The sequence below is a fragment of the Aquarana catesbeiana genome, linkage group LG01 (genome assembly GCF_042186555.1).
Source record: "Aquarana catesbeiana isolate 2022-GZ linkage group LG01, ASM4218655v1, whole genome shotgun sequence".
NCBI classification, from domain to species: domain Eukaryota; kingdom Metazoa; phylum Chordata; class Amphibia; order Anura; family Ranidae; genus Aquarana; species Aquarana catesbeiana.
The window spans coordinates 844,731,543-844,803,631 of NC_133324.1; positions in this window are offsets into that span (position 1 = coordinate 844,731,543).

A 72,089-nucleotide genomic window follows, 5' to 3' on the forward strand; every position below is an offset into this window, starting at 1 on the left:
CGAACATTCGAGTCCCATAGACGTCAATGGGGTTCTAACGTTCGTGCGAATTTTCGGTCCGTTCGCAGCTTCTGGTGCGAACCGAACCGGGGGGTGTTCGGCTCATCCCTAGTGTTGACAGCGACCAGTGACCACTCGTCTGGTCATCTTGTTAGGGGTTGGTTGCTGGGAGGTGTCCACACTCATGACCATGTCCCAGGTACACTTTGTGATACATATTTATATCTCTGCATCTCTACTGTTTATAGACTGCAAATGTCCATATTATTGTTCAGCGCGAGATTTCCTTCAAAACAAATATAAACATGCTATGTCTGGACTTGAAATGTTGCAAATTATCTGAGGAAACTAAATATGTCCATATTATGGCTGTGATATTATTACTTTGGAAGTTATGAAACATGCTGAAATGTCATACTTATTCCACTGTTTAAGTTTTATGTGCATTCAGGTATTTACGGCTAGACATGTGCTTTTCGTTTTGTTCCGAATCGAAATTCAGACACATTTTTTATTATTCGGAAATTCGGATGCATCCGAAGTTCCGAATTACAAAAGTAAACAAATTTAAATGAATCCAAAAAAAGCGAACAAATTTGAAAACAAATTTGAATCGAATTCAAAAACAAATTCTAATCGAATTTGAATAAATTAGGAATCTATTTTCTAAAAAATACAATAGAATAGAATATAAAATAATAAAGCAATAGAATATATATATATATATGTATATATATATATATATATATATATATATATATATATATATATATATATATATATATATATATATATATATATATATATATATATATATATATATATATATATATATATATATATATATATATATATATATATATATTTTTTTTTTTTTTTTATTCTGTTCTATTTTTTTATATGCTTTTCTTTTCTATTATTTTCAATTCTATTTTCTCTTTTCTACTTAAATTCAAATTAATTCTATATGAAATTCGAATTTATATGATTAATATATATAATCATATATGATTTAAATGAATTCGAACATGGCTTCTGAAGTTCGAATTTCAGATAGAATGAATTTGAATAGAAAAGATTTGAATAGAAAGGAATAGAAAAGAATAGACTAGAAAACCAATAGAACAGAATAGAATAAAATATAATATATATATATATATATATATATATATATATATATATATATATATATATATATTTTTTTTTTTTTTTATTCTATTCTGTTCTATTGTTTTTCTAGTCTATTCTTTTCTACTCTATTCTAATCTTTTCTATTCAAATTCATTTTTTCTATACAAAATTCTAATTTTGGAAGATGGTTTTATCTCTCTAGATAGATAGATAGATAGATAGATAGATAGATAGATAGATAGATAGATAGATAGATAGATAGATAGATAGATAGATAAGCCACCTTCTGAAATTGGAATTTGGTACAGAATGAATTCGAATTCAAATAGAAAAGATTAGAAAAGAATATATAATATTTTTTTCTATTCTGTTCTATTGTTTTTCTATGCTATTATTTCTATTATTTTCTACTCTATTCTAATCTTTTCTATTGGAATTCAATTTCATTCTATGTGAAATTCGAATTTCAGAAGATGTTATATATATATATATATATATATATATATATATATATATATGTATATATATATATATATATACACACATATATATAATATTTTTTTCTTTTCTGTGCTTTTGTTTTTCAATGCTATTCTTTTCTTGTATTTTCGATTCTTTTCTAGTCTTTTCTATTCAAATTCAGTTTCATTCTATACTAATTTCGAATTTCACAAAATGGTTATATATAGTTTACTTTTTCAAATTCGGTCAAATTTTTTCGAATGCGGTAGAATTTTTTCGAATGCGGGCAATTTTTTTCAAATTCAAATACAAAACTAAACGAATCCCGAAAACGAATGTAACGAATGCAACAAATTTAACTAAACGAATTCAGCTAAATAACGAATCGAAACGAAACTAAACAATTTTTTTTATCCTGCACATATCTATTTACGACCGGTATCTGCTGGTTCTCTGAATTGAGAGGGTGACGTTTTTTTTTTTTTTTAAGTTTCAAAAATATTTATTGAAGAGCAGTACATTACACTTTAAGGCAGTCAAGTTTCTGTAGGACGCAGCCCACAACTATATCATAGAACATAGAAAAGCTGCTCCTGCTAAATCAAACAATAGCAATAAATATAAAGACGACTAAAGATTAAATTGTCAAAAGAATGTAATGAAAGGCACATAATACTAACGTTAGGCCTGACACCCCAAACGGGAACAAACTGTGTCGAGCTCCAACGGAGAACGGAATATTATAGGTGTGCATTTATGATACCAGGACCTTTCGCACCTCCCAGGGATACAGAGGAATCTCGAGCTGCGAGAAAGATCCTACTCAGAGCTTCCGAAAGATGAAACCAGGAGCCAGAGAAAAGCAGGAGAATCTCCTAGGGCCCCAGACTAAGGTGCTGAAAAAACTTGAAAAAACAGGAACGCAATGTACTTATACTTAATAAAGAGAATAATTAAATGCTAAAATGTTCTAATTTAAGCATCTAGATACAGAAAAGGATAGTAGAAAGAAAGAGAGAAAATAGAACTAGAGTAAGAGAAAGCAGGGATTAGAGGGTTGCCAGTCTTCTTTAAAAGAGCGTTCAGATCTTAAGCCCCTACTAGTGGTATGAGGGAGATGCCTACATGCTTAGCCCAGGGTTCCCAGATTGCCACAAAGGATTTGTTTGAGTCCGCTAGAGAACTTGCTAATTTTTCTTGGGACATGATCCACGATATCTTTCTTTTAGCGACTACCAGAGAGACTCTTGGTTGTTTCCAGGCCTTCGCTATGGCGATTTTTGTGCCCGTTCATGAAAGATATGAGTTTATCAGATGTTTTGGGGATTTTGGCCATTTAAGAGAGCAATCTGGGGGGATTTCGGGATGGAAAAGTTCGTAATTTTTCTAAACAAGTTAAAGAACTTGTTCCAGAATCCTCTAATTTTTGGACATTCCCACCAGATGTGTATCATGGAACCCTGGGCTTGGCAATTTCTGAAGCATAAAGAAGACGAGGATGGGAACATCTTTGCCAGTTTGGATGGGACCAGGCACCATCTTGTAAAGACCTTCAAGTTTGCTTCAATCAATGAAATGTTTACTTTACCTTTGGAGGCTCTCATTCCCATTTTGTGCCACACTTCCAGGTCCCATGACTCGCCTAGGTCGCTCTCCCAATCTGTCATATATGGGAGTTTGGATAAGGGATCAGTCAGTGCTACATAAATCAGAGATATGCCCCTTTTTGCTCTGTTGCTTGTCCACACCAACGTTCATATGGTGTGAATTCTGGGGGGGCAGATTTGTTTTTCCAAATTGAGTGTAGGAAATGAAAGATCAGGAAGTCAGGAAGCTCTAATTTGTCTACACACTGTTTCATGGAGATCGGGCCGGAAGCAGAGAAATAGTGTCCAATGCAGTACATCCCCTTATCCAACCACCACTGGAAGGATTTGATATCTACCCCTGGTTTGAAGAGGGGATTGTGGAAAATATGCGTTAGTGGGCGTAATTGTGAGGTCAGAGAGGGTAGATGGATCAAATTGTCCCAAAGTTTAAAGGAGTGTGAGAGCGTGGGAGCCATAATGGGGGGTCTAGATTTGCAAGAGCACCATAGGAGAAAATCTAGAGTGTATGTTGGGACTGCCTGCCTTTCTATATTAACCCAGTCGGATTTTTCACCCCTAAAATAGATAATTGACAGTTGGGCCAATCTAGCTGATTAATAGTATTTGAAGAGCTCTGGAAGACCTAAGCCTCCCTTAGATTTCGGGGCGTAAAGAATGTTCCTGGCAAACCTGTACCCCCTACCCCTGCAGATAAATTTTATAATCTTCCCCTCTTGAGGTGGTCTTTTTTAATTGGGATTGGGAGGGCTCTGAAAAGATATAGAATTCTAGGGAGAAGGGTCATTTTAATAGAGTGAATTTTCCCTAACCACGATAATTTGTGGGATGACCATGCTCGTAGGTTTTCTTCTAATTTGTGATACATAGGGGGGTAATTAGCTTGATAGAGGGATTCTATTCTGGGTGTGAGGTTTATCCCTAGGTAACGGATTGAAGAGTCACTCCATTTAAATTTAAAGGCAGGTTTTAGCTGTTCAACTAAGGTTGTGCTAAGCGAGATGTTTAATGCTTGAGATTTAATCATGTTGACTCGAAGGCCCGATACATCACCGAACTTTTGGAGAAGATTGTTAATGTTGGGTAATGAAGTAATAGGGAAGGTGATAAATAAAAGGATATCATCCGCAAATAGGGCGCACTTATGTATATTTCTTCCGCATTCAACACCTTTAATGTTTGAGTCTGACCTAATTGCTATAGCGAGAGTTTCTATTGCTAAAGCGAACGCCAAGGGGGACAAGGGACATCCATGTCTTGTCCCCCTGGCAATTTTAATGGGGGATGGTAAGAAACCCTGCAATTTGACCTTTGCTTCAGGCTCAGAATAAAGTGATCTAAGAATCCCAGCAAAATTTTCACCGAACCCCCAAAATTTGAGAGAAGCGAATATGAAGGGCCATGTAAGAGAATCAAAAGCCTTTTGTAGATCTAAGGATAGAAAAAGACCCTCCTGGGGAGATCCTCCGTCCCAGCACGATTGTAGGATTGAAGCAATGTCTATAGCCCTTCTGACCTGATACGGACCCTGCCTACCTGGGATAAATCCCACCTGATCTTTGTGAATATACCTACCAATAAATGTGTTTAGTCTATTAGCATAAATTTTGGTTAATATTTTTAAATCATTATTTATTAATGAGATGGGTCTGTAATTTTCTACCAATTCGGGGTTTTTGTTGGGTTTGGGAATAACTGAGATGAAAGCGGCATTTAGTTGCGATTCCATGGGGTCACCCTTCCTTTTGGAGTTAAACAGTCTAGTTAAATAGGGGACCAGAGTCTCTGCAAAGGTCTTGTAATATAGATTGGACAGTCCGTCCGGACCCGGGGCCGAACCCCCTTTAAGATTTTTAATAACCTCTAGTGTTTCTTCTACTGTAATGTGGGCCTCCATAATTTCTCTGTGGGACTTGTGTACAGTGGGGATAGGTAGCTTTTCTAAAAATGAGTCTATAGCTCGTTCATCAGTACAATCATTTGTCATATAAAGTTTAGAGTAAAAAGAATGAAATGATTGTAAGATGCGCTGGGGGTTTTGAGTTGACGTGCCATCTTGTAGTCTTATTTTGGGGAGTGCGAAAGAACGTGTTTTGGGAGAAAGCTTCGAGGCCAGCATCGTGCTCATTTTATCCTGATTTAGAATTTAACTCCGTTCCAACGTAGAGAACTCTCGGCTTTGACCGTAATCGCCAAGTTTAGTTTAATATGTGCAGCGTCGAGCTGTGCGATTTGAACCATGGACGGGTTTTTTTTGTGTTTCTTGCAAAGAAGGTTAAAATCTTTCTCCAGCTTTAAAATGTCCATGGTTCTTTCCTTTTTTAACTGGGAGGAAATTTGAATAAACTTTCCTCGGATCAAGGCTTTATGAGCCGCCCATAAGTTCTCAGCCGAGATTCCCTCTACGTTATTCAAGGTAAAATATTATTTCAAGGCCCCATTTAATACTGAGATCTGAATAGGAGAGAGGGAGGTCTAAGGAGAAGTCCTTGGAGTGTTGAGTGGTCCGAGAGGGCAGTTTCCTTAATATGAGCTTTAATAGCTGCTGGTATATGGAGGGAGGAAATACGAATATGATCAATTCTTGAGTAGAATTGATGGGGTATTGAAAAATGAGAGTAGTCCCTTGTGGTTGGATTAAGCTCTCTCCAAATGTCTGTAAGTCCCTGTTGGTGAATTAGTTTAGCAATTTTGGAACTGATTTTAGTGGGCCTAGTGAGTTGTTTAGAGGGGGTTTTAGACTTATCAAGGCTCTGGTCAAATGCAACATTAGAATCCCCACCAAAAATTACCATCCCTTCTAGAAGGGGTCCAAGGGTTTGAAATAATGAGATGAAAATTTTTCCCTGTCCTTTGTTGGGCGAGTAATAGGATATAAATGAATAGATTTGATCTTCAATCTGACCTTTCACTAAAATAAACCTGCCCTCAGGATCTCTATGGGTCTGGATAACTTTAAAGTGGCAGTTCTTAGCAAATAGGATCGCTACTCCCCTGGTTTTGTCTTCAGCGTTTGCTAAGTAAAACTGGGGGAAGTGAGCATGGAGGAATAGGAAAATGGGTTTCCTGTAGCATTACCACTGTTGCCCTCTGAGCTTGGTAAGACTGTAGGATTTTTCTCCTCTTAATTGAAGAATTGAAGCCTTGGGCATTATGTGAAATAATTTTTAGAGGAGGAGGGGACAGTGGGTTATTAGGTATGATTGTCGGGATGAATGGATGTTTCTATGTGTGAGTCACTTACCCTACCCGTAGTGATATAGACCGAGCAGCCGGTGAGCAAGGAGCCATGCCTGGGACCTGGAGTGGCAGGATGAGAAGGAGATGAATGTGATCTGGCAACCCGGGAGGAAAAGGGGGAGAGAAAAACAGGAAGGTTAGAACAGAAACAAGGAAGCAGGAGAGAGAAAAGAACATTTTGGCCTAGCATAGGCCGGGGACGGAGGGAGGGAGAAACTTTCCCAACCCCGTCGTCAAATAACAAACAAAAGTGGTCCGGATTATGGACCACCAGTCCATCGTAAGAGAATGGGAACTCCATTATCGCAGGATGGATGGAGGCGCAGGGCAACTGCCTCAGCCAGAGCCAACCCTGGAGCCTGTAACAAAATGCTGAGAAAAGAAAAACAGTATAAACATAAAAACAATCAATAAAAATTCCAACGTTAAACTTTCCTTTCAAATTAGGAGTACTGCCGACAGGTAAGTGAGTTACAACATTCGATAGGGCCACTGTGGAACCTGCTGGGGAAGAAGTAGGATAGGGGAAAAAGAGGTAGTCCAGGAAGACGTTAGGACTAATCGAACTGCTGTGGGAGGGTAAGACAGGGGGAGATGGCCAAAACATGAGAAACCAAAAAATAAAAATACAATTACATAGGCCAACCCCTCCCCTGACATAGGGGGCTCGAGCAGGAGCAAAAATATTCTGAGAAGTATCCTTCATAGATTGATATAACCACTCTTACATAGGTATGTGGACATAACCTTGAAGCTCCCGTGGAAAGCATCTGGATAGATAGACAGGAATTAGACCCAAAGAAGTTGCTAGTATAGTCCCGATGGGGTCACAGCATGGAAAATAGAGTTGGGGACCTTTGACAACGTCGATGATGAAACGCGTAAGGCGGAGCTACGCGATTACGTCACACGCGGAAGTGGTAGAGAGTGTGGAACGCAGCTGAGGCACACGCCGCTCAGCTGATGGCTTTGGGATCCACGAGCTCTCTCTGCGCACACCACTATACGTAGTGTGACTGGTTGGCTTTGTTTTTTTAGTTTATTTTATTTTTATATACTAGCCTGAGTTGTTGGGCAATTAACTTTTTAATAAAGTATTTTAAAAAACGTAATACACTACGGGAGCCCTGTTTCCTTTCCTATGTGGATGACCATACTACGGATGGGTTTTGTGTCTGAAGCGGGAGTACACAGAAACAACCTCACTGGAATCTAGGACGTCACACCAAGGCCTGATACTACATGCCTACTATCCCTGCAGGGGTGCAGGGAGCTGGTGAGTGGGGATCCTTGAGGGGGAGCACCGCAAGTCACTGGATATCAGCTGGTTGTCTGCACGAAAGTCACTAATTATAAGAACACTGCTGGAACACTGTTGGAACACTATATATACATTTTTTTTTGCTGGAACTTTATATATATATTTTTTTTGCTGGAACTGCATTTTTTGCTGGAACTATATATATATACATATATTTTTTTCATATGTGGATTTCACACTCTCACACCTCTAAGATTTTTATATTATTTTTCACTAATCACCCATAATATATGGAGTATTGATTTAGTATTTAATACACCTCCCATCACCACTAAAAACTTTTTTGGATGGATGGAGGGTATTAAACATATGTTTTTTGGCTTTATGAGCTCTCACACTTTATGTAATGATTAATAATTGGTTCACTACACAAATTGTAGAGGGGATTTCTACAGGTTAGATCCCTTTTCACACAAGAGGTGGGGTCACATTCACGCACAAAAGTTTTCTTGTTGAGCGGCTGCTCTTAGTTGCACATTTAGCACAATTTATCACAACAGATACCCCATTAGAGGTAGCGCCACTTACCCCTATCCTAAAAATTCTCTATACTATAAGCCACCCTCTAGAAGGGTTGTCTAAGGGGAGGCTGCACACCTAAGTCCGTGAGCGCGGAAACCCTTTCTTATTCAGAGTTGGGGAAAAGATAGACAAGTGTCCTCGAGTAGGCTCTGAGAACCTCGGTGGTAGATCCGTGTAGGGTAAAGTCCCTTAGTGAGGGTCCAGATGATGACGGATCAAAGAGGGAAAGGCAAAAAACAAAAGATATGTATCGTTAATCTTCAGGTTGGCATGTGATCCTTCAGCCGTCTGATTTTATTGGATTTCCAGGACGGGGAGATTGGGCTGTTGGGAGTTGGGCGTTTAGATCCAGCTTGCATATTTGATGTGTCCATTGCAGAATCCTGTGAGATGAGTTTTAGTGATAGAAGAACTTGTTCACCCTCTGGGAAAGTGGTGAACGAGTGGGTTTTACCTTTGAGGGAAAATTTTAGTGCGAAGGGAAATGCCCACCAATATTTGATTTCCCTCTGAGTGAGAACTTGCAGTAGAGGTTTCAGAGCTCTATGTTTTTTGTATGGTCGTAGGTGAAATGTCTGCAAAAATGTGAATTTCTTGACCTTGAAAGAGAATGCGGGGTTGATGGCGTGAGATTCTCATGATCTCTTCCTTCATGCTATAGAAATGTGGCTTCACTACTATATCTCTGGGAGACCCGTCTTTTCTAGGGGGGCCCAGGGATCTGTGTGCTCTATCCAACTCTAGCTTAATAGGGCCAATCTCTGGTACGAGGGATTTAATTAAGTCTTGAATGGCTTTAGGGACATCTGTGATTGATTCAGGGATTCCTCTAACTCTGAAGTTGTCCCTTCTTGACCTGTTCTCGAGGTCATTGATCCTGTTCAGAGCCACCTCCAATTGCTCTGGATGACGTGGATGTGATCAGTGTTCTGATTTGCCCTGGACACTGTGATATCCAATTTATGTTTTATTGCTTCCATCCTTGCACCCAGGTTTTGAAAGTCAGATCGTATATCATTAGTGATTTTTGTGGCTGTGTTCGCAAGCCCCCTGTCCAAAAGATCAGATAGCTTAAGGAATAAGTCTCCTGTATTAATGGGTAGGTCCACCTCAGGGTTTCCCAAGGAGATCATGGCACCCTGATGAGCCGGTGTGTTGTTTAGTGGGGACAATGTGTAATTGTCAAATGTGCGCTCTAGGAGGGATTCTGTGGAGGCCGGTGAGGGTGTCACCATAGAAGAATTGTGGGGGACAGAATGGGGAGTGAAAACCAATGTAGCAGGAGCTATCACTTGCCTCGTGTCCGCGTGTCCCCCTGCATGGGATTCCTTATGCTGTGTCGCGGCCACCATCTTGGATTTGGCCCAGGAATCCTCTGCTGAAAATTGTGGTCCCAGATCACGGCGGACCAAACTGCCTGACATGGGTCGGTGCTGGAGGTGATCCTGAGTCTGGTCCCACAAGTAGCGGGCGTCCTGTTGGCCTTACTCCGGTGCTTGGGCAGCCTGCTGAGCTGGGCAGAGTGGAGCTCCCGGCTTACGCGGCCATCTTGGAAGTCCCGTGCCTGCGCCTGGGGTGACAGTTTTTTACGACAGGTCTGAACATCCTGCCAGGCCGACATGAGCTGTTTTTACTGACCTAGCCTGGTTCTGCTTTCTCTGTTGAGATAACTGTTCCTTTGAAGTCTAAACTGTGAATTCCTAACACAAGGCAGGAAGGAGGGAGTTCAGATTGTTCTGTAATATTACGGTTAGCCAAGCTGTCATGGCTGCCCTAAGGTTCTCACACAACATGGCCACTAGCTAGATTTTCATGTCTAGTACGTGATATTGTTACATTGACCAGTATTAATCTCAGTGTCCAGAGAAGTGACTAGCATAGTACTCAGTGCCCCCAGCATTGACCAGTAGGGATGAGCTTCGAGTTCGAGTCGAACTCATGTTTGACTTGAACATCGGCTGTTCGCAAGTTCACCGAACAGCGAACAATTTGGGGTGTTCGCAGCAAATTCGATTGCCGCAAAACACCCTTTAAACACACTTTAAAATGGGAGAAATCAAAAGTGCTACTTTTAAAGGCTTATATTCATGGTATTGTCATAAAAAGTGTTTGGGGACCTGGGTCCTGCCCCAGGGACATAGATTAATGCAAAAAAAGTTTTAAAAACTGACGTTTTTTCAGGAGCAGTGATTTTAATAATGCTTAAAGTGAAACAATAAAAGTGTAATATCCATTTAAATTTCGTACCTGGGGGGTGTCTATAGTATGCCTGTAAAGGGGCGCATGTTTCCCGTGTTTAGAACAGTCTGACAGCAAAATGACATTTCAAAGGAAAAAAGTCATTTTAATCGCGGCTATTAATGCATTGCCGACAATACACATAGAAGTTCATTGATAAAAACGGTATGGGAATCCCCCACAGGGGAACCCTGAACCAATATTTAAAAAAAAAAAATGATGTGGGGGGTCCCCCTAAATTCCATACCAGGGCCCTTCAGGTCTGGTATGGATATTAAGGGGAACCCCGGCCAAAATGTAAAAAAAAATGACGTGGGGGGTCCCCCTAAATTCCATACCAGGCCCTTAAGGTCTGGTATGGATATTAAGGGGAACCCCGGTCAAAATAAAAAAAAATGGTGTGGGGTCCCCCTCAAAATCTATACCAGACCCTTCAGGTCTGGTATTGATTTTAAGGGGAACCCTGCGCCAAAATTTAAAAAAAAATGGCGTGGGGTCCCCCCAAAAATCAATACCAGACCCTTATCTGAGCACGCAACCTGGCAGGCTGCAGGAAAAGAGGGGGGGACGAGAGAGCGCCCCCCCCTCCTGAACCGTAGCAGGCCACATGCCCTCAACATTGGGAGGGTGCTTTGGGGTAGCCCCCCAAAACACCTTGTCCCCATGTTGATGAGGACAAGGGCCTCATCCCCACAACCCTGGCCAGTGGTTGTGTGGGTCTGTGGGCGGGGGGCTTATTGGAATCTGGAAGCCCCCTTTAACAAGGGGACCCCCAGATCCCGGCCCTCCCCCCTGTGTGAAATGGTAAGGGGGTACAAAAGCACCCCTACCATTTCACTAAAAAACTGTCAAAAATGTTAAAAATGACAAGAGACAGTTTTTGACAATTCCTTTATTTAAATGCTTCTTATTTCTTCTTCCATCTTCTTCTTTTTCTGGTTCTTCTGGTTCTTCCTCCGGTGTTCTCATCCGGCATCTCCTCCGCGGCGTCGGTGTCTTCTTCCCTTCTTCTCCTCGGACCGCTCCACATCCATGATGGCATGGAGGGAGGCTCCCGCTCTTCTCTTCATCTTCTTCTCTTCATTTTCTTCTCTTCATCTTCTTCTCTGGGCCGCTCCGCAGCCATGGTGGCATGGAGGGAGGCTCCCGCTGTGTGACGCTTCTCCTCTTCTGACGGTTCTTAAATAATGGGGGGAGGGTGACCCCGCCCCCCTCTGATGCACGGTGACTTGACGGGACTTCCCTGTGGCATTCCCCGTGACGCCACAGGGAAGTCCCGTCAAGTCACCATGCATCAGAGGGGGGCGGGGTCACCGTCTGGCCCCGCCCCCGTTATTTAAGAACCGTCAGAAGAGGAGAAGCGTCACACAGTGGGAGCCTCCCTCCATGCCACCATGGATGCGGAGCAGCCCGGAGAAGAAGATACTTCGGATATCTTTGTCCCAGTCCGGACCTTCTTCGTCCGGGCTTCTGTCTTCTATACAAGACACTCTTCGGGCAAGCACACTCTCCATGTTGAGGGCAAGTGGCCTGGTATGGTTCGGGGGGGCACTCGCTTGTCCCCCCTTTCCTGGCCTGCCAGGCTGCTTGCTTGGATAAAGATCTGGTATGGATTTTGGGGGGCCCCACGCCATTTTTTTAAAATTTTGGCGTGGAGTTCCCTTAATATCTATGTTAGACCCAAAGGGCCTGGTATGGATTTTGGGGGGGGTCCCATGCTGTTTTTTTTCTTCAATCATGGCGTGGAGTTCCCCTTAAAATCTATACCATGGATTTGGTGAGGGGGCATGCCATTTTTTTCTGTCATTGGGTTCCCCTTAATCATTTCAATACACTGTATTATATACTCTGCATTGCACTATATACCCTGCACTGTATTATATATACTATACGGACTGCACTATATACTCTGAACTGTATTATCTATACTACTACACTGACTGCACTATATTCTCTGAACTGTATTATATATACTATGCGGACTGCACTATATAATCTGCAATGTACAATATATACTATACCGACTGCACTATATACTCTGAACTGTAATATATATACTATACGGACTGCCCTATATACTCTGAACTGTATTATATATACTATAGCGACTGCACTATATACTCAGAATTGTATTATATATATACTATACCGACTGCACTATATACTCTGAACTGTATTATATATATATATATATATATATATATATATATATATATATATATATATACCATTTGCTAAAATCATTTAAGTTCATTTTTTTCATCATTAATGTACACACAGCACCCCATACTGACAGAAAAACACAGAATTGTTATTTCAGTTTTTCTTTTTTAATAAATCTGCAAAAATGTCAACAATTCTGTGTTTTTCTGTCAATATGGGGTGCTGTGTGTTACTATATACTCTGAACTGTACTATATAATATACGGACTGCACTATATACTCTGAACTGTATTATTTATATACTACACTAACAGCACTATATACTCTGAACTGTATTATATATACACTACACTGACTGACTCCATACTACACTACACTACCTGCCTAATCTCCATTCATTCACTATATATGGCGGCTGTGTAAGCAGCTGCCTTATATAGTGTGGGGCGTGGACTTACATAGTTACATAGTTACATAGTAGGTGAGGTTGAAAAAAGACACCAGTCCATCAAGTCCAAACTATGTGTATGATTATATATCAGTATTAGATTGTATATCCTTGTATGTTGTGGTTCGTTAGCCTCTGAGCCATGATTGTCCAAAGGCACCCTGCCTTTGGACATGCCTTTGGACATGATGAATAAAAGCAGGTCATCCACAAATGAAGCACATATATCGGGGTGATTCTGAATGGTGATAGCCAAGGTTTCTATTGCAATGGTGAAAATTATAGGTGAGAGAGGGCACCCCTGTCTAGTTCCCTTATGAATTGGAAAGGGGAGTAATAGCCTTGAAGTTTGACCTGGGCACTAGGGTTAGAGTATAGATCCTATAAAATCTGCAAAAACTGTGGCCCAAACCCCCATCTGCTTAGAACCTCAAACAAGTATGACCAGTCCACCGTGTCAAAGGCTGACAATAGGTATCCCTCCTGGTGAGTCCCTTCATCCCATTTCGACCGCAAAAGGGGAAATTATATATACTGCTCTACAAATCTGGTCTGGACCTTGTCTCCCCGAAATGAAGCCCACCTGGCCTTTATAAATGTAACCTTCTATAAATGTTGACAGTCTGTTGGCCATAATTTTGTTAAAATTTTGAGGTCATCGTTTGAGCTTAGTAGAGAGTTGGATAATCTTCCCCCCTTATCACCGCCTTATGGACCGCCCATAGAATTGTAGGAGAGATCTCCCTATCGTCATTGACTCAAAAGTAGTTCCCAATATCTTTATATAGCATAGTGCAGTGCACTGGATTACTTAGCAGTGATTCGTTCAACCTCCAGCAAAACTTGCCATCAGATTCGTGCGGTGTCATAATATACAGAACAACCAGGCCCGGGCATTTTGGATTTAGCAGCCCATGACATGTTAACCAACCCCTTCCCCGCTTTCCACCCTGAAGGATCCCCCAGGAGAGGGGAGGGGGGATCCCGGCAGAGGTGTGTGGGCGAGGGGGGACCAGGAAAGAGCATGGGGGGGGTGGAGAGCACAGGAAGGAACTTGGAGAACATGAGGTGGGGGCAAGAGCACAGGGGTGAGGCAGATAACCCAGGGAGGAAGAGGAGAGCACAGGGGGAAGCAGAGAGTATGGGGGGATGTGGAGAGCACAGGGGGGAAGTGGCAAGCATGGGGGGATGTGGAGAGCACAGGGGGAAGCAGAGAGCATGGGGGGATGGCAGAGAGCATGGGGGGATGGCGGAAAGCACAGGGGGTAGCGGAGAGTATGGGGGGAGGTGGAGAGCACAGGGGGATGGTGGAGAACATGGGGGGATGTGGAGAGCACAGGGGGTGGCAGAGAGCATGGGGGATATGTGGAGAGCAAAGGGGGGTAGCAGAGAGCACAGGGGGCAAAGAGTATGGGTGGGGTGGAGAGCATAGGGGGGCAAAGGGTATGGGTGGGGTGGAGAGCACAGGGGGCAAAAAGAGTATGGGTGGGGTGGGGTGGAGAGCACAGGGGGGCAGCAGAAAGAAGAATTATGGGAGGAGCAGTGGGGGCGGCTGCATTTAGAAGAATCATTCTCTCCATCTTCCTCCTGCAGTCTTGGAATGCCTGCCTTTCCACTCCCTCTCGCAGGCATTCAGAGACTGCAGGAGGAAGATGGAGAGAATGATTCTTCTAAATGCAGCCTCCCCCATTTCTCCTCCTATCCAGGTTACAGGGGGGGCGCACTCACGTTCTCTCTCATCCGGTGTTCTGTCGAGAAATGCCCGGGCTGAAGGGCGCATGCTTGTACGTAACATCACAACAGCTGATTTTACCATCAACTGTTGAGACGGCGCAGGCGCACAGCTCCAAGGTATCTGCAGCAGGTGTCTGCTCTAGCTCCTCCCCCTTTATAGTCACGCCCTGGCACCGACGGCTGACCTATACGCGCGGCCGTGCGGTCGCTGAGAGGCCGAAGGAGTCTCTTCTAGCTCCACCCCCCTTCTGTTTCCATCCCACTAGCGCCAATGGCTGAGCTTAACTGCCAGCTGGGTGGCCGCATAGAGCCCAGATGACCGGCGTGGGCTCCAAGAGCAGCCCAGCTGCCTTGGGCCCCGCAAGGACTTGCGGCCTGGTGGCCCCCCGGCCCACCAGGCAAGTGCCGGTTTGCCCTATGGCCAATCCAGGCTTGAGAACAACCATTGAGTGATCAGACAATGGGGTGCCCCTGATAAGTGACTTGGAGACAAAAGGAATTGGCGAGGCCGCTGTAAAAATATGATCTATTCTTGCTAGAGTTAAATGGGGGGCAGAGTAATGTGTGTAGTCCTTTGCCGTTGAGTTACATTCTCTCCAGAAAGACCACCATTCTATGTGACTAGAGAAGCTTGGCGATCCTCAAACCTTACTTGGGGGGACATAGCTGATGTGGGCAGCCATTCCCTGATTTATCAAGCATGTGATCTAGGGCAATTTTGAAGTCTCCCCCCATAATTACCGTGCCCAGAAAATGAGGGGATAGGTGTCAGTACTAGGATCCCTTTTAAGACCCAGCAAAACTCATCTGACACAGCCTTTGCCTGGGAAACAACAGTGATTGGCCAGCTCACATTTAAATCACCTGTATCAGCACCCAATCAGTGCTTGTGATAGAGTTGTTACCTTTGTATGCCACTACTTGATCCAGCTGATATCTTCTCTGTATATTCGTGTATGACCCGGCTAGTTTTGATCCTGCTTGCTCGCTTCTGATACGGTACCGTTTGGACTCTGATTTACCTGTGTATGACCCAGTTTGCCTAGACTACACTTTGCCTGATTCTACTGTAGCACCACACTCAGTAATACTACTTGGCTGCCCAGCCAATCTCTACCTTCATCTGCAGCGGTGAACTACAAGGTCCTGCCAACATCTACCTTCATCTGCAGCGGTGAGCTACAAGGTCCAGCCAACATCTACCTTCATCTGCAGCGGTGAACTACAAGTCCCAGCTGAACTGCTCTGCTTAGACCTGCTCATGGTATGTGCTTTTGTTCCTTGAACTCTTTGCATAATCAGCACACCTGAACTGTTACCTGTTATCTGCTCCTCGCCTGACATTATCTCAAGCCATACATAAAAAGGGTGGATCCTGAGAAGGCTCAGTTGTTTGCACAGGAACGTTGCCGTTTATCCCATAATTTTTTCACAAGTCCATGGAATTGCCACAGAACTCACCAAGGTGCAATCTCCTTCTACTACCACCGCTACAAGAACTGCATCATCTGAACCGAAAATTCCTTTGCCTGACCGGTTTTCTGGTGACCGTAAAGGGTTTTGCAACTTTAAAAACAACTGCAAATTATATTTCAAGTTAAAGTCATCCTTATCTCGCTCTGAAACTCAGAGGGTTCAGATCATGATTTCACTACTACAGGGTTACCCCCAGGCTTGGGCCTTTAACCTGGAACCAAACCATCCAGCCCTGCTAACAGTATATGCCTTCTTTGAAGCCCTTGGGTTGCTATATGATGATATATGATGATCCAGATCATGCTGCTACTGCAGAATCAACCCTGCGTAATTTTTAGCAATGAACTACCTCTGCTGAAATGTATAGCTCAGAGTTTCGCAGGTGGGCCCTGGAATCTGTCTGGAATGATGCAGCTCTCCGCAGCCAGTTTAGAATAGGCCTTTCAGATGCAATTTAGGATGCTCTGGTCAACTTTTCCTACCCAGCCTCACTGGAGGAGGCTATGTGTCTAGCCATTAGAACTGACCGCTGCCAGTAGAAGAGGAGGTGAGAACTCCCTATGGCTGTGGCAAATTATGTACCTTCCTTGCCATCTAATTATTCCACCTCCAGTGGCAGATCTGAGGAAGAACCTATGCAGTTAGGCTCCACCCGTTTATCTGCCCAGGAACACACACTCTGGTGTAAAATGATTGTGGGGAGGTCACCTTAGGTCTGCTTTCATCTCCCCAGAAGGACAATCGTATACTATTACCCACTGTTATTTACTGTGGGACGGGAGCTCATGAACTGCTGGCCTTTGTAGATTCTGGAGCCGCTGAGAATTTTATAGACACTGATTACCTCTTTGTCCCTGGAAACTCATGCTCTAGATTTCCCGGTCCACCTGATTTCTGTGGATAATCAGCCTCTTTCACAAGATCTCGTGCTCCAATCCACCGACCCTTTCCAGTTACAATTGGGGGGCTTTGCATTGGGAGAAGAATTTATGCCTTGTCATTGACTCTCTATCCACTCTTTTGATCCTAAGCCTTCCTTGGCTTCAGAAGCACAATCCAGTAATTGACTGGCGAACAGGAAATATCCTGGCTTGGTCCAATCAGTATGTAAAAAACTGCATCCAGCACCCTGTTTGATTTGCTGCCTGTCAAGTGGGAATGGAACAGATTCCGCTGTGTTATAAGGACTTTCAGAATGTGTTTTCTAAAGGAATTGCTGGCGCTTTACCTCCTCATCGCAGTTATGGTTGTCCAATTGACCTCTTGCCTGACACTACACCTCCTCGAGGGAGAGTTTTTCCACCGTCTGAGCAATAGACATGTGCACTCAAAAACAAATTTAAGTGCAGCGCAAATAATGATACATCAATAAAGTCCATATATTAAAAAAGGAGAAAGGAAATCCCTTGTGGTAAAGCCAATCCTTCTATGTGAAAACAGCGATCCTCTCCACTCACATACATGTAGAATGCTTACCAGATAGGATGGACCTCTTAAATTACTGGAGGTCATACGAGCATGGGTTCCATACAAACTGGATGGACATGAACCGGCTCCTCAGGTTATCCTCAATGGTTACCAGCAGATACCTCTTCGGTGCAGCAGTGTAACAGGTGGGCTTCCAGTGCAATACAGAATACAGCAATCACCAAAAAAAAGGAAAAGAAAAACCTAAGAGTGGTCCGTTTGGTATAGCCGTATAGGCAATTTATTGAAAACAGTATAAAACCACTTTTAAAACACGCGCTGATACAGCACTATTAAAAAGATGTCAATGCAAGGCTGAGAACAGACTGTTCGCATCTGAACAGCTGTGAGATGGCAGCGGGTGACGTCAGAGCAGAAACTCCGTCCCCGTATGCGGCGTTACGTCCACAGGACTGCCTCAGCGAGTGAGTGGAGAGGATCGCTGTTTTCACATAGAAGGATTGGCTTTACCACAAGGGATTTCCTTTCTCCTTTTTTAATATATGGACTTTATTGATGTATCATTATTTGTGCTGCACTTAAATTTGTTTTTGAGTTTCGATTTATGGGCTTGGTGAAAACCTATAGTGTTCAGCTTGCACTTACCTTATATATATTTTAGTTTGCGCTGATTGTTCTTATTTTTTAATAGACATGTGCACACTGAAATATTTTGTTTCGGAATTTCGTTTTCGTCCGAAAAATAAATTTATTTACTTACTCCCGAAATTCGTTTTTATATATTTAGTTTTGTTAAAAATGCATTCGTCCGAAAATCCAAAATAATTAAGGTCAAATCTGTCATTGAAGGCTTATGGTGTCTGTCCAATGTTCTAAGAAGATTCGACGGAGCAGCTAAACTGCACGATGCCGCAATCGTACATTTCCGGTCGAATGTTCCGCCTACAAGCTAAAGTAGAATTCTAATGTTATATGACACTAGTAATAATTATATTTATTAATTATTATTACTAGTCAACCAACATTAGAATTCTTCTATAGCCTATGGGCGGAGCATTTGACCATAAATGTCCGCTTGCGGCGACTGCTTCGTCGAATCTTCACTTCAAATGTTTTCTCTCTATGTCGAATAATCTTGGACTAATAGAGTTAGGTTAGGCACATTCAACCTTTTTTGCTATTGTCTCTATAATGTTGAATCTTTTCTCTCTATGTCGAATCTTTTCTCTCTATGTAGAATAATCTTGGACTAACAGAGCTAAGGTTAGGCACATTCGACCATAGGTTTGATGGACACAGATCGCTATTGTCAGCGTCATGTTGAATCTCCTATCTATATCGAACTGTTGTCGCAACAAAAACAAAAATAAAGCATTTGTTTATGTCGGATCTTTCGGTTTTCACATTCTGCATGTTCATTTTCGTTTATTAAAACGATAACGAAAATACCCGAAATTCGGATGAAAATGCATTCGGACAAAAAGAATGCACATGTCTACTGAGCAAGAAAATCTTGCTTTGACAGAGTATATCCAGGAAAACCTAACTAAGGGTTTCACTCGTCCCTCCACTTCTCCCACAGGCACAGGATGCTTCTTTGTTCCAAAGAAAGCTGGGGGACTGAGGCTTTGTGTTGACTACAGAGGTCTAAATAAGATAACTTGTGATAGACCTAGCTGGGACAGAGGCTTTTGGAGGGGACTGAATGCTAGCCTCTTGCCTACCGATTATGGGCCCTGGCATTTGGAGGAACAGTGCTCTTTGTGAGCTGTATGCCTGGGGACCCTTGAGGTGGCGTTACTTTAGATTCAGGTCCATGTCCCCCAAGACACACAGACTCTGGGGACCCTGGATATGCCATATTACAAATAGTGACTGATTCATACTGTTGGGACACATACTGTTAGATGCTAATGTCATCAACTCCTGCTCTCTGTCTGTGTCTGCTATAATGTAAATTAGTCTAGTATGACTTGTCACAGCTTCTAAAGAGTCTTTTCATCCAGTGTGCTAATTAACCCTGCAATTGTATGAAGGAAGTTCTGTGTTGAGTATGATAATGTGTATTGTACATTCAGTGAGCTAGGAGACATGAAGTCTGTCCTAAAGGTCATGTCTCTGAGTCACCTAGGCTGTCTAAAGGATTAGATAATTAGCTCATGTTAATTAGGTTTCTGGTGAGAGGTTGTAGTTTCATCCTGCAGTATATATTTTTGTGAGATCTCAAAATAAAGATTAATTCCTGTTTGAACCTCAATACAGAGCCTCGTCTCATACTTTGGGGAGAATTATTCGTATGGGTTTTTTGTTCGGGTGATTGGAGTGTTCGGTAGCTGCCTTTGTGTTCGGGTATGGAATGTCCTAAACGACTTTGACCCCTTTCATACTCAGGGTGTCATTACAACTGGTGGCAGCAGTGGGATCATTCCCACAGCCCAGAAGGACAGCTACAAGTACACAGGCCAATGGAAGCATAGTATGAATGGCTAAAGCGCTCTACCCTCAAGGACTTACTGGAGAACCAGGGCCGACCTGCCAACAACCATAAGAAGAGGGACATTATCGCAGAACTAGTTCAAATGGATAGAGCCGAAAGACCCAACATAACCGAAAGGCCCAGCGTAACAGACAGGACACCCAAAGAGGCAAGTTTTGATCAGGCTGTTAACATAAAACTGGCACATTATGGTCCTAACCCTACAGTGGAGATCATAGACTTAGTTATAGCGGCTGTGGAGGCAAATTGGCTACAGCAAAGAGGTGCTGCAGCAGCAGAAGTCACAGCAGCACCAACTGAAAGGAGATGAGAGGTACAGATACCAGCCACCATGGAAGAGGAATTCAGAAGGAGGTTGCGAAAGATGCAGATACAGCATAGAGGACCAGTATCAGAGCAGGTCCTGCTGGGATGGTCTGATTATATCCGCTGCAAAGTCTGGAAGAAATCGCTAGCTCTCGAGCAGCAACACCAGGGAAAAGTTCTCCCTTCCATCCATGTAAGGTACTGGTCGCAGTATGAAGTACAAACACTGTTATTGGGGGAACAGCCAAAGCAGGAGTGGACAGCTGAGTTAAGCAGGCTGATCCGGGCAGAGATGCGGTTGGACGAGAGCTACAGAGCCCTCCAGTGGTATGTAGCTCAAGAGTGCCCGTGGTCAGCGGAGGACAGCCCCATGGAAGGCTTTGACTATGATGGCCTGGGATTGTTGTATTGGAGGCTGTCCAGGGACCCTGACTTTGGGAGCGATCGGGAGTGGCATTTGGAGGAAATAATGGAGCACAGAGAGCGAAGAGTGAATGTCTTCGAAGGGCCCTGGGCACAGGAAGATTTGGAGTTTCTGGCCATTCAGGAATGGGAGCTGGAGATCGCCTACAGACAGCTGCTATACTCTGCTCAGCAGCAGGGTGGGGCTCCCTTTGCCTGGGACTATCAGGAAATACCAATTGACAACTCCAAAATCCTGGCTGAAGAATCGGCAGTGGAAAATCTGGAGATTGCCATCCCCAAAGCTGAAGTGCTGACAACAGGGCAGAGTTCTGCTAACCTCTGCCCAGCACTCATAGCATCTTCTGGGTTCCACGGACATGAGATTGTGAACTTCTATTCCCAGAAACCAGTTGCAGAGACAGGGGATTTGATAGACTTTTCTGCTGAGGAAGAACAACCTGATGAGCCTCCAGCAGAAGAGCTGGTATCAGGACCAAAATTCAGTGTGCTCTGCACAGCACCAACAGCAGTATCTGTGGAGTTGCAAGGAACGTCCCCAGCTGAGGCGCTGGTTACCGGACAGAGGGACCAAGACCTCTGCCCCACACCTGTGGCAGTTCCGGAGGCTCATGGTGAGAAGGTGGCAATCACTTCCCAGCAGCCAGATGAGGGAAGGAAAAGGAAGCAGCCAGCTCACCTCCACAATTGCAGCTGCACAGTTTGGGAGGAAAGGAATTCAGCCTCCTGCCCCAACGGTTAGCCAAAGCGGATGAGGTGGAGTCCCCAGCAGAAGTGCTGGCAACAGGGCAGAGTGCTACCAAACTCTGCCCAGCAATGGCAACAACTGTGGAGTTCCAGGGAACTGGGGCAGTCGGCTCATCTCTCCAGCCACAGATGACAGAATGTATGGACTTAATGGACTGTTCAGAGGATGTTATAGATTATGCCTCACCTGCTCAAGTACTGGCAGCAGGACAGAGTACTGCAGATCCCTGCTCTACACCTGTGGCAGTTTCGGAGGCCCGAGGTGAGAAGGTGATGGTTCCTCTCTCCCAGTGGATTTCAGAGATGCAGCGAGGAGAAGCAGCCATTTTCCCTCCCCAACAAGGGTTCGTACACCTGGGAGGCAATACCAGTGAAAGGTAGTTCCAACAGCAGATGGCGCCCCAGAATGATGACACCAACCCAGCTGAAGCGCTGGAAAACGTGCTACCAACCTCTGCCCAGCACCGGCAATAACTACAGAGTTCCAGGGAGCCGGGGCAGTCGGCCTCCCTCCCCAACAGTTAGCCGGAGCAAATGGTGAGGGGTTTCCAGCAGAAGGGCTGGCAACAGGGCAGAGTGTTGCTGGCCTCTGCCCTCAACTAACAGAGGATGAATTTCCTGTAAAGGTGGATGGGGCTTCAGTCTCCACCTGTATACCCCAGGGATGCTGGGCAGTCGACCCAGATCCCCAACAGCATGAAGCAGTGAGCCCAGTCACCCTGTCTTCTCTCCAGCGGGTGAAAGAACTCCAGGGAGAAGGGCCAGTCCAGGGCCTCTCCCCAGCGGCGGATATGTTCTCTGAAAGAGGCAGAGATTGGCTGGCTAAATAATACTCTGTTTGGAACAATTTGTTTGGGGTACTGTGTGGATACCAGCATTAGAGGACTGGAACTACTGACTAACTTCGGAGTCAACCTGTCTGGGGTCTCCTCCTGTGTTAGTCTCCTGCCGAAAGGGTAGAAATGTGACAGACCTAGCCGGGACAGAGGCTTTTGAAGGGGACTAAATGCTAGCCTCTTGCCTACCGATTATGGGTCCTGGCATTTGGGGGAACAGTGCTCTTTGTGAGCTGTATGCCTGGGGACCCTTGAGGTGGCTTTACTTTAGATTCAGGTCCATGTCCCTCAAGACACACTCTGGGGACCCTGGATATGCCATATTACAAATAGTGACTGATTCATACTGTTGGGACACATACTGTTAGATGCTAATGTCATCAACTCCAGCTCTCTGTCTGTGTCTGCTATAATGTAAATTAGTCTAGTATGACTTGTCACAGCTTCTAAAGAGTCTTTTCATCCAGTGTGCTAATTAACCCTGCAATTGTATGAAGGAAGTTCTGTGTTGAGTACGATAATGTGTATTGTATAGTCCGTGAGCTAGGAGACATGAAGTCTGTCCTAAAGGCCATGTCTCTGAGTCACCTAGGCTGTCTAAAGAATTAGATAATTAGCTCATGTTAATTAAGTTTCTGGTAAGAGGTTGTAGTTTTATCCTGCGGTATATATTTGTGTGAGATCTCAAAATAAAGATTCATTCCTGTTTGGACCTCAATACAGAGCCTCGTCTCGTACTTTGGGGAGAATTATTCATATGGGTTTCTTGTTCACCTGATTGGAGTGTTCAGTAGCTACCTTTGTGTTCGGGTATGGAATGTCCTAAACGACTTTAACCCCTTTCATACTCGGGGTGTCGTTACATAACTGTTCCCAATCGGTATCCTCTTCCTTTCATCAAAGAGTTGTTCTCCCAAATCCAGGGAGCCAAAATCTTCTCCAAACTGGACTTAAGGGGAGCCTATAATCTAGTGCGCATCCATGCAGGAGATTAATGAAAGATGGTCTTTAACACCAAGGATGGCCATTACGAATGTCTTGTCATGCCTTTCAGTCTCAGGAATGCGCCAGCTGTCTTTCAGAACTTTATGAATTACATTTTCCATGACCTGTTGGCTCGCTTCATGCTTGTATACTTAGATGATATTTTGATATACTCTCCCAATCTTGAAACACATCAGAGGCACATATGCTCGGTATTGGCCCGATTAAAGGCTTACTCCCTTTTTGTAAAGCTCAAAATTGTTTAATCAATGTTAAACAAGTACCTTTCCTGGGCTACCTAATTTCTAACACAGGCCTCACCATGGATCCAGCAAAGATTCAAGCCATTTTAGACTGGGCACCACCTTTAGACCTGAAGGCAATTTAGCGCTTCCTGGGCTTTGCAAATTTCTATTGGAAATTAATTAAGGACTTTGCCACCATTGCACATCCCATTACCTCTCTGACCAGGAAGACTCTGACTAAATTTAAATGGACTACTGAAGCCAAGGCAGCCTTCACTCAGCTGAAGAAAGCCTTTAATTCTGCACTAATTCTACGCCATCCTGTCCCTGAGCTACCTTTTATTGTGGAGGTAGATGCATCTGATGTAGGGGTGGTGGCGCTTTTGTCACAAAAGGATCCTGTAAATGCTGCCATCCACCCCTGTGCCTTCTTGTCCCGTAAATATTTCCCAGCAAAGCACAATATGATATAGGTCACAGAGAACTTCTAGCCATAAACTTAGCTTTGGAGGAATGGAGACATTGGCTGGAGGGGGCTCGCTATCCATTCATAGTTCTGACTGACCACAAAAACCTTAAATACATCCGTTCTGCTAAAAGACTGAACTCACGTCAAGCCAGATGCTCATTGTTCTTCTCCAGATTAGACTTCATAATTTCTTATCTACCAGGGCCAAAAAACATTAAGGCTGACGCCTTGTCTCAAAGTTTTTTATCAGAGTCTCCTCTTCCGCTTCCTCCACAACCCATTATCTCTGAGGATAGGATTTTGGCTTTCACCCAGACTGACACCTCTGAGGCCTTTTTAACTGCACAGGCTGAAGCCCCTCCCTCCACTCCCTCTGGTATGCTTTTTGTACCCCTGGCTCTTCGTTTGCAGGTATTGCAGCAGGTACATGCATCAAAGCCTGCAGCACATCCGGGATTTAGACAGACTTTTGAGATTTTCTGTCGCAACCTCTGGTGGCCAACGATTAAGCAGAATGTGTTAGCCTTCGTCCAGGCCTGTGAAGTTTGTGCCAGAAGCAAGAGCAGTACCTCTAAGCCCTCCGGTCTCCTATGTCCTCTTCCGATACCTACCTGTCCCTGGAAACATTTATCTATGGACTTTATCACTGACTTGCCTCCGTCCCAGGGATGTTCCACGATCTGGGTGGTAGTAGACAGATTCAGTAAGATGGCCCACTTTGTTCGGCTTCCGAAATTTCCATCGGCTAAAGAAATGGCATCTTTATTCATTAAATGTGTTTTCAGGCTCCATGGGGCACCAATTAACATCACCTCAGACCGTGGCTCTCAATTTATAGCCCAGTTTCGGAAGGCCCTTTGCTCTCAGCTGTCATTGTCTGCTGGCCATAAGGCCTTGAAGTGGGTCAACATCCTTCCGTGGGCACAGTTTGCCTTTAATAATTGTGCCACCACATCTACAGGGACCTCTCCTTTCTTCTGTGTATATGGGTTGCATCCTTGTGTGTGCTCCTTTGATCTTCCACCCTCCGATGTTCCTGATGCCAACACTACAATTGAAAATTTCTCTAAAATCTGGTCCGATGTTAATCATGCTATTTCTCGCTCTGTGCAGGCTTTTAAGAAAATGGCTGACAAGAGGCGCACCAGGATAGAAAGTTGGTGACAAAGTTGGTGTTTCTACATGCTCCATCTAAAAAACTTGGCCCAAAATTCATCGGATCCTATGAAATTTCGTATTGTTAATCCTGTGGCCTGTAGAGTAAAACTTCTCCCATCCGCATTCCAAATGTCTTTCATGTTTCATTGTTAAAACCTGTTTATTCGAGCCTCCAAGTAAACGAACCAGAACCCATGGACGTGTTGAACAGTCAGGAATATGAAGTGCCATTTATTCTTGATTCCAGACGAGTATGCAATTCCTTACAATATCTCATTCATTGGAAAGGTTTCGTCCCAGAGGATAGATCTTGGGTTCCAAGTTGTCTTCATGCTGATCGACTTAAGAAGAAGTTTCATCTTCATTATCCAAGTAAGTCTGGGGGTGCAGGAGCAACCCCTTGAGAAAGGGGGGTACTGTCAGTACTAGGATCCCTTTAAGACCCAGCAAAACTCACCTGACAGCCTTTGCCTGGGAAACAACAGTGATTGGCCAGCTCACCATTAAATTACCCGTATCAGCACACAATCAGTGCTTGTGATAGAGTTGCTACCTTTGTGTGCCACTGCTTGACCCAGCTGATATTTGCTCTATATAATTTGTGTATGACATGGCTAGTTTTAACCCTGCTTGCTCGCTTCTGATTTGGTACCGTTAGGACTCTGATCTAACTGTGTATGACCCAGCTTGCGTAGACTACGCTTTGCCTGAATCTAGTGTAGCACCAGACTCAGTACTGCAACTTGGCTGCCCAGCCAATCTCTACGTTCATCTGCAGCGGTGAACTACAAGGTCCAGCCAACATCTACGTTCATCTGCAGCGGTGAACTACAAGGTCCAGCTAACATCTACCTTCATCTGCAGCGGTTAACTACAAGTTCCAGCTGACCTGCTCTGCTTAGACCTGATCATGGTATGTGCTCTTGTTCCTTGAACTCTTTGCATAATCAGCATACTTGAACTGTTACCTGTTATCTGTTTCTAGCCTGACAATAGGGTGGCCATCATAGACTGAAAAAAGGAAGCCTAATCGCTGGGCATAGTATGAAATAAATGTTAATGTTGCCCCATCTAAAGCACCTACAAGGAGAATATATCTGCCCTCAGGGTCCCTGATTTCCTGCTGAAGAGAGAAGGTGGTGTTTTTGAGGAAAAATATGCCCACCCCTTTAGTCTTATCCGACGCATTGGCTATATAGAAATGGGGCAATTTAGAGTGAATACATTTAGGGTTGTATTGGTTGGGAAAATGTGTTTCCTGTAAGAGAAGCTCCTCAAGATGCTGTGAATGGGAATGTTGGAAATATTTCCAGTGCTTCAGTGGTGAGTTCAAGCCCTGAACATTGTCTGAGGCTATTCTTAAGATAGATCAGTGTCCTTTAAGCAAAGCCATGGATCAAAGGGGGTGGATAATGAGACCTACCTGCCTCCAGATCATCTTGAACTGGGACCATAAGGGCGAGAGATAGATGAGGTCAACTAACCCCAGCCTTATATGTATGGTGATTCTTTGGTGCCTGAGAAAAAAATAAGAAACGTGAGAGAAGCATGAAGAAGGGGAAAAGATAAGTGTAGAAGTGAGGGCTGAAAAGGTCATGGAGGAATCCCCCCACAAACTTCCCCAGAACCAAGAGTGTGGGATTAGTTTCCATCCCACCCACTCTAGTAGTTAACAACACAATAGTCTGCCTAGAAGGCAGACCAACAACTGTCTCTAAAAGAACCCAAACTGTCTCTAAAAGAACCCGCTGTCGGTACTCAGAGGCAGAGGGAGGAGCATAACTTCCGCTCCAGCTTCACCAACCACCTGTTAATGCATATTTTAGGGGGAGGCCCAAGTGTTATGGAATAGCTGTTAATGTGGGCCCTAGAGACCCTCCCCCTCTCCTTCCCCCTCCTAGAGGGTAGTCTTAGCTCAGGGGGATCCAGAAGGAATGAAGCACCCCAAATTAAGGTACCAGCCACTTCCTTACACCCCAAGGCAAAAGGATATCTAAGAGTAGTGTTGCTATGCACACAAAAAATATAAAACTATAGATGGCTGGAACCCAAGTAAACTACAACTTTCAAACCTTATACCCAGCTGCCTCCACCCCGGGGAGAATCCGGTGGATTCCAAAGGAAGGAAGAAAGCCTTCTGCCCACACCCAAAGCACCATCTCTCCTGCAGAGGAAGACATTCCGGTTATCAAACAACAAGTAACGATAACAACTTATTGTAGATAAATAAGAAACCAAACAGAACTCGTCCTAGGACAAACTTAACATTCCATCTCCGCAGCATCAGGATCCAGGTAGGAGCCGGTAATGTCCAGGGGAACAGTCAGTCGATCAGAAAAGGATGTAGGATCCCTAAATGTCAGATCCCACAAGAAAGAACCTTATGAATGAGATAAACAGGTAAAAAGGTTTTTTGGAGGTCATGGCGGATGTGAGTCTTTGGACCTTTTTGATTGCTGTTTTCACCATATCAGGGCAATTGGACTATGTGGGGAGGGGCGTTTGGCGGATCTGGTGGTCTTGTGGTTTGAGGTTGAGGATGGGGACGGTGAGATAAGGTCTAGCTGTACCAAGAGGCATTCTCCCTCCTGGAATGTGGAGAAGCCATGTGTCTTGCTTCTATATGCGAAAGATAGTTGAAAAGGAAATGACCACCAGTACTTAACAGACTTTTGAGATAAAACTTGCAAAAGAGGTTTTAGTGCTCTCCTCAACTGAATAGTTGAAAGGGACAGATCTGCAAAGACTTGTACGGGGTGGCCTTGAATGGAGAGCTGCTCTGTATTTTCAGAGATGCACATCATTTCCTCCTTCACCCCATAAAAATGAGGTTTAACCCCTATATCTCTGGGTAGGCCATCTGAGTGTGGGGGGGTGAAGCGCTCTGTGCGCTCTGTCCAACTCTAGGTGGTGATCCAGAATGTCAGGGATGATATCTTTGATAAAATGATGAGCAGTCCCATGAACCTCTGTAATTGTTTCAGGGAGCCCTCTGATCCAAAAGTTATAGCACCTGGAGCGATTTTCCAGGTCATCAATTTTGGAGAGGGCCGAGTCCAATTGATCCTGTAAATTTTGAATGCGGGCTGTGTTCTGATTAGTTTTGGAGATTGTCTGCTCCATTTTGTGTTCTATGGCCTTAATCCGGGTTTTCAGGTTTTAGAGGTCTGCTTGTATGGTAGAAGTAATTTGGGGTGCTGTTTGGGCTAGGCCCCTGGAGAGCATATCTGTATAGCAGTTATCTGTATGATCTCTCAATGGGGTGGTGATTAGCTCATGCAGAGTTCTTTTCAGAAGGGATGGTGGGGATGCAGGTGACAATAGCTGGGGAAGAATAGTACTCACATTGTTAGGCCCAGGAGTGGTGGTTTGAGGGCCTCTATTTGTCCCTTCCTCCATATCTTCTCCCCTGTCTCCTTCCTTGTGCTGGGCCCCAGGCGCCATCTTTGTATCCTCTGTGACTGGGAGATCAAATCCGGCCTGGCTGATCAAATCTCTCCTGACCAACCCTGCTTGCATGTGTACGGTTCCTGGCTTCACAGCAGCTCACTGAGCTCAGAACAGTTAGCCAGAAGACAGGCTGTGTGCCCCGGCAGGAGTGGGTAGGCCACGGCTGGACTGGGAGGGTCTCTCCCAATCATTCCCGGTTGTGTGAGCACAGTCCCCGGCAGCTCTGCTATCGGTTTAGCACGGGGGAGAGCTGAAGATCGCGCTGCTTGCGATGGTGGGGCTTGGGCGGCCGGAGGTTAGGCAGCCATCTCGGTAGCTCCGCGCATACGCACTACTAAGCATTTCATTTAACTATTTCCCAAAATAAAGCTCAAATTAGAAATATTCAATACATGTAATTAAATTCTTAATCAAACGTACCAGTGTTTTCTGCAGCTTTCTCTACATTTTGAGTACGACTGCATGCACAGTGTATACTACATTCAAGCCATGCCTCTGATGACAACTGTTACAATTGCCAGTGTGCTTATGTCTCCTAATCAAACTTTAAAGCCTTTAACCACTTCAGCCCTGGAAATATTTACCCCCTTAATGACCAGGCCCTTTTTTGAGACACGGCACTGCATTATTTTAAACGAAAATTGCATGGACCTGCAACGTTGATGAAAATTGATGTCTTTTTTTCCCCACAAATAGAGCTTTTTTTTTGGTGGTATTTGATCACCTCTGTGATTTATTATTTATTTTTTGCGCTGTAAACAAAAAAAGAGGGTACATTTTGAAAAAAATGCAGTATTTTTTACTTTTGCTATAATACATATTCAATATAATACATATCCAATAAAAAAAAATAAAAAAATTATTCTTTTGTATTCTTCTACATATTTTTGGTAAACAAAATCCCAATAAGCGTATATTGATTGGTTTGCACAAAAGTTTTAGCGTCTACAAAATAGGTGAAAGATTTAGGAACTATTTATTTTTTTATTGTTTTTATTAGTAATGGAGGCGATCTGCAATTTTTAGCAGGACTGCGACATTGCGGCGGACAAATCTGACCCCGAGTGACACTTTTTGGTGACCAGTGACACCATTTCAGTGATCAGTGCTATAAAAATCACTGATTGCTGTATAAATGGCACTGGTAGGGAAGGGGTTAACACTATTGGTGATAAAAGGGTTAAGTGTTCCCTAGGGAGGTGCTTTCTAACTGTCAGGGGGGTAGGCTCACTAGGAGTAGAGAGAGATTGCTGTTCCTGATCACTAGGAATAGCAGATCTCTCTCTACTCTGCTGTCAGAATGGGGATCTGCCTTGTATACATAGGCAGATCTCCATTCTGCCTCTGTGAGGAGCAATCGTGGGTGGCAGGCAGAAATCACGGCCGCCGGCCACGCACATTACATGAAATGACAAACGGGTACATCATTTTGCGCAACAGAGCTGACCTGCCGCAGTATATATATACTGTGGCTGGTCGGCAAGTGGTTAAATGGCTGGTGTCATAGCCAGCATTACATAAGCATCACGCACAGTTGAAAACAAAAATAATTGAGTTAAAAATTCAGAATGAATTTAAAAAGCTGTGTTCCTTTTTATACAGCACAAATACATCAAAAGAACAGTATATACACTTGCCTTACTAATAAATTAATTTCTCCTTAAAATGCAACACTCATTCTTCAGAATATGGATCAACCAACATGCTAAAGAATTGTTTGGGTGTGTCAGATAGCCTGTAGCCCACTGGGTGCTGAGATTCCTCCTGCCAGCCACTGTGTCCTATGATGATGTCAATACTGGTGGGAGAAACCATAAAGGGGACAAGCTATCTGACCCACCCAGAACTGCGGATAGCAGGATCCCAGAGCTTATAAAGACAGTGAAGGTTTCACTTGTTGTCCCCCAGAGAGGTAGGTATTAGCTACTTTTATTGAAGAGATTGACTTTATTTTTTTTTTTTCTTTTTAGAGACATGACACAATTTCCTTAAGAACCCTCTGCATATGTTATGTTTCTAGCCCCAAAATTTATGTTTCTATTACACTTTAATCATTTTAATTTATGAACTATTGTATCATTTCATATTCATTTAAAACAAGCATTTTCTCAATTTTATATACTTATATGCTGTACAATATTTGTCTTTGTGCAACTGAGAAAATAATAGGAAAGTGTCTCCATTTTTATGACTTTCTAACATAACAACCTAGTGCAGACCCATGCACCTTTTCGTAGACTGTTTTATAATGACCCAGAGCATAGGCAGTGACGGTGCAATTTTATCTGCCAATCATTGTGGTAATTTAGCTGCTGGAGTTGCTGATGTCACAATACATACAAATGTGTTTTTACGTCTGTATTTGTGCAAGAGTAGATAGAAATCTTAACTGAGACGTTTTCAATGAAAAGGAAAGGCACTCAAGTTTATGAGAGAAATTATTCCATTATAGTGTAAAAGGGAATAGAACAATGGATTGTTTTGACACCTTCCCGAAATAAAACTGAATTAAGATTAAACTCAGTAGTAGAACTCTACTTCATGTGTAAGCAGACAAGGGTCTTATTTTAATACACTAGGAGCATGTTTCATGCTTTGCAGAACATGTACAATTCCTAGAAAACAAACAGCTATAATAAAAATTTCTACTATAAAATAAAGGTACAGTATATATATGGCTATTGCTGCTCCATATAACAACACAGAGAGGTTCTCAGAACAGAAGTGCAAACTGTTTAAATTTTAATTTACCTGGTTTGGTTGGATAAATCAGCATTCAGAAGCTTGATAATTCAAATGTGTCTCTAGCAACAACTTTACATAGACTTCTATTTTTTTTTCACCTGCGATCTGAACTGCAAAATTTCACTTATCCCTTCCACTGGTGAAACTAGTCACATGATTCACACTTTCAAAAACAGAATAAAATTCCATAACTACTGCTATACATATTGTCTGAATTAGCATACAAGATGATGGACTGAGGAACAATAGGGAAGGGCCATTTTTACATGTTTCTATATGAAGCAATCTCACTGCAAATGACAGCTCCCAGCCGAATGTCAACAAACTGGCCAGCTGACATTGCTGACCAAAAATCTTCATGACCATATTGGGATAATGACATCACTCTGGATGCTTTGTTTACAAACAACAGACGGGTGGGGATTGGAACTGTCATTTAGCAGCAATAGTTTTTTTTAACCACTTGATATCTTAAAGATTTACCACCCTTCATGACCGGGCCATTTTCTTCTAAACGGCACTGCGTTACTTTAACTGACAATTGTGCGGACATGTAGCACTGTACACAAAACAGAAAATTGTATACTCACCTTTCCGTAATTTTCCTTTCCTGACGCCTTTCCATGGCAGCACACGCTGGGTTGTGACTCCGCCCCCACAACCTGACAGGATTGATTAGCTATAAGTTTGAAGGGGAGACACCCCGCTGCATTCTCTGTAAATATATCACCATAAAACAGGGTGGGAATCTGTGTGCTGCCATGGAAAGGCGTCAGGAAAGGAAAATTACGGAAAGGTGAGTATACAATTTTCCGTTTTCCTGACGCCTCCATGGCAGCACACGCTGGGAAATAACTCGCCAGTCGGGTGGGTGCAAGAAAATAATATTTATTCCTTATAATGCGGAAGAATTGGCTCTAACAACGGATCTACCGAAGTCTGCCATAGCCAAATGAGCAGAATCTACTCTATAGTGAGAAATAAACGTATGTCTGGAGGACCAAGTTGCTGCTTTGCAAATAGTCTCCGGTGAAACCCTGCAATACGCTGCCCAGGAGGTAGCCACTGCCCTGGTCGAGTGAGCCCTGATGCCTTCAGGAACTGCCATATGCCGCATGGAGTATGCCTTCTTGATGGACTTGACTAACCAGGAGGCGATAGTACGTGAGGTAGCCGATTGACCTCGTCTGTTTCCATGTGGGATGACCATGAGGGTATCCGTCTTTCTAAAAGAATTCGTAGCCGTCAGGTAACTAATGATGGTAGTTTTAACATCCAGGGGATGAGGTTCACCCTGATCATTAGTGAAGGATGGTAAGACAATATCTTGGTTGTAATGGAAGGAAGTTGCTACCTTCGGGATGAAGTGGTCTGAAGGTCTTAGTACTACCTTATCAGGAAAAAATACCAAGTAAGGTTCTGATGCCATCAGTGCTTGGATCTCAGACACCCTCTTTGCTGATGTGATTGCAATGAGAAAGGATAGTTTTAGAGTCAGATCCCATAGAGATATTGATTCAGATGGAGTAAAAGGAGGATTGGTGAAGGCTTCAAGAACTATTGAGAGATCCCATGATGGAAAAACTGGTTTCTTAGGAGGTTTGATTTTCAGGCAGGCTCTCAGGAATTGGATAACCAGTGGATGTAATGCCCATCTGGTGCCTGTTTTGGCCGACAAGGCAGATACTTGTACCTTAAGAGTACTTGAACTTAGACCTTTGTTGATTCCTGATTGGAGGAATTCTAGGATTTGAGAAGGTTCTGGAGCAATAGGATCCCATCCCTTCTGCTGCGCCATTCTAAAGAATTGGTTCCAAATTCTTGTATAGGTGGTGTTGGTGGTGCTCTTCCTGGCTTGCATCAAAGTCGATATTACTTCCTGTGAGCAGCCTTGTTCCCTTAACCTAACCCTTTCAACTTCCATGCTGTCAGATGTAGTTTCTCTGGAGCTGGATGTAGGAATTGGCCTTGAAATAGCAGATCCGGAGTTACCGGAAGGAGGATTGGAGGTTGAAGGCTGAGCTGCAATAGGGTCGTGAACCATGGTCTTCTCGGCCAAAGAGGGATTATCGCGATTACCGTGGCTGAAGATCTCCGAAGCCTGGACAGGAATCTCGCAATTAGCGGAGTTGGCGGGAATATGTACCCCAACTTGAAGTTCCAGGGGTGAATTAGACAATCTATCCCCTCGGCTGAAGGGAAAGATGCTCTGGACAGAAACCTCCGACACTTCGTATTCGCCGGAGTAGCTGCTAAGTCGATCTCTGGTACTCCCCATGTCTCCGTAAGAAGAGAAAAGGCCTGGAGACTCAGGGACCATTCGTTGTTCGAAAGAGTTTCTCGACTCAGGTAATCGGCTAACATGTTCTGTGCCGCAGGAACATATATTGCTTTTAGATCTGCTAGGTGTGCCTGTGCCCATTCCAAGATAGGGCGGACTTCCTCCATCAATGTGAGACTCTTGGTACCCCCTTGCCTCTGGATGTAGGACACTGCCACCTTGTTGTCCATCCGAATAAGCACGTTCTTCCCTCTGAGGACTGGTGCAAATGCCATGAGGGCCTGGAAGGCTGCTCTGAGTTCCAGTATATTTGATACTAAATCCTGGCCCCGGAACTGCCACTGGCCCTGCGCTGCTTGATCTTGACAGTGAGCTCCCCAGCCGCTCTAACAGGCGTCCGAGGTGACTATTATCGGATCTGGGGGAACTATCAGTTTGTATTTCCTGAGGTTGGTCAAGTGTGTCCACCACCACACTGATTGCTTCATTGGTCTGGAGATGGTAATGGTCTGACGCATCGATACTCCATCCCACTGCCTCAGAAAGGAGTTTTGGAGGATTCTCATGTGCCATTGTGACCATTGCACCATGGGCAGGGTTGCAGCCATAGATCCTAGCACACTTAAGCAGATTCTGGCTGGAAGATGCCTTGCTGATAGTAATCTCCACATCTTCTGTACTAGAGGCTGAATCTTCTCCTGAGGAAGTTGTACCATGTTCAATTTGGTGTTCAGATCTGCTCCCAAGAATACCATGTTTTGAGTGGGTTGTAAGCTGCTCTTTTTCCAGTTGACTAGCCAGCCGAAGTCTTGGAGAGTCGTAAGTAAGATCTTCTGATGGCATAGCAAGGTTTCTTGATCCTCTGCCAAGAGCAGGATGTCGTCCAAATAATGGTGGACTCGCAGACCCTTCTCCCTGAGGAATGCAACCAAGGGTAGAAGGACCTTGGTAAATGTCCTGGGAGCCGACAAGATGCCGAAAGGAAGGCACTGAAATTGGAAGTGGCTTTTGTTGATGGCAAATCGGAGGAATTTTTGAAAGGCGGGATGAATTGGAATATGTAGATAAGCGTCTGATAAATCTACTGAGAGCATCCAGTCGCCCAGGTTCACTGCCAGAAGTATAGACTGCAGACTCTCCATTTTGAAGGCCTCTGTTTTTATGTTCCTGTTGAGATTTTTTAAATCCAATACAGGACGTAAGTCTCCGGTCTTCTTCTTTACCAAAAATAGTGGGGAATAGAACCCCCTCCCCTTTTGATCTGACGGAACTTCCAGTATTGCCCCTTTCTCCTTCAATTCCACTATATATTTTAATAGTAACTTCCTTTTGACTAGTGAAGATGGCAGTCTTGTTGATTGGAAGTGATTTTTTGGAATTTTGCCCATAAACTTCCACTTGTGTCCAAATTTTATCGTGGAAAGAGTCCACTGGTCCTCTATATGGCTTGACCAAATCTGTGCGAAGTCCTTGAGCCTGGCGCCCACCTGTACTGAGTGGGCAGGGGAACCTTCAAAAAGACTTCTGCTGCTCCCCTGCCGGGGTAGGCTTGGACTTCTGCATCCTTAGGAAGGAAGGTCTTGTGTTCTTCCAGTCCCTTCTAAACTCCCTACCAGGACGGTAGGATCTAGCTTCCCTATATTTCTCAGGAAGGTTGCGCCTGAAGAAGGAACCCCTTTGGGCCTTGGGTCTTCTATCTGAGGGAAGTAATCCCGACTTCCCTCCTGTTACCTTCGAAATAGCGGTGTCCAATTTAGACCCGAACAGGTTTGAGCCATCATATGGAATTCTGCACCAGTTTGTTTTGGATGCAGTATCGGCCATCCATGGTTTCAGCCACAAGGCCCTTCTTGCTGTGACTGAGGCTAGCATTGATCTCGCCGAGGATCTTATAATATCCACTGAGGCTTCTGCCACGAAGTCACCTGCCAACTTGATCTCCTGAAGAGAAGATATTATTTTATCTATTTCAGTACCGTCTTGCAGATCCTTCTCCACCTTGGTTGCCCAACCTGATATGGCTTTGGCCACTGCTGCTGTGGTAATTGCTGGTCTGCATGCGCCCCCAGCAGTGGAGTATGCTTTCTTCAATTCTAGATCCAATTTCCGATCCAGAACATCCCGAAAGGAAACTGCGTCTTCAATAGGCAGAGTGACATGCCGTGCAAGACGCATCAAGGAGGAGTCGACTACTGGAGCGTTCATCAATGTTTTGACTTTTGACTCCTTCAGAGGATACATTTTTGTCAGTCTGTTGGTGAGACTGGACCGCTTATCAGATCTTTCCCACTCATCTTTAATTAGATCCTCCAGTTCACTTATAAAAGGGAAATTCTCTGGTTCTTTCCTTAAATTTGGGAAATATTTCCGGACTTTCTGCGGTTCCTCTTTATCTTCTTCCCAGCCTATCACTTCTTTGACTGACCAGGGAAAAATCAAAACCTACTGACATGTCCTGGTCCTCATCTCCTGAGGAGGGTTCTGATGCCTGGGGTTGGCGGTCATCCGCCACCGATGTGCTAGGCGTAGGCCTATCAATTAGTGGTGCTGTTGTCTCCCTTATGGATTCCCGCACAGATTCTCTTATGAGCTCCGTAGCCATTGCTGCGTCTAGCTCTTTGTCCTTTGCTGCTTCATTGAAGCAGGATCTGCAGACTAGCTTATCTGGCAAGGCTGGTGCGCCGCATACCCAGCAAGCGTTTGCTGCAGGACGGGTGTGGCGGCTTTGGCGGTGCGATGAAGGTGACCATCTGCGGTGTGACCGACTGTGACGGGAGCGGCTGCGTCTTGAGCGGCTGTGACGTGAGCGGCTATGTCTTCGGTGGCGAGAAGAGGATCTTGAGCGGCTTCTGCGGGACTTCTTGCTTGACCCATGACTTGATCTCCTCTCATGCCTGGAACTTGCGGCTCTTGATCTGGTGGGGCTGCCAAAAACGCAGCGTTAGTGGTTGGCTCTCTTTTTTCTCTCCCCTTCTTCAATACTTACCAATGACGAATAGCCTCTTACCTCGTTTGCTGATGGTGGTCTGCGCGGGCAGTGGTCTCCATAGTGATAGTAGACAGTGTAGACTAAAGGAAATAAGAGAAAGGAAAAAATTTTTTTTTTTTAAATCTTACTTTTTCTTTTAATTTTTATTTTTTATTTTTTTAAAAGGTTAAATCGAATAAATTGACTTACCTGGTCTTGCTGAGTCGTTTCCTGGCAAAGCAGTTGAACGCCGGTGAGCATTTAGGTAACTGTAATACTGCTCAGCAAAAAACACAGAAATGCCTGTGTTTTTAAATCTGCCGCCGCCGTCGCGGCAAAATGACGCTCCTGCGCATGCGCAGAGCGTCCCGAGCGCCTCGGCGCCATCTTGGAGAAGGGCATTACCTTCCCAAGGCAGAACTAGGCCCTGAGGCCAATTGCAGAGTGGAGGAGGCGGCCTCGGCGGCCATGACGGTTCCTACAGCGGTGGACAGCAAGTGCCAGCAAGCCCCCTAAGCAGAAGAAACACCATAAGCAAGCTACAGGCAAGGTACAGGCAAAAAGGAAAGGAGACCACTGCAAATATATGAAGCTTCTTTAAAGCTTACTGTGCCAGATGTCCAGACGCCCCCTGAGACCACCAGACCGGGGGTTCCCTCCATAGAAGCTCCTTTAGAGACTGTACAGGAGGGACTTCCAAACAGGAGAGGCTTGAACCTGCTGGGGCGAGAGCGATAAGAGGCTTTTTTCTTTATCTTGACAACAGGAGCAAGCTGCTTATCCCAATCTGTCAGGTGAGGATAAAAAAGAAAAAAGAAAAAGAATGCAGCGGGGTGTCTCCCCTTCAAACTTATAGCTAACCAATCCTGTCAGGTTGTGGGGGCGGAGTCACAACCCAGCGTGTGCTGCCATGGAGGCGTCAGGAAATGAAATTTATGTAATTTTTTCCCCACAAAAAGAGCTTTTTTTTGGTGGTATTTGACTATCATTGGATTTTTTTTTCTGCACTATAAACTAAAAATACTAAACATTTTTTTTTTTTTTTATCTTTACATTTTTATTGAAAATTTGGTATTACAAAGGGAAAATGAAAAGCCATATGAAGGCAAAATACAGAAATAAAAGGAAACAGCCGCTTCCAGTGTTCTATAAAACAGTATACTGTAAAAACCAGCAACCATCATGTTACACTAGTACAATGCAAATTAACAAGACTATAGGTAACATAAGTTACAATATATGCCAATCTAACCATATTTGCCATGCAGCAGTGAATTTGACAGGTTTAGTAGAGTATAGTGAGAGCAGTTGTTCAAGTGTGTAATTCTGCTGTACGAGGACTAGTACCTCCGATGGGATAGGAGCCAAATTTGCTTTCCAGTGCCTTGTAATAATGACACATGCTGCAATCAAGATATGTGAGACCACTGTCCCATAAATAGGAGGAAGTTTATTGATTCCTAAGCTCAAAATTGGCAAGGCTGGTTAGGGGCAACTATAACTCCTGTCACCTTTGCTAAAACACAAAAGACTTTACGCCAAAAACTTTTGAGGTTAGGACATGACCGCAATATATGCAACAGTATACCTGTATACCCACATATTCTCGCCAGCACAGTGGAGAGTTGGAGGGGGAAAATTTAGCAGCCCTGTATGGGGTATAATAGCATCTGCTAATGAGTTTATAGGCTAATTCCTAATGGTTTAGACAGTGGGTAGATCTTTGGATGAAGCGAATAGCTACAAACAATTGTGAGTGAAGGGATTGGACTTTGAGGTCTATCTCACTTCTGCATGGAATTTGTTTTTTGTAAAGGATGCTTTTGGCTTGTAGAAGGCCATAGAACAGCGATATGCCTTTTACCACAGGCTTACAGCTGTTATAAAATTTCCACACTTTAGGATAGATATTGACTCGGACACAGGATGATGTTTCAATAAAATTAAGTATGCGTACACAAGTGAAACAAGAATTCAAGGGTAGTTTGGACTCTTCCACTAAATGTTCCAGGGATTTGAGGTTACATATTTGGAAGAAATCTCCCATTGTCAGTAAACCACACTGGAGAAATTGTTGGACAGAAAGCAGCGGCATCAATGTCTCAAGGACTGAAATGGGTAAGTATACCACATTATTATGTGAGTGGCAAAACAGAGGGGCTAAAAGGGCTCTCCATGCTTCCAGGGATGCCTGAACCATTGGAGGTAGTAACCTTGCCTCACTTTGCTTCCACAAATCAGCCAATATTAACATGCTTAAGTCAGATACTAAGGATAAAATAAACTCAATTTCTAGCCATAATATGTCACCCGAACTTTTAAACCAACATCTCAATTGATCCAAATGCGCCACATTAAGATAATCTTTTATGTCCACCATTCCCATACCTCCAGTACTTCTGTGTTTAATTAGTTGGAAATGTGAACATCTGGCCCTTTTCCTTTCCAAATATATTATTTAAGGAGTTTAGATAGGGAGTCTAGATATGTTGTTTTAATAGGGATGGGAATGGAGCGGAACATATACAGGATAAGATTTGTCGGAGAATTGTCATCTTGAAGGAGGCTAATCTCCCTACCCACGACGGCTTAAATTGGGATAGGTGTTTAGGCTCGCTGTCTAGTTTAGCAAGGTGGAAAATTAGTGGCAGATAAGGAAGGATATACTTGACATAAGTGTTATGCCTAGATATGGGATTCCCATATCACTCCAAGTATATCGGAGTTGTGCTGATAAAGTATGTTTCAAAGTGGGACTAATTTCAAGACCTAGTATTAGCAATTTACTAAAACTAGCTACTTCCCACCCGTCGTATAGTAAAATGATGGCGGGTGGGATCCCCTCTCATTCTGGGTCGCCATCATATGACATCACCCAGGTGTCACTGCTTTTGCGCACACACGGGGGCCTGCAGCATGGCAATCATGGTCACGCCATGTTCCTAGAACACGGTGCAACCTTATCTGGGTAAAGAGCTGATGACGTGGCTCTTTAACCATGTAATTGGCTGTGTCCAATCACAGCCGAACACATGTAAACATGTAAGTACCATTTTTTGTCTCGTCTCACACTGACAGAGTGTGAGGCGAGGAGAGCCGATCAGCTGCATCTCCTCACAGGGGAGACATGTACTGATCATCAGGGCAATCAACGCCCATCAGTGATGCCAGTCAGTGCTGAATTTCAGTACACATCAGTGCCTGCCCATCAGGGCTGCCCATTGGTGCCGCCTATCATTGCCCAAAAGTGCCACCTATCATTGCTCGTCAATGCCCCTATCAGTGCCCATCAGTGCCACCTATCACAGCCCACTAGTGTCACCTATCAGTGCCCATCAGTGCAGCCTATTAGTGCTCATCAGTGCTGCATATCGGTGCCACTTATCAGTGCAGCATATTAGTGCCTCCTCATCAGTGCCACCACATCAGTGCCCTTCAGTGCCATCTCATCACTGCCCATAAGTGCCGCCTCATCAGATCCCATCAGTTCAGCCTATCAGTGCCCATCAGTGCCGCCTCATCAGCGCACATCAGTGAAGGAGAAAAATTACTTATTTCCAAAATTTGCTGACAGAAACTAAGATAAAATTATATACAGTATATATATTTTTTTTAATTCTGTCTTTTTTCATTTCTTTTACCAAAAAAAAAAATCCAGTGGCAATTAAATACCGCCAAAAGAAAGCTCAATTTGTGAGAAGAAAATGCTAAAAATGTAAGTTGAGTACAGCATTGCATGACTATGCAATTGTCATTCAAAGTGCGGCAGCGCTGAAAGCTGAAAATTAGCCTGAGCAGGAAGGGGGTGAAAGTGCCTAGAATTGAAGCATTTAACCTTGTAGTAGAACAACTGGGTTTTTTATTTTTTGTGCTATAAATCAAAAAAGACTGAAATTCGATTAAAAAAAAAAAAAAAAATTCTTTGTTTCTGTTAAAATTGATTGCAGACTATTGGCGAGTATTGGTAGAGTATTGGCGAGTATTGGTAGAGAGTATTGGTGAGTATTGGTAGTGTATTGGCGTGTATTGGTAGAGTATTGGCGAGTATTGGCAGAGTATTGGCAAGTATTGGCAGAGTTTTGCAGTGTTGCAGAGTACTGGCAGAGTTTTGCAATGTTGCAGAGTATTGGCAGAGTATTGCACAGTGTTGCAGAGTATTGCACAGTGTTGCAGAGTATTGCAGAGAATTGCACAGTGTTGCACAGTGTTGCAGAGTATTGCACAATGTTGTAGAGTATTGCACCCTGTTGCAGAGTATTGGCAGAGTATTGCACAGTGTTGAAGAGTATTGCAGTGTATTGCAGTGTATTGACATTGAGCAGCACAGTGGGCACTAAACATCCAGCCCACAGCGCTGCTGCCATCTCTCCCCCCTCCCCTCGCACTGTACCAATCTGTACACAGAGGGGAGGGAGTCACGAATGTTCCCGGGTGCGCGCCCCAGGGGGTGCGCGGGAGCAACATTCTGGAATGACATCCCACGGACGTCAACCCAGAATAAGCCGACCGCACTGTTGCCGTCTTTCAGCAATGGCCTGGTCGGCAAGTGGTTAAAGCTGATGTACAAGAACTAGGGGGAAGAATAGATCATATTGAGCATAAAATGGCTGAATTTGCAACTTCCCAAAACTTTCTAATAGATGCACATAATGACCAAGATGACCAACTAGAAAGTCTCAAAGCCAAGATCGCAGACATCAAAAACCACTCAAGGCTGAACAACTTGAAGCTCAGAGGTGTCACAGAATCTGTGCAAAATGCTCAATTGAACCAGAAATGTTAAAAGGTTTGGAAAGCATGTTGGAGGTATAGACCTTGACTAGGGGGTTAGAATACAGTGCCATAATGGCTGAAAGAAAATGACCTTTAAACCCACATTTTGGAAGAACCAGGGACATACATATGTCCAGTGCACTCTATCAAACGCCTTCTCTACTAATACTGATTGGTTTGCTCAAAAGTTATAGCATCTAAAAACTATGGTATATATAATTAATTTTTTTTCTTTTATACTAGCAATGGTGGCGATCAGCGACCTATAGAGAGACTGCGATAGTATAGCAGGCAATCTGACACCTACTGACACTTTGTGGGAACCAGTGTCACTAATATAGTGATCAGTGCTAAAAATATACACTGTCATTGTACAAATGACACTGGATGGGAAGGGGTAAACATTTAGGATGATCAAAGTGTTAATTGTGTGCCTAACCAGTGTTGGTCCAGGTGTGAGGATTTGATGCGCAGGGGGCACGAGCGTTTAATTAAACTCGCCACGCCTGCTTTCACAGATGGGTCAGAGGCCATGAAAGTTGTTGAGAAGTTTTTGCTAGCAAATTTGAAGGATCTCCCAGGGCGAAAATTAATCTCCTGGATAATAATATTATCAGCCTTGGAAGATTTAAACTCTTTAAAAGCCAGCTATCTCTTTTGAATAGAGTTTAAACCTTTGACTTTACAGGTAAGAAATGTCAGCACCATAGTAACTTAGTCTGTTGAAAAGGCATATGATAAACTGCATAATAAACATTAAGTTCTATGGTGTGTGCGGCATATAAAGGATATAAGATAACATAATGAAACTTTGAAGATCAGTAGCATTGTAACATGAATACATTAGGTCTATGAGGTGTAGCAACCACAGGTCAGAAAAAAAGACCTGAAAAAAACAGGTAAAAGAGAAAAACAAAAAAAAGTTAAAAAAAAAAATCAAAATCTAGAAAGCCCAGATCAAAACCTTGGGCTAGAAAGGGGAGCATAGGGGTCTCCAAAAATGGGAAGGGAGAGCCCCCCATCGTCCTCCGGGTTATAAAAGTCTGGATTACAAAACAGAAAACATATGGAAGGTCAAATCTTCAAACCAGGGTGCAATGAGTGCAACAGGCGACGCACCCCATGGGCAGGGGTGAATGAGACCAGTATGGGGACACTGGCCAAATAGGAATGTCAGGGGGCCAGGTACAAGATAAGATAAGAGATCCCAGCTAATACATATATTAGTGTTCCTCAGGTTGGAAAGCTGGAGTGAGGGCATCTCTGAGGTGGGAAGTTGGACTTGTGTTGTTTCCGCCTCACTGGGGTCCAGATGCACACTGGGGCTATCAGCGGCTTAGGAGTGGCAGGAAGTGGCACAGGATCTTCATCAGGGAGGGGTGGCAGGCCCAGGTTGTAAAGGAAGTTGTCACTTTCCTGGAGATCACGTAGGGAATATTGTAAGCCATTATGGGAGGTAGAGAGGCAAAAGGGGAAATCCAAGCGATATACGACTTTATGGGTATGGAGGTGTAGTGACATCGGGCGAAGGTTTCTTGCCAGCATTATAGGGGAGAGATCACTGAAGATCTGGATTCTGGATCCTTTTAAATCAAGCTTGGATTTATTGCGGGTGGCTATGGTTAAAGCTTCTTTGCTGTCATAATAATTAAATCGGACAATCATATCTCTCAGGTTGGGCCCAGCCAGGGGTTTAGGAGCAAGTTATCTAAACACCAGTGAATATCAGGGATATTAGGAGCTACTATATTGAACAAGCTTAGAAGGTAGGGGCGGAGGTCCTCGTCTTCCACTGTTTCTGGAATACCCCTGATCCACAGATTCTGCCTGCGTTCTCTTTTCTCCAGGTCCTCCTGTTGAGCTTGGAGCTGGGTGACAGAGTGTTTTATGGCAGCATTGTCCTCTTCCAGGACTTGCACATATTGTATAAGTTCATCGAACTTTGTCTCCAAGGTGTCAGTGCATTCTCCCAGTTTTACTATTTCCCCTCTCAGTTCTTTAGCAAGCTTTCCCACCTCCTGTGCAATGTTATGGGTGAGGGCTTGGAGCAGGGATTGCAGATTGGCATCCAAGATTTCTGCCGTCAGTGGGGGGGAGATCCCTGTGCTGGAGTGTGGGGATATCAAAGAGGGTACCTGTCTCAGGCTCTTGGTGCTCCAGTGGGTCCAGTGCATCATCCTGGATACTCGAGGCCGTAGATGTAGGCCTGTGCAGGTAGCAGTCCATGGTGGAGGAGGCCCGAGGCTTAAAGACTGCGGCATAGTTGTGTCTCTGGTCTCCAATTTTGCCCATGAGATGAATGGCCGCTGCGGGAGTTTGGGAAGGTGACTCCTGTAGCTATCTGTGCTGCGAGTTGCGTGGCGGTAGTCCCAGAGTTGAGATGGAGGAAGGAGCCCAAGTCTCCGCCATGATCAGAAGATATTTACTAACCTACAGCCATTTGTGCGTGACTACCTATAACTTCTTTAATCACTGTGTGTGACTGGATAGTGAGCTGCAATATTGCTGGGACTGGCGATTATGATTCTGAAGCTAGAGAGACTGAACCCTTTAGGAACTGACCATAAAGCCATTTAGTAGCCTTGACTGGGACTATTTTAACAACAGTACAACTAGACCCCAACGCTAGCCAGCGGAAGAGTTAGGACTAAAGACTGACCCCTTACAGCTGCTACACAGAGAACTTTACCTACTGCTTATACTAAGAGGTAAATCTCAGGAGACATTGCACCATATCCTAGCCATTCTCCTAGAGTGCACTCTAGACTAGTTAATGGATTATCAGATTACAGTTAATAGTTATATACAATGTTTATTGTTGACTTTGCAAAGTTATAATTTGATTCCAGTCTAGTGGTACAGAACTCTATTCTCAGTTACGTTAAGTTGGAATAGCAAATACATTGTCTAGCAGACAGTGTCTGTATCTACCTACAGTATGCTTATTCATGCTCTTACTATCATTTTCTCTAACCCATACCAATATGTTGAGTTAATTTACCACTTAATGGTATTGTGTCCATTTCCTGGTACTAACTCATATTCATGCTAAAGGTATCCATACTTGTGTTTTTATAAGTGCTTGCAGTGAGCTTCAGTCAACTAGGTGTGTGACAAATTGTTTTGTTAGTGTTTATTTGTCTGTAAATTTAACTGGCACTGAAAGTTCTTGCTCTTAAAAGTAGCATGCCTAATCGATAATACAACACATTATTGGTTAAAAAATGTGTCAATAAACAAATTATTATCAAACATGATGTGTTAATAAATTATAATAAATAGAAATGAGAAATGAGAAATATACTGTAATTATTCTTAAAAAAAACCCAGAAGGATTATTATTATATTATAAATGTACATATACAGTATATACACAGTATATATACAGTGCATATATATATATATATATATATATATATATATATATATATATATATATATATATATATATATATATATATATATATACATATACATATACATATATATATATATATATATATATATACATATATATAAATATATATATATATATATATATATATATATATATATATATATATATATATATATATATATATATATATATATATATATATATATATATATATATATATATATATATATATACACATATACATATATATATATATATATATATATTTATATATATATATACATATATATATATATATATATATATATATATATATATATACATATATATATATATATATATATACATATATATATATATATATATATATATATATATATATATATATATATATATATATATATATATATATATACAGTATCTCACAAAAGTGAGTACACCCTCATTTTTGTAAATATTTTAATATATCTTTTCATGTGACAACACTGAAGAAATGACACTTTGCTACAATGTAAAGTAGTAAGTGTACAGCTTGTATAACAGTGTAAATTTGCTGTCCCCTCAAAATAACTAAACACACAGCCATTAATGTCTAAACCGCTGGTTTAGTGAGTAAACTCCTAAGTGAAAATGTCCAAATTGGGCCCAGTTAGTCATTTTCCCTCCCTGGTGTCTTGTGACTCATTAGTGTTACAAGGTCTCAGGTGTAAATGGGGATCAGATGTGTTAAATTTGTTGTTATCGCTCTCACTCTCTCATACTGGTAACTGGAAGTTCAACATGGCACCTCATGGCAAAGAACTCTCTGAGGATCTGAAAAAAAGAATTGTTGCTCCACATAAAGATGGTCTAGGCTATAAGAAGATTGTCAAGACCCTGAAACTGAGCTGCAGCACGGTGGGCAAGACCATAGAGTGTTTACCAGGACAGGTTCCACGCAGAACAGGCCTTGCCATGGTTAAACAAAGTAGTTGAGTGCACATGCTCAGCGTCATATCCAGAGGTTGTCTTTGGGAAATAGACATATGAGTGCTGCCAGCATTGCTGCAGAGGTTGAAGGGGTGAGGAGCCAGCCTGTCAGTGCTCAGACCATACGCTGCACACTGCATCAAATTGGTATGCATGGCTGTCGTTCCAGAAGGAAGCCTCTTCTAAAGATGATGCACAAGAAAGCCGCAAACAGTTTTCTGAAGACAAGCAGACTAAGGACATGGATTACTGGAACCATGTCCTGTGGTCTGATGAGACCATGATAAACTTATTTGGTTCAGATGGTGTCAAGCGTGTGTGGCGACAACCAGGTGAAGAATACAAAGACAAGTGTGTCTTGCCTACAGTCAAGCATGGTAGTGGGAGTGTCATGGTCTGGGGCTACATGAGTGCTGCCAGCATTGGGGAGCTACAGTTTATTGAGGGAACCATGAATGCCAACATGTACTGTGACATACTGAAGCAGAGCATGATCCCCTCCCTTCAGAGACTGCAGTATTCCAACATGATAACGACCCCAAACACATCTCCAAGATGACCACTGCCTTGCTGAAGAAGCTGAGGGTAAAGGTGATGGACGGGCCAAGCATGTCTCCAGACCTAAACTCTATTGAGAATCTGTGGGGCATCCTCAAACGGAAGGTGGAGGAGGGCAAGGTCTCTACCATCCACCAGCTCCGTGATGTCATCGTGGAGGAGTGGAAGAGGACTCCAGTGGCAACCTGTAAAGCTCTGGTGATCTCCATGCCCAAGAGGGTTAAGGCAGTGCTGGACAATAATGGTGGCCACACAAAATATTGACACTTTGGGCCAAATTTGGACAATTTCACTTAGGGTGTACTCACTTTTATTGCCAGTGGTTTGGACATTAATGGCTGTGTGCTGAGTTATTTAGAGGGGACAGTAAATTTACACTGTTATACAAGCTGTACATTCACTACTTTACATTGTAGCAAAGTGTAATTTCTTCAGTGTTGTCACATGAAAAGATATAATAAAATATTTACAAAAATGTGAGGGGTGTACTTTATACTGTATATATAGATATATAGATAGATATATATATATATATATATATATATATATATATATATCTATCTATATATCTATATATGTATATATAGATATATAGATATATATCTATATATCTATATAAAACTATTTTTCAGAAATAAAAAACTGATAATTGGCATGTGCGTATGTATTCACCCCTTTGTTATAAAGCCCATAAAAAGCTCTGGTGCAACCAATTATCTTCAGAAGTCACATAATTAGTGAAATGATGTCCACCTGTGTGCAATCTAACTGTCACATGATCTGTCATTATGTATACACACCTTTTTGAAAAGCCCCAGAGGCTGCAACACCTATGCAAGAGGCACCATTAACCAAACACTGCCATGAAGACCAAGGAACTCTCTAAACAAGTAAGGGACAATGTTAACAAAAACAGTGTTGAGGGCAGGAACATCAAACTAAACACCACATCCATTATAATTGAGGACAGGAAGCGGGAAGGTGGGTTAAACAAACCCCGGGACTTTTAAGGTGTTTGTAATATATGGTAGATAGACACTTTACAGGTATCCATAAAAAAAATGTATTACAATTAATACAAAACAACATAGCAAGATAAAAATATCCACATCAAGTTCTGTAGGAGACACAACAGGTAATTGGAACAAAAGATACAACTCAATAGATACCACTCAACATGTTTCGCTCATTTGAGCTTCCTCAGGAGTTTTGGTACAATGTATGATATGCTAGAAACAATAAAAAGAAATGGATAAGGTTTCACATTAAATAATGAAACTACAACCACAAGTACAAATATTGATTAATTAATGTATATATATATATATAGATAACATAACAAATAAAATTATACATGAATAAAGATGGTCAAAAGCAGACCATACCCAAGTTGCCAAAAATTAATATGGATTGAATTGAAATAGTAGAATCACTCATGGAGAACATTGGAAATAAGAGACATCAAGCAAGTTTTTCAACTATATGTCCCCGTCTAAATGGCCACAGGAGGACAGAGAATTTGCATATCCAAGGTTATATTGCAGCCATTTGCTAAAATCAAGTTAGTTTTTTTTTTCCTCATTAATGCACACACAGCACCCCATATTGACAGAAAAACACAGAATTCTTGACATTTTTGCAGATTTATTAAAAAAGAAAAACTGAAATATTACATGGTCCTAAGTATTCAGACCCTTTGCTGTGACACTCATATATTTAACTCAGGTGCTGCCCTTTTCTTCTGATCATCCTTGAGATGATTCTACACCTTCATTCGAGTCCAGCTGTGTTTGATTATATTGACTGGACTTGATTAGGAAAGTGACACACCTGTCTATATAAGACCTTACAGCTCACAGTGCATGTCAGAGCAAGTGAGAATCATGAGGTCAAAGAAACTGCCTGAAGAGCTCAGAGACAGAATTGTGGCAAGACACAGATCTGGCCAAGGTTACAAAAAAATTCTGCTGCACTTAAGGTTCATAAGAACACAGTGGCCTCCATAATCCTTAAATGGAAGACGTTTGGGATGACCAGAACCCTTCCTAGAGCTGGCCGTCTGGCCAAACTGAGCTATTGGGGGAGAAGAGCCTTGGTGAGAGAGGTAAAGAAGAACCCAAAGATCACTGTGGCTGAGCTCCAGAGATTCAGTCGGGAGATGGGAGAAAGTTGTAGAAAGTCAACCATCACTGCAGCCCTCCACCAGTCGGGGCTTTATGGCAAAGTGGCCGGACAGAAGCCTCTCCTCAATGTAAGACACATGAAAGCCCGCATGGAGTTTGCTAAAAAACACCTGAAGGACTCCAAGATGGTGACAAATAAGATTCTCTGGTCTGATGAGACCAAGAAAGAACTTTTTGGCCTTAATTCTAAGCGGTATGTGTGGAGAAAACCAGGCACTGCTCATCACCTGTCCAATACAGTCCCAACAGTGAAGCATGGTGGTGGCAGCATCATGCTGTGGGGGTGTTTTTCAGCAGCAGGGACAGGACGACTGGTTGCAATTGAGGGAAAGATGAATGCGGCCAAGTACAGGGATATCCTGGACAAAAACCTTCTCCAGAATGCTCAGGACCTCAGACTGGGCTGAAGGTTTACCTTCCAACAAGACAATGACCCTAAGCACACAGCTAAAATAACGAAGGAGTGGCTTCACAACAACTCCGCGACTGTTCTTGAATGGCCCAGCCAGAGCCCTGACTTAAACCCAATTGAGCATCTCTGGAGCGACCAAAAATGGCTGTCCACCAATGTTTACCATCCAACCTGACAGAACTGGAGAGGATCTGTAAGGAGGAATGGCAGAGGATCCCCAAATCCAGGTGTGAAAAACTTTTTGCATCTTTCCCAAAAAGACTCAAGGCTGTATTAGATCAAAAGGGTGCTTCTACTAAATACTGAGAAAGGGTCTGAATACTTAGGACCATGTGATATTTCAGTTTTTCTTTTTTAATAAATCTGCAAAAATGTCAACAATTCTGTGTTTTTCTGTCAATATGGGGTGTTGTGTGTACATTAATGAGGAAAAAAAATGAACTTAAATGATTTTAGCAAATGGCTGCAATATAACAAAGAGTGAAAAATGTAAGGGGGTCTGAATACTTTCCATCCCCATTGTATATATATTAAGTAAATATACATTTAAAAATACAATAATTAACAAACATACCATTAAATTAGCATGACTATGGAGAGAGGGGGAGAGAGGGAGAGAGAGAGAGAGAGAAAGAGACTGATTTTTTTCTATAACAAGAAAAAAGAGTTAAAGAAAATTAGGAAAGAGAAACAAAAGTGAATATTAGACAAAATGTCCAAAGTCCTAATAGAAGATTTGTGTTTATGCTGTCTGTAATCATTCCAATATCCACCAAGCCAGGAGAATACTTACCTACATGGTTGGCAGTGATGTCTCCTTTGAAATGTATTACACAAGCCTATAGTGCTATTAATCCAAACACTTTTTTTTCTAGCATCACATTTATGCTTGTCCTAAGCTAATTATTGTGTTAACTCTGACAGCTGTGTGGGGCAAAGTGTCATCTGCAAAAAATCTTCTTGCAGGCATTTTGCACCACACGGAGACAAGGTTTGACTGAGCGTAACAATAGTAAATGCAATCCACTTTGAATGCTCTGTTAAGAATGCCCAGAGAAACAAACGATGATAAGGTTACTAGTAAAACTTTTCTAGTTTCAAAGTAAAGTTTTTAACATGCATTATTATGCAAATTAAATTACTTTAAATTGGTAAGCATACTTACCCTGCTTTTAACCAATACTTCAAACTGCAAACCTAACAAGCTCTTAGAGCTGCAGCCCACTGCAATCGGGTGTGTTCTGCCAGCCTAGGTCTTCTTCCTGTCAGCACCTGAACATTTGTTCCTCATAGACTTTGCCTGTTCTTCTTCTCCTAATGGGGGGCTACTGTGTAGGCAGCGTCATCCAGAAGAAGATCCAGGATAGTGGGCCACAAGAACACTAAGTATGCAGCTGAGGGGGGAAGAGTTAGTAAAGGGTAAGTATACTTTAAAAATATACTTATCATTTTTAAAAGAGAACATTACAAGTTGCTAAATACAGCAATTCAACATTTTAGCTATTTACAATGCAGCAACTTCTGATAATGTAAGATCTGCAGCGCATACGTGTTCTTTATGCTAAATTTTACACCTACTTAAGACACTAGTTCCTATTACACCCTTTGCCTGTGTAGCACCCCTTAGTAGGCTACTAGTGTTAGGTAAATTCAATTTAGTTTTTGGTCTCCTTGTAATCAGGGAGAGCAGTAATTGTTTGTTAGTGTCTGTTCTAGGTTCTGCTGGTGCAGGCTCAGCTACATTTCCCTGCATCCCACTGGACTATGGGATATAGTGGGTGAAAGAGGTTTGAACCTGGCCTACATATTCATGCCACTTCAGTCAATCCCTTGTCACGAGAATGAGTAACCAGCAGGGGCCTAAGAGAGGTATAAATAGGCTGGGGCCTGGAACAGCTTCCTCTTGTTCCTGGGTAACTAAGACCCAGCCTGAGGGCTGAGGCATCCCCGGGAGACTACCTGCAGCTTCAAAAAAAAGCTTCAACTTTTTGGGATCCCAGCTCCTGCTTGGGCTCAGTGACCTCTGGCCTAGCCTCCTGAAAGCATGCAGAAAGCTCATCTGAGGATCCAGGACTCAGGCAACAAGTACAGAAGCTGACTTGTACTGCAGGTGGTAACTCAGTATACAGGACACGGTGAGTACCTGCCATGTGGATTCCAGAGACTTTTCTTTGCCCTATTTGGGAGAGCTTACAGCAGTACATCCAGGATTGTACTCCTGTTGAGGAGTTCCTGTTTGGAATTTAGTTACCCTTCATATTCAAGAGGGTGGTTCTCACCATGAAGGAGCAGATTATAGTCCCCCATTATAGTTTTGTGCAAAGACTGCAAACTGCAAAAACTGCAAAAATACATATACAGACTGTTTTATGACTTGAGTGACTGTGTACTACCGTGTGCCTGGCTGCTATGTGCCTATCAGGGGTTAGAACCTGGGACCAAACAGCCAGACCAGTCCTAGGTCTGCGCAACATCTGTTTACTGCAAGAGTTGGATGGTTGTTATGGAAACAAGTGTTCCCACTAGTAGGTTTACCATTCATTTTCTGTTTGAAACTAATTTTTTTGGTTTCACTCTCACATTCTTTCCCTGTGACACTGATGATCAGAAAAATTAGAGAGAGTGAATCTTCCTAATGGGGACATGGACAGTTATAGCAATGCAACAGTATTTCTAATCTTTTACCATTATATTCAAATCTAAGTTGCATTCCTTGTCATCAGCAGCACTGCATCCTCATATCTGGCACAAAAAGCAAGGAAAATATTGTTTCTTTTGGCTTGTGAGGGAGAATGTCCTTTATTCCTGATTCAGATCTACTTAGGTAGATTTGCTAAGGAAAATCTGTGCCTATACAAAGGTCCCTTTTTTTGAGAACTCCTTTGTGTCTTGCTCGTGTAGCACTACCCCCGAAAAGAGCGGCTTAAGTATGTTTTGCTCCGTACTCTGCCTCTCAACTCTAAGACAAGTGTCAGCCCCTCTGGCACACCTGGCAATAGTGCAAGTGCAAGGATCAATGAGAAGCACACAGGTTATGATAAAACACAGAAATTGTCTTTACTGCAATATTTCTGTGGAATAGAGTAACAAACAGTAACCATATATATTCAAGTAATGCAATTGGAGAGCAATAATGGAGATTAAGAACAATATAGCTCAATACAATATTCAGGCTGCTTTCAGGGGATTTAAAACCGGAGAATAGGGGGCATGGCTTGACCGTTCATGTGTGCAGATGTGTCTCACATCAGATCCGGCAGAATCCTACATATTATCCTGTGGTGGGCCCTCATATCAATGGCAGTAGAATGGACATTTCTGTCACCGTCACCTGTGATTGATTCCCTCAGCTGAGAACAACAGGAGAGAACAGGAGAGAGAACAGCATGCCCGCCGAGCGCAATAACCAACATTGCAGCTCCCTGCTGACACAGCGCGCCAGAAAAGACAGGCAAAACGTGCCTGCTTCCAAGCTAGAGAAATATGCACATAACTCAGGCAAACATAAACCTCTGCAGCAGGACCTCTCAGCTTCATCGTGTGCAAAAGGCTCAGGGAACTTATACCTGTCATCTGCAAGCACTCTTTGGCATGCATCTGAGCACATGGTGGCTGAACTTGATGGGATCGCAGTGAGTACTCATTCTTCCCCTAAACATGCCACACCTGGCCCTTCTGACACTGTAAGCAGAGAACCCACTCTGCAAGAAATTCTTAATGCGGTGCATACCTATGGCTCTTCCCTCACAGACCTCTCCATGGAAGTTAAAAGTATCAATAAAGATGTACTGCACATAAGCCATGATTTACACAAAAATCAGGGAGAGGGCCAATGCTTTGGAGGGCAGGATAAGTACAGTGGAGGATGAACTACTGCCGCTTGTTCAGTATGTCCGTATTATATCTGCTAAAGCCACTGATACTGAAGATAGAGTGGAAGATATGGGAAGCAGACTGAGACATAACAATATCTGCATTGTAGGTATGCCTGAAAAAGCTGAAGGTAAAAACCCTGTTGATTTCATTGAAAAATAGCTGGGACAATCTCACTCCTTTCTTCACTGTGGAGAGAGCCATCCCGAGCTCTTCCTCCGGGGGGGGGGGGGGCAATGCAAGACCATTCTTGTTAAACCTTCTCCACTATAAAGATAGAGACATTTTTTTGAGGCTGGCCAGACATACTCCTAATATGAGGAAAAAAGAGTGCAGCGCTGATGCCATAAAATGTGTATGAGTATTCACAATACCTTTAAAGTGCAAATGTGCAAAAAAATCAAAGTGACATAAATAAATGTGCCAATTGATGAACTTGCATATATCAAACAAAACTAAAAATGAACAAAACCAAATATCATATAAGAAAATGCTACAATAAAGAGCAAAAAATGGTGAAAAGTATTATTAAAACAAAAGTCCATAAAAGTGACTGAATATTCTTCATATAAATGATGTGACTTGATATAAGTGCTTGACCTTGTGAGACCCATTACCTCTAGTAAGATGGAAGGCTTACCGAATTGCCAGTGACCCCCCTTGCTCAGGGAGGTCAGAAAGCACAAATTGGATCACAGATCCCCACCATGGAACTCCAGATCGCCTGGATTTTCCAGATCTCCCGGGTGTCTCTTCTCAGTAACCTCTGTGTCTCAGCTGGTCAGTCACGTCAAGTATCCCAAATGTCCAAAGATAGTGCAAATCATGCAAAAAAATAAAATGCTTCAAATAGTGTAATACTGTCTCATCAAAAAGATTTATTGGAGTAAATAGATTGCAGTGCTGTTTGAGGACTCCAACAAGTCCTCAAACAGCACTGCAATCCCTCTTAGATTGTAAGCTCTAAGGAGCAGGGCCCTCTGATTCCTACTGTATCAAATTGTATTTGTACTGTCTACCCTCAAGTTGTAAAGCGCTACGTAAACTGTTGGCGCTATATAAATACTGTATAATAATAATAATAATAAGTCTCTAATTAGCATAAAACAAGTTAAAAACAAAGAAGTTGCTAGCAAGTAAAAAATCCTGTGCACGGAGGTTGTAAACGCGATCGCGCATGCGATTTTCACTTTTATTGCCCATCATACCCCCACTATGGTATGCTTACAATTGACTCATTTAATCTTGGATATTACTACAATATCATTCTATGCATACCCTGTATTCTAGAGGAGTAAACATCTTGATTTCACGCAATGCTTTGTTTCAGATGTTAGATAGTCAAATTGCTTCTCAAGGACGTTATATTTTTCTATTAGGAAGTTGGGATTCACACCTATGTATTATAGCGAATGTTTATATACCCCCGCCTTTCAACATGGTGTTAGAGTGTCTGTCTCGGTATATGGCTAAAAATTCCCATGCCCCAGTTTTTGTATTGGGTGACTTTAATAATGTACTTGACACGTCCATGGATGTGCTTTGGAAATTTTGTCTACAGGGCCCTATGGCACATACTGCTTTTGCCTGATATTTAATGGAGATTGGACTAACTGATCTCTGGCGATGCAAGTTCCCTTTACAAGCAAAAATTTTTGTGTCACGAGGTAACTCACTTTGCCCTTTCTCATATTGATCTTGCATTAGGCACAGCTCTAGCATTCTCTTTTACACCCAAAGTTACCTATCTTACCAGAGGCCTCTCTGACCATTCACCCATCCTATTATCCCTCTTACTGAATACTAACAGGCTACCTATTCATTGGAAACTAAACTCTTTTTGGCTCCCCCTATTTACTAATACAGAACATATGCGACTACAGCTTAGGAATTTTTTAACTGATAACAGACATACAACCACTTCAATTGTTATGCGGAATGCCTTAAAGGCTTTTGTTTGAGGCTTATGCATTCAGGAGATATCTTGTATTAAAACCAATAGTAGATGATGGGCTTTGGATGCTAGTAATGCAGTGGATAGGGCAGAACAGGAATTTTTACAGGCCTACTGCAGATAATGAGAGGAAATGGGTGGAGGTACAGTTTTACCACACTATAGAGCATCAGCAGGCTGAAAATAAAAGGTTTTTCATCTCCCAAATGTATTTTGAAGAGGGGGAGAAAACCGGACACATGTTATCCATGATCGCCAGATCGCTGCAGCCACCATCTATTATACATAGAATAGCTGTGTCACCAACCTAGGTTGTAACAGATATATTATGCAAGGGTTTCGCTCCTTTTTTGAGGATGTTTATTTCTCAAAAGTGTCATACGCTGTAGATGAACTGTCTTGGTTTCTTGATGGTATCCAACTTCCATACCTTGAAGGCTCAGATAAGAAACAATTGAATGCGCCCATTACTCTGGACTGGAGGAGCTACAAGTCACACTAGCCACATTTCCCAACTCTAAAGCATGAAATGATGGACTCCCAATAGAATTCTACAAAAAATTTGGGGATATACTTTTTCCAGAATTACTTAAAACAATTTTAGATGAACAAGAGCGAGGCTCTCTATCATCATCCATGTATGAGGTGGTGGTGGTTGTTTTTTTGAAGCCAGGGAAGGATCCTGAACAATCCAAATCATATAGGCCCATTTCACTTTTGACCACTGATTTGAAATTACTTAATAAAGTTCTTGCCATGAGACTCTCAAAGATTATAGCTAAAATTATCCATCAGGGTCAATTTGGGTTCATACCCAATAGATCCATGTCTAACAATTTACGTAGATTATATTTAAATATGCAAGTTCATATGGATAATCAAGGCAATAGAGCCATACTATCGCTGAACACTGCCAAAGCTTTTGACAGAGTAGAATGGGACTACTTATGGCAGGTGTTGGAGAAATGTAACCTTGGTCAGGTCTTCATCTCTTGGATAAAATTGTTATATAAGGCATACCTTATCTTCTTCCTTTAAACAGTTTAAAGGGACGAGACAGGGCTGCCCTTTGTCTCCGCTATTATTTGCCCTGGCAATTGAACCCTTGGCAGCTGTCATTAGAGGTAACCCTAATATCAAGGCATTTAGAAGAGGTGATTCGGAGGACAAATTGGCATTCCATGCCGATGATGCACTTCTCTTCCTGGGCAACACTTCAGACTCCTTGACAAACCTCATGGAACTAATACAAAGGTTTGGATCCTTCTCGGGTTTCAAAATATTTTGGAACAAGTCCACTCTTCTGCCATTAAATCCTATTAACTCCCCTTTACCACAAGGGGCAACACTGGTCGAAATGGAGACAGGTTTCACTATTTGGGAATAGTCATACACCCCAGCCTAGACTTTTACGTTAAGCTCAATATTAACCCACTAATTTGTAAATTCCAAGAAAAAACAGCTAGCTGGATTAAATTACCGCTATCAGTAATAGGGTGATGTAACTTAATCAAGATGATCTGGAGTCCGCAGTTCTTATATGTGCTTCATAATGCTCCCATATGGATTCAAATTTATATTTTCAAAAAATGCAACACTATGTTTCGTGCATTAATAAGGAAGAAGCAAACTCCCCGTATTAAATTGGAGACGCTGCAGGAATCAAAGGATTCAGGTATGCTGGCTGTACCTAATCCATATTACTATTATATGGCGGCTCAATTGCAACATCTCATGGGATGGGGAAACCTTGAGTCCTCTGACCCTGTCTGAAGCATCCTTAACCACTTCAGCCCCGGAAGGATTTACCCCCTTCCTGACCAGAGCACTTTTTACAATTTGGCACTGCGTCGCTTTAACTGCTAATTGCGTGGTCATGCAATGCTGTACCCAAACGAAATTTGCGTCCTTTTCTTCCCACAAATAGAGCTTTCTTTTGATGGTATTTGATCACCTCTGCCCTTTTTATTTTTTACGCTATAAACAGAAAAAAAACTAAAATTTTGAAAAAAAAATTATATTTTCTACTTTTTGTTATAAAAAAAATCCAATAAACTCAATTTTAGTCATACATTTAGGCCAAAATGTATTTGGCCACATGTCTTTGGTAAAAAAAATGTCAATAAGCGTATATTTATTGGTTTGCGCAAAAGTTATAGTGTCTACAAACTACGGTACATTTTTTGGAATTTACACAGCTTTTAGTTTATGACTGCCTATGTCATTTCTTGAGGTACTAAAATGGCAGGGCAGTACAAACCCCCCCCCCCAAATGACCCCATTTTGGAAAGTAGACACCCCAAGGAAATTGCTGAGAGGCATGTTGAGTCCATTGAAAATTAATTTTTTTGTCCCAAGTGACTGAATAATGACAAAAAAAAAATTACAAAAAGTTGTTACTAAATGATATATTGCTCACACAGGCCATGGGCATATGTGGAATTGCACCCCAAAATACATTTAGCTGCTTCTCCTGAGTATGAGGATACCACATGTGTGGGACTTTTTTGGGAGCCTAGCCACGTACGAGGCCCCGAAAACCAAGCACCGCCTTCAGGATTTCTAAGGGCGTAAATTTTTTTATTTCACTCCTCACTACCTATCACAGTTTTGAAGGCCATAAAATGCCAAGATGGCACAAACCCCCCCAAATGACCCCATTTTGGAAAGTAGACACCCCAAGCTATTTGCTGAGAGGCATGTTGAGTCCATGAAATATTTTATATTTTGAAACAAGTTGCGGGAAAGTGACCAATTTTTTTTTTTTTTGCACAAAGTTGTCACTAAATGATATATTGCTCACACAGGCAATGGGCATATGTGGAATTGCACCCCAAAATACATTTAGCTGCTTCTCTTGAGTATGGGGATACCACATGTGTGGGATTTTTTGGGAGCCTAGCCGCGTACGGGGCACCGAAAACCAAGCACCGCCTTCTGGATTTCTAAGGGCGTACATTTTTGATTTCACTCCTCACTACCTATCACAGTTTTGAAGGTCATAAAATGCCAAGATGGCACAAAACCCCTCCAAATGACCCCATTTTGGAAAGTAGACACCCCAAGCTATTTGCTGAGAGGCATGTTGAGTCCATGGAATATTTTATATTTTGACACAAGTTGCGGGAAAGTGACAATTTTTTTTTGTACAAAGTTGTCACTAAATGATATATTGCTCAAACATGCAATGGGAATATGTGGAATTACACCCCAAAATACATTCTGCTGCTTCTCCTGAGTATGGGGATACCACATGTGTGGGACTTTTTGGGAGCCTAGCCGCGTACGGGGCCCCGAAAACCAAGCACTGCCTTCAGGATTTCTAAGGGCGTAAATTTTTGATTTCACTCCTCACTACCTATCACAGTTTTGAAGGCCATAAAATGCCAAGATGGCACAACCCAACCCCCCAAATGACCCCATTTTGGAAAGTAGACACCCCAAGCTATTTGCTGAGAGGCATGTTGAGTCCATGGAATATTTTATATTTTGACACAAGTTGCAGGAAAGTGACAAATTTTTTTTTGTACAAAGTTGTCACTAAATGATATATTGCTCAAACATGCAATGGGCATATGTGGAATTACACCCTAAAATACATTCTGCTGCTTCTCCTGAGTATGAGGAGTGTGGGACTTTTTGGGAGCCTAGCCGCGTACAGGGCCCCGAAATCAAGCACCGCCTTCAGGATTTCTAAGAGTGTAAATTTTTAATTTCACTCCTCACTACCTATCACAGTTTTGAAGGCCATAAAATGCCAAGATGGCACAAACCCCCCCCCCAAATGACCCCATTTTGGAAAGTAGACACCCCAAGCTATTTGCTGAGAGGCATGTTGAGTCCATGGAAAATTTTATATTTTGACACAAGTTGCGGGAAAGTGACCAATTTTTTTTTTTTGCACAAAGTTGTCACTAAATGATATATTGCTCACACAGGCCATGGGCATATGTGGAATTGCACCCCAAAATACATTCTGCTGATTCTCCTGAGTATGAGGAGTGTGGGACTTTTTGGGAGCCTAGCCGCATACAGGGCCCCGAAAACAAAGCACCGCCTTCAGGATTTCTAAGGGCGTAAAGTTTTGATTTCACTCCTCACTACCTATCACAGTTTTGAAGGCCATAAAATGCCCAGGTGGCACAAAACCCCCCCAAATGACCCCATTTTGGAAAGTAGACATCCCAAGCTATTTGCTGAGAGGCATGTTGAGTCCATGGAATATTTTATATTTTGACACAAGTTGCGGGAATGTGACCAATTTTTTTTTTTGCACAAAGTTGTCACTAAATGATATATTGCTCAAACATGCCATGGGCATATGTGGATTTACACCCAAAAATACATTCTGCTGCTTCTCCTGAGTATGGGGATACCACATGTGTGGGACTTTTTGGGAGCCTAGCCACGTACGGGGCTCCGAAAACCAATCACCGCCTTCAGGATTTCTAAGGGCGTAAATTTTTGATTCACTCCTCACTACCTATCACAGTTTCAAAGGCCATAAAATGCCAAGATAGCACAACCCCCCCCCAAATGACACCGTTTTGGAAAGTAGACACCCCAAGCTATTTGCTGAGAGGCATGGTAAGTATTTTGCAGCTCTCATTTGTTTTTGAAAATGAAGAAAGACAAGAAAAAAAATTTTTTTTTCTTTTTTCAATTTTCAAAACTTTGTGACAAAAAGCGAGGTCTGCAAAATACTCACTATACTTCTCAGCAAATAGCTTGGGGTGTCTACGTTCCAAAATAGGGTCATTTGGGGGGGGGTTGTGCCACCTGGCCATTCCATGGCCTCCGAAACTGTGATAGGCAGTGAGGAGTGAAATCAAAAATTTACGCCCTTAGAAAGCCTGAAGGCGGTGCTTGGTTTTCGGGGTCCCGTACGCGGCTAGGCTCCCAAAAAGTCTCACACATGTGGTATCCCCGTACTCAGGAGAAGCAACAGAATTATTTTGGGGTGTAATTTCACATATTCCCATGGCATGTTTGAGCAATATATAATTTAGTGACAATTTTGTGCAAAAAAAAAAAATGTGTCTTTTTCCCGCAACTTGTGTCACAATATAAAATATTCCATGGACTCTACATGCCTCTCAGCAAATAGCTTGGGGTGTCTACTTTCCAAAATGGGGTCATTGGGGGGGTTTGAACTGTCCTGGCATTTTATGCACAACATTTAGAAGCTTATGTCACACATCACCCACTCTTCTAACCACTTGCAGACAAAGCCCTTTCTGACACTTTTTGTTTACATGAAAATATATTTTTTTTGCAAGAAAATTACTTTGAACCCCCAAACATTATATATTTTTTAAAGCAAATGCCCTACAGATTAAAATGGTGGGTGTTTCATTTTTTTTTCACACAGTATTTGCGCAGCGATTTTTCAAACGCATTTTTTTTGGAAAAAACACACTTTTTAAAATTTTAATGCACTAAAACACACTATTATGCCCAAATGTTTGATGAAATAAAAAAGATGATCTTAGGTCGAGTACATGGATACCAAACATGACATGCTTTAAAATTGCGCACAAATGTGCAGTGGCGACAAACTAAATACGTTTTTAAAAGCCTTTAAAAGCCTTTACAGATTACCACTTTAGATTTACAGAGGAGGTCTACTGCTAAAATTACTGCCCTCGATCTGACCTTCGTGGCGATACCTCACATGCATGGTGCAATTGCTGTTTACATTTGACGCCAGACTGACACTTGCGTTCGCCTTTGTGCGAGAGCAGGGGGGGACAGGGGTGCTTGTTTTTTTTTTTTGTTTTTTTCTTTATAATTTTATTGCTTTTTTATCTTATTTTTAAACTGTTCCTTTCATTTTTATTTTTTTTAAATCATTTTTATTGTTATCTCAGGGAATGTAAATATCCCCTATGATAGCAATAGGTAGTGACAGGTACTCTTTTTTGAAAAAATTGGGGTCTATTAGACCCTAGATCTCTCCTCTGCCCTCAAAGCATCTGACCACACCAAGATCGGTGTGATAAAATGCTTTCCCAGTTTCCCAATGGCGCTGTTTGCATCCAGGGAAATCTAAGTCATGAAATGCTCGTAGCTTCCGGTTTCTTAGGTCATAGAGATGTTTGGAGCCACTCTGGTCTCTGATCACCTCTATGGTCAGCTGGCTGAATCACCGGCTGCATTCTCAGGCTCCCTGTTGGGACAGGAGAGCCAGAGAAAAACATGGAGGACGGTGGGGGGATTCCCTCGCACTGCTTGTAAAAGCAGTCTAGAGGCAAATTAGCCGCTAGGATTGCTTTTACATGAAAGCCGACCGCTGGCTGAAAAGAGTGATACCAAGATGATACCTAAACCTGTAGGCATCATTCTGGTATAACCACTCAAATTCTAGTAACTAGGGATGAGCCGAACACCCCCCTGTTCGGTTCGCACCAGAACACGCGAACACCGTTAAAGTCTATGGGACACGAACATGAATAATCAAAAGTGCTAATTTTAAAGGCTAATATGCAAGTTATTGTCATAAAAAGTGTTTGGGGACCTGGGTCCTGCCCCAGGGGACATGGATCAATGCAAAAAAAAGTTTTAAAAATGGCCGTTTTTTCAGGAGCAGTGATTTTAATTATGCTTAAAGTCAAACAATAAAAGTGTAATATCCCTTTAAATTTCGTACCTGGGGGGTGTCTATAGTATGCCTGTAAAGGGGCGCATGTTTCCTGTGTTTAGAACAGTCTGACAGCAAAATGACATTTTGAAGGAAAAAACTCATTTAAAACTACCCGCGGCTATTGCATTGCCAACAATACACATAGAAGTTAATTGATAAAAACGGCATGGGAATTCCCCAAAGGGGAACCCCGAACCAAAATTAAAAAAAAAAAATGACGTGGGGGTCACCCTAAATTCCATATCAGGCCCTTCAGGTCTGGTATGGATATTAAGGGGAACCCCGGCCAAAATTTAAAAAAAAAATGACGTGGGGTTCCCCCTAAATTCCATACCAGACCCTTCAGGTCTGGTATGGATTTTAAGGGGAACCCCGCGCCAAAAAAAAAAAAAAAAACGGCGTGGGGTCCCCCCAAATATCCATACCAGACCCTTATCCGAGCACGCAACCTGGCAGGCCGCAGGAAAAGAGGGGGGGACGAGAGTGCGGCCCCCCTCCCTCCTGAACCGTACCAGGCCACATGCCCTCAACATTGGGAGGGTGCTTTGGGGTAGCCCCCCAAAACACCTTATCCCCATGTTGATGAGGACAAGGGCCTCATCCCCACAACCCTGGCCGGTGGTTGTGGGGGTCTGTGGGCGGGGGGCTTATCGGAATCTGGAAGCCCCCTTTAACAAGGTGACCCCCAGATCCCGCCCCCCCCCCTGTGTGAAATGGTAAGGGGGTACATAAGTACCCCTACCATTTCACGAAAAAAGTGTCAAAAATGTTAAAAATGACAAGAGACAGTTTTTGACAATTCCTTTATTTAAATGCTTCTTCTTTCTTCTATCTTCCTTCATCTTCTGGTTCTTCTGGCTCTTCTGGTTCTTCCTCCGGCGTTCTCGTCCAGCATCTCCTCCGTGGCGTCTTCTATCTTCTTCTCCTCGGGCCGCTCCGCACCCATGGCATGGGGGGGAGGCTCCCGCTCTTCTCTTCTTCTTTTCTTCTCCTCTTCTCTTCTTCATTTTCTTCTCCGGGCCGCTCCGCAATCCATGCTGGCATGGAGGGAGGCTCCCGCTGTGTGACGGCGCTCCTCGTCTGACAGTTCTTAAATAACGGGGGGCGGGGCCTCCCGGTGACCCCGCCCCCCTCTGACGCACTGTGACTTGACGGGACTTCCCTGTGACGTCACGGGGAATGCCACAGGGAAGTCCCGTCATGTCCCGTGCGTCAGAGGGGGGCGGGGTCACCGGGTGGCCCCGCCCCCCGTTATTTAAGAACTGTCAGACGAGGAGCGCCGTCACACAGCGGGAGCCTCCCTCCATGCCAGCATGGGTTGCGGAGCGGCCCGGAGAAGAAAATGAAGACGAAAAGAAGATGAAGAAGATGAAGAAGATGAAGAGAAGAGCGGGAGCCTCCCCCCATGCCATGGGTGCGGAGCGGCCCGAGGAGAAGAAGATAGAAGACGCCGCGGAGGAGATGCTGGACGAGAACGCCGGAGGAAGAACCAGAAGAGCCAGAAGAACCATAAGAACCAGAAGATGAAGGAAGATAGAAGAAAGAAGAAGCATTTAAATAAAGGAATTGTCAAAAACTGTCTCTTGTCATTTTTAACATTTTTGACAGTTTTTTAGTGAAATGGTAGGGGTAAGAACCCCCTTACCATTTCACACAGGGGGGGGGCGGGATCTGGGGGTCCCCTTGTTAAAGGGGGCTTCCAGATTCCGATAAGCCCCCCGCCCGCAGACCCCCACAACCACCGGCCAGGGTTGTGGGGATGAGGCCCTTGTCCTCATCAACATGGGGACAAGGTGTTTTGGGGGGCTACCCCAAAGCACCCTCCCAATGTTGAGGGCATGTGGCCTGGTACGGTTCAGGAGGGGGGGCCGCACTCTCGTCCCCCCCTCTTTTCCTGTGGCCTGCCAGGTTGCGTGCTCAGATAAGGGTCTGGTATGGATTTTTGGGGGGACCCCACACCGTTTTTTTTTTTTTTTTTTGGCGCGGGGTTCCCCTTAAAATCCATACCAGACCTGAAGGGTCTGGTATGGAATTTAGGGGGAACCCCACGTCATTTTTTTTTTTTTAATTTTGGCCGGGGTTCCCCTTAATATCCATATCAGACCTGAAGGGCCTGGTATGGAATTTAGGGGGACTCCCACGTCATTTTTTTTTTTAAATTTTGGTTCGGGGTTCCTCTTTGGGGAATTCCCATGCCGTTTTTATCAATGAACTTCTATGTGTATTGTCGGCAATGCAATAGCCGCGGTTAGTTTTAAATGAGTTTTTTCCTTCAAAATGTCATTTTGCTGTCAGACTGTTCTAAACACAGGAAACATGCGCCCCTTTACAGGCATACTATAGACACCCCCCAGGTACGAAATTTAAAGGGATATTACACTTTTATTGATTGACTTTAAGCATTATTAAAATCACTGCTCCTGAAAAAACGGCCGTTTTTAAAACTTTTTTTTTGCATTGATCCATGTCCCCTGGGGCAGGACCCAGGTCCCCAAACACTTTTTATGACAATAACTTGCATATTAGCCTTTAAAATTAGCACTTTTGATTTCTCCCATAGACTTTTAAAGGGTGTTCCGCGGCATTCGAATTTGCCGCGAACACCCCAAATTGTTCGCTGTTCGGCGAACTTGCGAACAGCCAATGTTCGAGTCGAACATGAGTTCGACTCGAACTCGAAGCTCATCCCTACTAGTAACATACCAGTACCTTGCTGGTCCTTGTTGGGCATATATTGTAAACTTTTTTTTTCATGCAGCCTGTGGGAGATTGAGAAAAGAGATTGATCGGTGGGTATGCCCACCATTAGAATACCTCCCTTCATCCACCCACTTCTAATGATGGGCATACATGCACCGTATATATATATACCGAAGCATGGGGGCATCCTCCCGCAAAAGTTAGGAGCAAATAGCTCCTCCACCCTCTGTTGCCCCCACGCTTCGGCATATATGCTGAAGTATGTAACTGTGGTGGTGAAATCACCTCCGACAGAGCTGGAGTCATGGCTTTATGTATCGTGGGAGCAAACGCTGTTGCTGTGAAGATGAATAAATATGCGCTGCAACTGAATGGCGTACCTGCTAAGCAAATGATGGTTAACAATAAAACAAAGTAACATTACAGTATAACGGTAAGACTTACCATACCTGCAAAGCAAATACAAAAAAAACATAGTAAAAAATAAAACATTTAACGCAACCTGTGCCTAAAATATATATATGCCGAAGCATGGGGGCATCCTCCCACAAAAGGCAGGAGCAAATCGCTCCTCCACCCACTGCTGCCCCCATGCTTCGGCATATATGTTAAAGTATGTAACTGTGGTGGTGAAATCACCTCCGACAGCACTGGAATCACAGCTTTATGTATCGTGGGACAAACGCTGTTGCTGTCAAGATAAATAAATCCGCTCTGCAGCTGAATGGCGTACCTGTAAACAAAAAAAATGGATACCAACAAAACACAGTAAACAGTAAAGTATAAAAAAATTGCATATCTGAAAAGCAAACATGGTAAAACATAATAACAATAAAATATTGCAGAATAGAATACAGTAAAAAAGACCAAACAATAGAGAGAGAATAGAGAGAGAGAGAACAATAAAACGACAACTATTTTTGTTTTTTTATATTTTTTTTGTGTTTTTATTTTTTTTATTTTTTTTTACACTTTTTTAGTAACTTTAACTTTTGTAACTGGTACCAGGTTTGGGTCTCTCAAAATGCGATGGCATCTTGAGAGACCCTGCGAAAGTGTGTCCTAGTTTGTGCAATGCTGTACCCTACGCTAAAACTCAACTAGTGTATAGTAGCATTCAAAACATTCACCAATGCATAGACCAGGATTGTCAGGACAGGAGGGACAATAATACCGGGTGTCACGCCTAAATCCGCGCTTGCTACAGACACAACATCTTCTTTGGGGGGCCCGTTGGGTAGGGGTACTCGAGAGGACATAAGAAAAAACCCTCTCATGCAGTCGGCTTACTGCATTTGGTTGGGGAAGGTGAGGTGGAGCACCGTCTGGAAACAGAAGGGCTCTGACGATCTCTTCCTGGAATTTAAGGAAGGATCCAGTCTGTCCTGAAGATCTGTATAGCACATGAGCATTCAGCAAAGCCAATTGAAATAAATAAACAGACACTTTTTTGTACCAGCGTCTGGCCTTATGGGCAACTAGGTACAGCGCCAACAACTGGTCGTTGAGGTCCACCCCTCCCATATTTTGGTTATATTCGTGGACACAGAGGGGTTTCTCCACAACACCAGTCGCCGTAGTAATTTGGACCGTCGTGTCTGCATGAAGGGAGGTAAGAATGAAAACATTCTTATTATCCCTCCACTTCATAGCGAGCAAGTTATTACACTGCAAGCAGGCTCTCTCCCCCAGCCTAAGACGGGAATCTACAAGCCGCTGGGGAAAGCCCCGGCGATTAGGTCGCACGGTGCCACATGCTCCAATCTGTTGATCAAAAAGGTGACTAAAAAGTGTAATAATTGTCCACCTACAAGTGGTACCCCTTTCCGAATAAGGGTGACACCAAGTCCCACACTATCTTGCCAGCGCTTCCTATGTAGTCAGGGCAGTTTGTCGGCTCTACGTGACTATCTTTGCCCTCGTAAACCATAAATCTACATGTATAGCCTGTGGCCCTGTCACAGAGCTTATACATCTTGCCCCAGTATCTGGCACGCTTGCTGGGAAGGTACTGTTTGAATGACAAGAGGCCAGAAAATTTTATTTAGGGACTCATCAATGCAGACAACTTGATGGGGTGTAAACAAGTCTGCAAAACGCTGGTTGAAGTAGTTTACTAGGGGCCGAATTTTGTAGAGCCGATCGTATCCAGGGTCTCCACGAGGACGACAGAGTTCATTGTCATTGAAGTGAATGAACCGCAAAATCTGCTTGTATCGTGCCCTGGCCATGGAAGCAGAGAACACAGGCATATGGGAAATTGGGTCAGTGGACCAATATGACCGCAACTCACTCTTTTTATTTATCGATATGGGGTGGCGGTGCGATGTTGGTCTATTGAGTAGGGTGGACCCACATCCCAAATTTTCAGGGAGAAATGGAAATTTGATCCTCTTAGGGGACTTTAAAGGGGACACCTACTCATAAGTAATAGAGTATAATAAAGAGTGTAATAGATGTAGGTATGATTGCAAAAGTTTGGGTGTTTATTTGGGTAAGGATACGGGTAAATAGGGGGTACAATAGATGAGGCATGAGGTACAGGATACAAGTTATAAACATGGAAACATGGCAATACAACATGCAAAAGATCCACAATCATGGGACTCCAGGTGTGTATGGAGCACACACCCAGAGAGTACCCGACGCGTTTCGAGATAAACTCTTCCTCAGGGGTGTCTGATAGGGATCAGCAAGCACAGAGGTATGTCTATAAATTAAAGAGACAATAATGAACAAGCTATACGGTAATGTATGTACAAAAAGGTCGGTAACATCATAGGATAGTGTAGCTATACTACTATGGGAGTATGATAATTTGTACAAGGTGAGAAACATTTAAGGTACTGACCATATTATGTTACTTGGAGGGCATGTATTACTGCATTGTATCCAATGAAGCACTCAAAAGAAAGGGGGGGTATGGTTGGTTGGGGGGATAAAAAGACACACCACTGGACCTCCACGGATCGTTCGCCCCCAGTCCACGTCAGGCCCATGACACCCAAAACCCGGCGGGGCGGCCTGAGAGAGAGCTCCCCAGCAGAGGGCGCCACAGAGCCACCGTAGAAAAGAGTAATTCTAAGTATGCTCCAATCTGTAGAGGGTCAAAAGAGTGAGAGGGAAATGTTACCACCAGGTAGGGAGGTATGTCCCGGGGGGATGAATTATAAAAATACCCCCAATGTGGGACAGGGCTAGTAGATATGTGGAGTATGGAAAAAAAAAAAGTACCTGGAGAGGGCCGAAAGAAGGCCCTTGCGAGCAGGAGACTGCAGGTCTCCAGAGGGGGGGGTTTTGGTATTTCTTGAGGTCCGGCCTGGTGAGCAAGTGCACTGGTCCTGTATGCTGTCCCAGACTGTGTGCATCCGATTCCCTATGAGGGTAGCAGTGCCCCAGGGGGGTGATGGCAGTGTGGGAGCAGTGGAGATGAGTGCTCCAACAGGGGGTCCAGGCCGGGAGATCCAACCTGTATTGGTAAGGCATGAATGAGGGAGGAGGGAAGACAAAAAATGAATAAAGGTGCGTCTGCCTGGAGGGATCCATGGCAGTGCATAGAAAGGCTAATTACCTGGTGGTTGTAGCAGCGGCAAGCGGCGATGTGTGGCAGAGAGCCGTAGATTAGTGGAGAGGGAGCCGCGTCAGAAATAGTGAGGCCATACCCGTGATTGGTCACGGGTGCAGCCAATGGTGGGCAAGGGAACGCCCCCCGAGCCCACGGCCGGGGAGTGTCCGAGAGCCGCGGTGACGTCAGACCCCGGCGTGATGGCGTAGGTCGCACGGGGGCGGGGAGCCGAGACCCACGCCGAAGACCCGCGGCGCAGTGATTGGAGGAACACGGATCGGACATTCGATCCGAGTCCTCCAGTATGTAGAAGGCCGCCTGTAGCGAACACTGTCGCACCAGGCAGCCCCCCTGCGCCGAGTGGGGAGCAGACTGCCGCCCCGCCAGGGCCGGGGCGACCCGGGATAGAGGGGAGAAAGAGGGTGAGCTGGGAGGCCAGTGGGTGGAATGTGAGGATTCCTGCCAGGAGGAAAACACATAAAGGGGGGGAGAGAGGGAGAGGGCCAAGACACTGGAAGATTGTTTGAAGGGGGAAAAGAAAAAAAAAAAAAAAAAGGAAAAGGGGGAACAGACCTTTTGGCATAAATAATTCTACACGAATATGTATTGAATGTCCATAAAGACATATATACAAATATAATATACATATATACAGTTATGTACATATTGAAAAGGAATGCATATATACACAATATTTACAGCACGTGAGGACACATGGAGGTGGAGGAAATACCTGGCCAATGAGGCCTAGGGGGGGGAAGAGAGGGGGAAGAATGTCTTAGGGGGATCTCATCCGGCTCCCATTCTGAGCCTCCTGACGAGAAACCCTCCAAAAAGGGTCTGAAGGAGATACATGTGTTGAGTCCTGGAGGTTGGGTGGCTTTCAATCTAAAGATCCACCTCTGTTCTAATTGTAGAAGAATTTTGTTGGCATCACCTCCCCGCATACCCATGTGTACACGGTCAAGGATGATAAAGTGGAATTTGGGGCAAATGCCCCCATGTACGGTTGTAACATGGCGACCCAGGGGTAGATTGGGGTTGCGGGTTTGCATGGCTGTGATGTGTCTATAGGCCCTGTGCCAGAACTCCTGTATGGTCTTCCCAATATAAAAACATGTGCACTCACATGTGAGTAGGTATACTACCCCACATGTTTTGCAGTTGGCATAGTGCCTAGGCCTAAAGGGTTCACCATTGGGTAAGGTAACGTTCTTGGAGGTGTTGAGATATCTGCAATAATTGCAGCCCCCACATCGGAAAGTGCCCTTGTTTTGCAGGGGTCATGTCTGCCTCCGCTTTTAAATTCGCTGCAGACGAGCTGGTCTCGGAGAGATCCGGCCCGTCTGTAAGTGAACATGGGTGTAGGGGGTACAAAGGGGCCAATAGTGGGGTCCATGGTGAGCATGTGCCAGTATTTAGATATGACTCTCTTGATGGCCAAATGCTGGTTGGAGAATCTTGTGATAATGGAAATGGGTTTGTAGAAGTGAATGTGAGAGATGACATCACTGAGGGGGCTAGGGAGGAGGTGGAATCTTTATGGGTAGAGCTCCAAAGGGATGAAGCTAAGGGGAAAATAATACTGGGAGTATGCTATAGGCCCCCTAACCTGAGGGAGGAAGTGGAGACGGATCTCCTATCACAAATTGGATTAGCAGCAAGGATGGGAAGTGTTATCATAATGGGGGATTTTAATTATCCAGACATAGACTGGGCGGAGGGAACCGCGCATTCATTTAAGGCTCGCCAGTTCCTTAGTGTCTTGCAGGACAATTTTATGGGTCAGATGGTAGACGCACCAACTAGAAATAAAACATTACTAGATCTACTGATTACCAACAATACAGACCTGATAACAGATGTGGAAATACGGGGCAATTTAGGTAACAGCGATCACAGGTCAATTAGTTTCAGTATAAATCACACAAATAGGAAACATGAAGGGAACACAAAGACACTGAATTTCAAAAGAGCCAACTTCCCTAAACTACAAACCTTGCTAAAAGGCATAAATTGGGATAAAATATTAGGAACAAAGAATACGGAGGAGAGATGGGTTTGCTTTAAGAGCATATTAAATAAGGGCATTATCCAATGTATCCCATTGGGTAATAAATTTAAAAGAGCGAACAAACATCCTGGATGGCTTAACTCCAATGTAAAAATGCATATAAAAGCAAAGGAGAAGGCCTTCAAAAAATACGAGGTTGAGGGATCATCCTCAGCATTCAGAATTTATAAAGAATGCAATAAGAAATGTAAGGGTGCAATTAGGATGGTTAAGATAGAACATGAAAGCCACATAGCGGAGGAGAGCAAAAAAAATCCCAAGAAATTCTTTAAGTATGTAAACAGTAAAAAAGGGAGGACAGACCATATTGGCCCCATAAAGAATGAGGAAGGACATCTGGTTACAAAGGATGGGGAGATGGCAAAGGTATTGAATTTATTCTTCTCCTCAGTCTTCACGAGTGAATCGGGGGGCTTCAGTAACCAAAACTGCAGTGTTTATCCTCATGACACAACACAGGAAGCACCTACATGGTTAACAGAGGACGGAATTAAAATTAGACTTGAGAAACTTAACATTAATAAATCACCGGGACCAGATGGCTTGCATCCGAGGGTACTTAGGGAACTCAGTCAGGTGACTGCCAGACCGTTGTTCCTAATTTTTACAGACAGTCTATTGACTGGAATGGTACCAGCTGATTGGAGAAAAGCCAATGTAGCACCAATATTTAAAAAGGGCCCAAAAAACATCCCTGGGAATTACAGACCAGTTAGCCTAACATCAATAGTATGTAAACTCTTGGAGGGGATGATAAGGGACTATATACAAGATTTTAGTAATAAGAATGATATCATTAGCAGTAATCAGCATGGATTCATGAAGAATCGTTCTTGCCAAACCAATCTATTAACCTTCTATGAGGAGGTGAGTTGCCATCTAGATAAAGGAAGGCCCGTAGACGTAGTGTATCTGGATTTTGCGAAAGCATTTGACACAGTTCCCCATAAACGTTTACTGTACAAAATAAGGTGCGTTGGCATGGACCATAGGGTGAGTAAATGGATTGAAAACTGGCTACAAGGGCGTGTTCAGAGGGTGGTGATAAATGGGGAGTACTCAGAATGGTCAGGGGTGGGTAGTGGGGTTCCCCAGGGTTCTGTGCTGGGACCAATCCTATTTAATTTGTTCATAAACGAACTGGAGGATGGGATAAACAGTTCAATCTCTGTATTTGCAGAAGATACTAAGCTAAGCAGGGCAATAACTTCTCCGCAGGATGTAGAAATCTTGCAAAAAGACCTGAACAAATTAATGGGGTGGGCGACTACATGGCAAATGAGGTTCAATGTAGAAAAATGGAAAATAATGCATTTGGGTGGCAAAAATATGAATGCAATCTATACACTGGGGGGAGAACCTCTGGGGGAATCTAGGATGGAAAAGGACCTGGGGGTCCTAGTGGATGATAGGCTCAGCAATGGCATGCAATGCCAAGCTGCTGCTAATAAAGCAAACAGAATATTGGCGTGCATTAAAAGGGGGATCAACTGCAAAGATAAAACGATAATTCTCCCGCTCTACAAGACTCTGGTCCGGCCGCACCTGGAGTATGCTGTCCAGTTCTGGGCACCAGTCCTCAGCAGGGATGTACTGGAAATGGAGCGAGTACAAAGAAGGGCAACAAAGCTAATAAAGGGTCTGGAGGATCTTAGTTATGAGGAAAGGTTGCGAGCACTGAACTTATTCTCTCTGGAGAAGAGACGCTTGAGAGGGGATATGATTTCAATTTACAAATACTGTACTGGTGACCCCACAATAGGGATAAAACTTTTTCGCAGAAGAGAGTTTAATAAGACTCGTGGCCACTCATTACAATTAGAAGAAAAGAGGTTTAACCTTAAACTACGTAGAGGGTTCTTTACTGTAAGAGCGGCAAGGATGTGGAATTCCCTTCCACAGGCAGTGGTCTCAGCAGGGAGCATTGATAGCTTCAAGAAACTATTAGATAATCACCTGAATGACCGCAATATACAGGGATATGTAATGTAATACTGACACATAATCACACACATAGGTTGGACTTGATGGACTTGTGTCTTTTTTCAACCTCACCTACTATGTAACTATGTAACTATGTTTGGGTTTGAGTTTTTTGGTCGAGGGATT